Source organism: Lygodium microphyllum, chromosome 8 (assembly GCF_053477565.2).
Source record: "Lygodium microphyllum isolate KBCC chromosome 8, Lygodium_microphyllum_v1.1.10, whole genome shotgun sequence".
NCBI classification, from domain to species: domain Eukaryota; kingdom Viridiplantae; phylum Streptophyta; class Polypodiopsida; order Schizaeales; family Lygodiaceae; genus Lygodium; species Lygodium microphyllum.
In genome coordinates this window covers 6,371,808-6,443,896 of record NC_141142.1, presented here as the reverse complement: position 1 = coordinate 6,443,896, position 72,089 = coordinate 6,371,808, and the positions used below count along the sequence as shown (strand labels likewise).

Below are 72,089 nucleotides of genomic sequence, written 5' to 3'. Positions count from 1 at the left end.
GATTTAGGAGCTCGTTTCAGGCGCTTTTGTTGAATGACTAGAGGTGGGGGAGAATCATCATCCTCATGATCACATCATCATCTTCATGAGGAGGAGGAGGAACCTCTGGAGGATCAACTAGAGGTAAAGGTACTTCCTTTGTAGGGGCAGCATGCATTAGGAATACATAAAGGTACGATCCAAAGGTGGCATTAGTCACATTTCCTCTAGTAGCTCTAATGAAATGTTGATCCATCTTTGCCAGGAGATAGGTGCTCCAATCAATGGTAATACCTTTCAGGACCATACAAGAAGCTGTGAACAGCTCCTTGGAGAGGTAATGAGACAGGGTTTTGGCAGGCTGTACTGAAGAAATTGGCACAACTGCTTCCATAGGGAGCCTACTTTTGTAATAGCTTCAAAATATCCTCGTTGGAGAACAACTAACGGGCAATATGAAAGGACTCCCCATGATATGGCAAAAAAAGAGCCTTGCCCAGACTCTTAGGTGTCATAAGAATAGTGGTACCATGAATATGACCAGACCTCTTACTATAAGAGGTTAAAAATTGATCACAAATGTCAAGATCATCTGGAACTAGCGGTAAGGAACGGCCCACAAACTTGGATAATCCTCCTTTAGCAACGAGGTCTGAATCTAGCAACAAGGAATAATCATGCGATACCAAAGGCACATGCTAGATGGGGGAGGGGTTTGAGGCTCCATTTAGATGGTTTACACACACACACACACACACACACACACCACACACACAGACAATCACAATGAATGCTTGGGAGGGGTGTGTATGCAAGCACAATCTAAATGCGCTATTAGTAATGTATCCAATGAGCCGGGTTGCGTGTCAGCTACATGTGAATATCAGCTAGTATATCACCCCATGGAAAGACAACACTCACATCCTCACATGTGAACAACCACAATCATGAACACACGTCCTGAGATGGACAATCCTGCATGCGAACAAGACCTAAGAAGGCACACACACGCACAACACGAAGGAAAAGAGGGATCACGCGTGAAAGATGAAAAGAAACACGAGGCCAACAAGTGCGAGAGTAAGGGGAGGGAAAAGTGGGGTTTGTTTTTGTTTGTGTTTTTCTTTTAATGTTTTGTTTTTGAAAAAAAGGGGTAAAAAGGTGTATATATATATATTGTGTGTGTGTGTGTGTGTGTGTTTTTCGTTTTTGTAAAATGAAATGGAAATTAATGTGAATGGTGTTTGATGTATTTGTTATTTTTTTAAATTATTATTATGAGGTTTTTTTAAATGTAAAAAGGAAGAGGGGGTGGACGGATAGGGGGCTAGGAGGGTTAGGGGTAATGGACGAGCGGGTAGGAGGGTTGTGGGCGGGCGGGCAGGGGGGATAGGAGGGTTGTGGGTAGGCAGGGAGGGAGGAGTAGGAGGGTTGTAGGCGAGTGGGGAGGGGGAGGTGGCGAGTTGTGGGTGGGCGGGGAGGGTGGAGGGAAAGGGGACAAGGGGAGGCGGCGAGAGAGGGAGGCGCAAGGGAGGAGACGAAGGTGCAAGGGAGAGTGGCGGTGCAATTGACGGTGCGATCGGTGGCAGATAGGCAACAGGCTAGGCAGCAAGGCGATGGGCCTGCAAGGATTAGGGCAGCATCGGCATGGCTCGTCGTGGCAGGCGACATTGACATGGCCAATGGCCAAGCATTGGGACGATGGGCCAATGGCCAGGCGAAGGACGAACATGCTAGTGGCAGTGATGGGAACCTATGGCGGTGTTGGGGCGATTGGCCATGTGGCAAACGAAACGTGCTAGTGGCGGCGATGGAAACCTATGGCGGCATTGGGGCAATGGATCAGGACTGCAGGCGGTGCCAGCACTGCTGTGGGCGACCGGGGTGGCATCTGGTGGAGGGAGCCAAGGAGGAGGAGGAGGAGGAGGAGGGGGAAAGAGGAGGGGAGGGGGAGAGAGTACACGGGGGGGGAGGGGGGGGAGGTGGAAGGGGCACGGGGGAGGGAGGGGCCCATTAGGGGATGGGGGGGTCACTTGGCGGGGGGGAGTAGGGGGGTCATGGGTAGGGTAGGGGTAGGGTAGGGTCGCTAAGGGGGTGGTAGGGGGTCATGGGTAGGGTAGGTGTATTTGTGTTTTTGTTTTGTTTCTTTTGTGTATTTTGTTTTTCATTCGTCTTGTGTATATTATTATTATTTATTTATTTATTAAGTTATTCGGTGTGTTTGTGTGTTTGTTTGGTTTTTTTTTTAATTTGGAATGAAACGACCGTCGATGCCCTCGTCCTGTGCATGTGCACGGGGCGAGGGTAAAAAAACTTGCAGAGTTGGGATTGAGAGGGCATGCGGGAACATGCGCAAGTGGAGGACAACATGATGGATGCGTCAATGCGCCTTAGAAGTCAAATTTGGAAATGGCTGCACGCAAACACACGTAATATCTGAACATAAATTCATAGAAAATTTAATTCCAAAAAATTCGACCACGAGAATGAAATGCAAAAACAAGGAAAAGTATGCAAAATAATGTGTCAAATAGGTCTTTCTGATGAGAATGCAGTTGTGACAGGAATATTATGCATTCACATGGGAAAAACTGCAAAAATGCACCCAAAACTGGAAATAAAAATTAATACGAAAAGATCTAACGATCGAAACCCAGCGAGGTGAACACAAAAAATTCCCACAGGAAAATATCATACAGGATAGGTAAGATCAAACATGGTTCCATGGATAAAAAATTAATAACGCATGATCGGTGGCTCAGAAAAGCGGGTTGTAAAAATGAAAACTAGCCAGTTTAAAGGAACAAACAGGGCTGTAAGGTCAAATTGTAAGTTTGGTGAACATAGGGTGCGTTCACAGAGAAAAGTGACAAAACCAAGAAGAAAGGCAAATAGGCAAGGAACAACCCCAAGATGGGTTAAAAAGAGGATGGGTGGGTGGGAAAGGGACCCCATTAGGGAACGACCAGTACATAGTAAGCTCAAATCATCCGATAGGGATGTGTCCTTAAGGGATATGCACAATGGATGCATAGGGACGCGTTCCCACACTTAAGACTTTAATAGATCAAATTATCGATGCAATAGGGGCCTAACACGAGATCATAACCGATACACGTACATCCCCGTACTTAAAACATGACTGACTCTTGAAAGCAAAAGAGGTAGGGTTAAAAAAACTTGGCCTAATTTGTAGATGATCGAGGGAAACCGTCACTGTCGCATGAAGGATCGAAGTTGTTAGTAGTAGGCACCACAAATTGCCATGTCACACTCGTCTAGCATGGCAGGAACCACGCAATAGCATCCAAGGAGGTAGCTTTGTTGTTGAAACGTTGGTGAGGTTGTCGATGGTGAGGTATACAGCTCTCAATCTCAACGGTCACTCATGTGGAAATGATAGATCAGTCGCTCACCCCATGGCGCATGTCACTCAAAGAATAATGATTGAAATCTGTAGCTAACATCCAGTTTAGAAATTGACAAAGGGAATGGTTCAAAGGGAGTATGCCAATGTGCATAGTTGATGGTATAGTCGTGCGTCCCAACCCATTTGGCATAGGTGCAAGAAGGAAGGCCAGGGAGTTGTATTGTGCAGTGCACCAAAGAGAATATGGTGTAGAGTGATGGAGGAGGAGAGTTGGCACGTGTGTGCATAGGGAAACGAGAACGTACCTATCTCCAAGTGTCAGAACATCCCTCAATCCTCACCTCTCAGTTGATGAAAGGAAAAGCAATCATGCTCAACCCCCCCGCTGTCTCATGCTCTATTGATGATTACATGAGGGCAACCGAGTTCCTCACATCCCGTTGATTGAATCCGCATGGCCACTTGTGCAAAGGTTGTATGCCTTGTACACGATTGATGGTGCAATCGTGCATCCTGCCATGTGCTAGCATGCTATACGAGAAGGGGAAGTCATGGAGCCTTATAGTGTCGTACATAGGAACAATTTTGTGCTTTGTGCATTGAGAGGCCCATCCCATGCATGCAACTCTCCATTCACACATCTCACCTCTCTGTTAGTATAAAGGGCAAGGACTAGCCACTCACCCACCCTCTGTCTCATGCACTGTTTGATGATTACAAAGGGTAGTCCATACTCACATCCCCATCCAGTTAGGATGAAAGCTCACATCGCTCTAGATTTGTTGATGAAGATCGACTTCAACAAGTTGATGATGTCAATGTGGATTTATTGATAAAGAGGCATACCCAAGAAGGTAGCCAACAAGTCCAATTCTCAGATTGCATATGAGAAATATTGTCCGTTTTGGAGGAGTCAGAAGCACTGATGAGGTTACAGAATTCAGTGCACCAAGAAAGGTGGCTTTGGAACTTCTGCTATTGCAAGTGTTCTGCTAGAGATTCAATTTTCCTGGACTGCAAGGTGTTACCACCTTTTCCATAGCCACCTTCTCATCCAAGGGTATGTGCCACCTTTTCTTGGAACGAGGCATGTTATGACAGGGAATTTCTTCATTTTCTCCCATAAGAGTTTTGTTTTTATTTTTTATTTCTTTTCTTTTCTTTTCATTTCTTTTCTTTTGCCCTACTCTCGAGGGTGTTTCCACCTTTTCTCAAAAAATAGGTCGGCATGACAGGGACCTAAGTCCTTTTCTCCCATGACCAATATATATTTATTTTTTTTCTTTTTCCTTTTGAAAGAGGAGAATGGCAGGAATACCATGTATCAGAACTATCCTCACCACCTCTATTGCATCAAATGAAAGGAAGCCAAGGAGGAGGGGAAGGTGGCTGTAAGGAGCTAATAGAATAAAGCCACATCATCAAGATCAGCAACAAGGCTATTGATAGCATTAGGTGAAACCGTATCAACTGTCATGCAAGGAATGAGGGAGCTATGAGTGGTGATTGTCATGATCCCCAAGGAGGGTAATACATCTTGAGGCGATAGCCATTAATCAAGAAGGGATCATCCAAAGTGTCAATTATTTGGACTAGGACAAAGCCATTAGGGTTAATGGCAAGTACCTTATAAGGGCCTATCCATCGTTGTTGAAGCTTTCCAGGAAACTTGCCAAATCGCAAATCATAAGCAAGGACTAAGTCTCCTTCCTTGAACTCCTTCTGCTTGATGAAGCTATCATGATAAGTCTTTCTACAAGCTTGCGTGGCTTCCGTGCACTGTAAGGCCATCGTGCGAGTCTCATCTATACATTCCAAATGCAAGAGATAGCATTGCAGGGACTCGTCATCTCCCAAGTGTTCTTTGATAGCCACACACAAAGAGGGTAGCTCGAGTTCAACAAGAAAGATGGCTTCTATTCCATACACTAGTTGGAAAGGGGTCTGTCATGTAGCAGCCTTATGGGAGGTTCTAAACACCTAGAGGGCCTCTATAAGTCAATTGTCCCAATTACAATGATGCGCAACAATCGTTCTTATCAAAATTGAACAAAAGATGCGATTGGTAACTTTGACTTAGCCACTGGCTTTTTTAGAAAATAGTCTAGCACATAGAGCCTACATCATGATGGTAATATGTTTCCGCCATTGTAGAATGAACTTCTTGTTAAAAGTGACTTTGGCAATGAGAATCTCCAATTCTTCAATGGTAGAAGGAACTTTACAAGCATCCGTTGAATTCTTCTCCTCTTTGCAATGCCATTTCCTTCATTTTCAGCCTCTTCTGATGCTTGTTGATGGTAGTTTTCCTTGGGTTACACACCAAAAACATGGATCCCCAAGAGGAACACCAAGAAAACGGGGTTTCTACTACAAGAAAGTCTATCTTGTATCATCAACAACCATCTTTTTCATATTTGATACGATCTCAACAAAGAAAAGAACACCATAAACAAGAAATCTTCACGCAGCTTCATAGAAACAATTATCCCGCGGCTTTAACTTTAACAATATCCATCATGCTCTTCATATTCTTCATAGAATTCTTTGGTAGATCACAAAAACACAAGAGAATACTCCACTTTGAATGGAAAGATATCACATATTGTTTATCTTCAAAGATTCCATAGCTTTCTCTCACAATCTCTCATATATAGATATATTATCTTTCATAGAATTGGCTATATCACACACACACACACACACACTCTCTCTCTCTCTCTCTCTCTCTCTCTCTCTCTCTCTCTCTCTCTCTCTCTCTCAATAGTATATCATATCCTCACTACAATACTCAATAATCACTCACAATAACCCTTCTTTGGTCATGAATACCCCTCCTCCCAAGAGGTATGTCTGATATGAAAGGTCACCAAAGCCACTACAGTAACTCTTCATAGTTCATCACTGTCACTTCACTCCAATCTTAAGTCTTCAGCAGCTACTTCTTCCACTTCTTTGAGTTCTTTTGGATATTCTCCCATATGTGAAGATATCCCTTGTAGGAAGAGACTATTGGTTGGCTGACCTATCTTGTGGTGAAACCAAATTCCTATAGGACCTCATATCATCTATTTGCTAGGAAGATCATGGCTTTTTAAAGCAAGAGCATGGAGGATGGATTGATTCAAAGGAACCCTAACCCTAGGCAAAGGACCCAACAAGGTGGCTGTGAAGTTGTATGGATCGCAAAAAGATAATGGATCCACCTTTATCAAAGTCTTAATAGTCTCTCCCAATGAAGCTACATATGGTATATTAGCAAATAAAGAAGCTGTCAAACAGATATTTCCCAAGAAAATAGAGGTATTATCCCTAACAATGGGCACTATAGACCAACTCCCAAAAGAAGTAAAGTCCTTGTTAATGGGTGAATATCTTCTGTCAAAACCAAAAATGACTTTTGAAATTACATTCGATAGTGAGATAAAGGCATGGATATACTTCTCTCCCTATTACATGGTCATAGCAGAGCCAGAGATTGCATTCACCTCTTTCCAAGGCTAGAAAACTTTCCCATACTACACCCTCATCCAATAGAACACTTACAGAGTCATACAAAACTGAACATGAACATGAACATGAACAAAGAATCTATAGAAGCTCAACAGAAGGTTACAAAAGGTCAATAGAAAGCATCTAGCTCAACTAAAACTAATCAAAAACATCAAAAACCATTCAATGAGCTTTCAAACAACCTCAAACTTCATCAATCATTACTCCATCTTTCATACAAAAGAAAAACAGAACAAAATAGAAGCTACCAGAACCAATCAGACACTATCACGACATCAACAAATCATAATAGAACATTATAGAACCTCATATCTCTACTAAAAAACATCATGAGCTTATCAAAACCATTCCACCCTATCCAAAACACTCTCAAACCACTTCCAAATCAATCAATCATCATGTGAAATCAACCATTTAGGCCACAAAAACAACAAAAATCAACCCAAAAAACAAGTCATTTCAACATTCAACACACTTTGCGAAACCTCGCCACCTACTCAGCTCAAACTAAGTGTGAAAGAACTTTGGCAGTTGAGAGGGCTAGAGCAATAGTGGAAGTGATATGGGCTCAATAGCAAAGCTTCACCGAAACACTACCTGAAGTATGGGAGCAATGTGAGTAGGACAAGATGGACAATCATAAGAAAAAGCTGCAAATTACCAAGCAAGCACTTGAGCATAGTCTAAAAATAGGGCTTCCCCAGTTGGAATACATGATGACAAAGAAAGAGCAGCTGCTACAACTCAGGGAATTTGGGCTCTCAATAGAAGATCTAAGGCTTAATGGGTGGTAGCTAGTGAAGAACCCACTCCAACCCTACAAAAGAACCACCACTATCACCCCTTACACTTGAGTTAGACTAGAGGAATACTAAGGAATGACTATCCCCACAAGCAGAAATTGCTACAAAAACTAAAAAGGCACCCGCTCCTTTGAAAAGAATTGGAAAAGTCATGAAAAGAAGAAGGGAAAGGATTGAGACAAGTAAAAGAAGGCTCATTGCCACACCCCACCAAAACATACCCTTTCCATAGAGAGGGGTGTATACCTTAGTTAGTTAGGATAGAGAACTCAACACATGGGAGCATTAGAAGGCTCAAGAATTCCCAATGCAATTCTCCTTCAACTTTTTTCGAAAACATAAAAGGGTGTTGCCACTCACACCATGATGCAAAAGGTAATTCACATATTCTCAATTCTAGGAAAGAAATGAATGGAGCAAAAGACTCAAGATCTAGGAATGTGGGAACGAGGACCCACCGATCATTGGCAGGATAAACTATTCGAGGTACCAAAGACTGTGAAGGACTATGAATCCCAAGCACTATGAAGAAGGAATATCTTGGGTGACAATATGGAAGCATGGGTGGCCTTCTGCAACGTACTACCCTTTGAACAAGGGAATCCCAACTACATTTCTTCTCCTAGGAGGCACAAAGTTGACTATGACTGCGCAAAGCATGGCAAGTACGATTTTCCCCTAGTTTTCAATGTCAATACAAATAAGTCGGAAGACAACCAAAGGTCCCATAAAAAGGACTTGATTCTCTTTTTTAAACAATTATTGGAGGATTTCTTAGCTTGTTGTTTGGACCCTATTGCATCACCATGTGTAACTACTTAAGGTTACTTCCCAACTACTCAATCAAAAGAAGGCAATAGAAGAATGGAATCTACATCCACTCTTATTTTATATAAATGTAGGAATAAATAGATATGCTATAGTAAGATTACTTCTTTGAGGTACACTACTACTCCATGCTACTCTGAATTGCTAGAGAATATGAATGTCAATCGATTCACCACTTGTAGCCACCCATTCCTCCCATTAACACCCCTACCGACAAGGGCAACACTAAAGACCTACATGATGAGCAGAGCATGCTTGGAAAGATCACTACACCAAGAACCAAAGGGAGCCATAGTGAAGCTCTCATAATTCATTTAATTTTTTAAATAAAAAAGAAAGAAAATAAAAAGATAAATGTAAATAAAAGTCCCACTCATATCACAACACCTAGGGGGTTCCAACCCCTAGTCCTTGTCCAACTCACAGACTCAATGCACCTCAATGGCAGGACATCCCGAGAGCATCGATAGACCTATCACCCTGAGCTTTGCACTACACCTCCCCTAGCACCAACTAGGTCCTCAAGTATGAGAAAACATTCTAAGATTTCTTGGTTTGACCCATCTCTCAACTGCACTCACATGTACACAATAGTCACAACACAAACAACGTAGACAAACACCCTTAGAAAGTGCACAAATTTTTCTATAATGAGAACTCAGGGCTTGACTCAACCAACAATATCAATGGTCCATGTCATCCTTCTCTCTCTCTCTTTTACCTCAATAGAAAGCCAACCTCTAAATAACCAAGCAAGAGCCAATCCCATCCACACTAGTAATGGCCTAAAAATTGTAGCAACGATAGTGGTTACCCTCTACCTAACTAGCATCAGCCACACATTGATACCTAATAGACTACAGAATGCCATGGGACTGGCACAAGTCTAGGAGGGGAGTAATATTAGCCCCTTCTAGGAAGGCACCACAAAGGAACCCTAACCTTTGTATCACACCTCCCCTAGCACCAATTGGGTTCTAACTATGGGGCAACACTCTAAGCTTAGACACACCTCCCAGTTGCACTTGCATATGCACAAGAATCAAATCACAAACGAGGTAAACACACACCCTTACAAGAAAGTGCACAAATTCTTATGTAATGAGAACTTGGCTTGAATATCGGCTCGACTAAACCAACAACATTAGTGGCCCACGTCATCCTACTCTCTCCCCTTTACCTTGGTAGCAAAGAACCAAGCAAGCACTAATCCCATCCACACCAACAATGGCATAAAATTGCAGCATTGATAGTGCTTACCCTTTGCACCATGACCTGCACATTTATATCTACCAAACTATAGAGTGTCATGGGACCAGTGCAAGTCTAGGATAGGAGTAATATTACCCCCTTCTAGGAAGGCACCACAAAGGAACCCTAACCTTTGTATCACACCTCCCCTAGCGCCAATTGGGTTCTAACTATGGGGCAACACTCTAAGCTTAGACCCACCTCCCAGTTGCACTTGCATATGCACAAGAATCAAATCACAAATACACCCTTACTAGAAAGTGCACAAATTCTTATGTAATGAGAACTTGGCTTGAATATCGGCTCGACTAAACCAACAACATTGGTGGCCCATGTCATCCTACTCTCTCCCCTTTACCTTGGTAGCAAAGAACCAAGCAAGCACTAATCCCATCCACACCGACAATGGCATAAAATTGTAGCATTGATAGTGCTTACCCTCTGCACCATGACCTACACATTTATACCTACCAAACTATATAGTGTCATGGGACTGGCACAAGTCTAGGAGGGGAGTAATATTAGCCCCTTCTAGGAAGGCACCACAAAGGAACCCTAACCTTTGTGTCACACCTCCCCTAGCACCAATTGGGTTCTAACTATGGGGCAACACTCTAATCTTAGACCCACCTCCCAGTTGCACTTGCATATGCACAAGAATCAAATCACAAACGAGGTAAACACACACCCTTATTAGAAAGTGCACAAATTCTTATGTAATGAGAACTTGGCTTGAATATTGGCTCGACTAAACCAACAACATTGGTGGCCCACGTCATCCTACTCTCTCCCCTTTACCTTGGTAGCAAAGAACCAAGCAAGCACTAATCCCATCCACACCAACAAGGGCATAAAATTGCAGCATTGATAGTGCTTACCCTCTACACCATGACCTACACATTTATACCTACCAAACTATAGAGTGTCATGGGACCAGTGCAAGTCTAGGATAGGAGTAATATTAGCCCCTTCTAGGAAGGCACAACAAAGGAAGGGAAGAAAGGGGGAGAAAGAGGGAGAGTGAGGTAGAGTGAGGGACCGATGCGAGAGAAGTTCTTGGTTCCTCTTCTTCTTCTTCTACATGGAGCTTGCAGAATGATTGAAGCTATGGTGGTAGAGCTTGCTTGAGGTGTGTTGCTCTGATTGTGGAGCCATTGATGAAAATTTTGAGGATAGACTACAACAAGAAGGTAAATTGTGAGCTTGCAACATTTGTTTAAAGAGCTTATAATGGTCATGTGAGAGGTAGCCAGAGCCACATTAGTCAAAACACTTAAAACAATAAGCATTCCATTAAGTTGGGCATGCATAGCTTATGAAAGAAACATCAATTTCTTTTACTTCCATGGAGATGTGTGCTTTAGGATTTGTACTAAGGGTCATGCCTCCTCACGTCAACACATGAACTTTGGTAGCTTCTAAGGGTTATAAATCTCCTCTATTTCTTTTTCCATCTTCATCTAAACCTCACCTAGTATATTCATTATATGTGGAGTTATTGGTAGATCATTTGGTATTGTAAGATGATGGCAAGGTGCAAAATCCTCTTAGATCCATGTCATTTGTTGAGAAATCATGTGTCACACCCCTTTCTCAAGTGATGACAATGTTTACAACCTAGGTAATAGCTCCTGCTTCATGACATTGGTCCAGGTTGCCTTTTTGTGGAGGTTTCAAAGCATTGCCAATCTATCACCCAATTCCCCCAGATGCATTTTGGAGATCCAAACCTGTTGGTGCTTTGTTTACCTTCTTTGGAGCCACTACTCTACACTCCTTGTCGATGACTTTTTAGTGTTGCATTTTCTCATTTTGGGCACTACTGGTGTGTTTATGATTTTGATAGTAGTTATGGACCTGAGGTGGATCTCTTTGCAATCTAGACATCCAACTTGGTCAGGGTGGACATCTAGCATTTCTGTCTACAACTTATCTTTGACATCATCATCCTCTATTCTCTCTATGCTATTTTCTTTTTTGTATGATATCGACATCCTCTATTTTCATGATGGGCTATTTTCTATCTTGTATCATTCATGTCCCTAGATCCGTAGTTATATTATATACACCCTTCATTGCCATAGTCATAAGTGAAGGGGGACACATCAGTGATAGGGCCGAGGACCAAGACCGGGACCAGAACTAGGACCTAACAGGGATGGCCAAAAGTAGGCGACAAGGAAGGGTACCAGGATGGCATTAAAAATTACATTTTACCTTCCACTTTGAAATTCCAAATGTGGATCATCAAAGCACGATAGTAATGAAAAATGGTGCAAAAAACTACTACATCAAATGCCAAGATCCCAAATGATGAGGAGTCACTTGACACTAACACATCCTAATAACATGATACAAATTACAACCCAAGGGTGAGCTAAACAATTAAGAGGAAAGTCATAACAAGTTGGCAAGCTATCGTGTGGACTGAACGGGGGTGTTAAGAAAGTGTCGAGCAAGCAAAGAGATGGAACTAATAGATCTGTTGTGAACTTGATAGGCAAAAAAAAAACAACAAGAATACAAAAGAACTTAAAAAGAATAGACTTGAGAAACAGACACATACCAATGTTTGAGGGTAGTACAATGATATGGGCTAAGGATAGCCAATAGAGTGCATCACTCTCCCTCTCTCCAACAGAAGAAATGCACTCATATCTTATGTGTGATTGAGTGGAGGAGAGAAGCTACCTATAAATAGAAAATGATAATACAACAATTATGATCGGTCGACCATATGTGGCCCAAAATACCAATCGACCACATTTAATGCACCTAACTCGTAAATGAACTACACACTAATATAAGGTCTTGGCACCGTAGATATGCATTTTGGCACCTAGTATATGAGTCTACTTCCTCTCTCAGATAATGGGTGATCAATACTATAAAATACACAATGGTTAAGGACTTACCATAGTACATACAACAATGACAATCACATAGGACCATGGATACCCAAGTAATGGGTGATCAAGCCACCATTAAAGGTGCCTCTAAGAGACATCGATTTCAACATTGATCATACCATGACCACGATAGTAGCTCAATGAGAGCTCAATCTAGATGCTTGTCACTAATGCCCTCTCCTCCTCCTCCTCCTCCTCCTCCTCCTCCTCCTCTATTGCTTCTTGTTCTTCTTGTTCTTGTTCTCATTCTCCTTGTCCTTATCCTCGTCCTCATTGTTCTCCCTCTCCCTCTCCCTCTCCCTCTCCCTCTCCCTCTCCCTCTCCTCCTCCTCCTCCTCCTCCTCCTCTTCTTCTTTGATACCAAGTGTGATGGTACTGCCCTTGGATACCCGCGCAGGACCCTGTCTAGGCCCCAAAGCAGCACTAGACCCCTCCCCCAATTTTTCCATCTTGACCCCTCAACATATCACGGGGCACCCCAAAATGACATGGATCATAACACGCACACTAGTATGCACAAGGTCCCATCTTGAGGGCATCACATCATATTCATAGCTAGAAAGTATATACAAGATCACCGAAGGCACAACAAGGGATTGTGTCATGGGTGGTGGGTGGAGCTATCAGCGTGCTACGACATGACACTAACCACGTGGGTGAGGGAGTGCTCTTCTTCTTCTTCTCTTCTTCTTCTTCTTTTGCTTTTGCTTTTGCTTCTTTTGCTCCTCCTCCTCCTCCAGCTTCTCCTTCTCCTTCTCCTCTTCCTCTTCTCTTCCTCTTCCTCTTCCTCTTCCTCCTCCTCTTCCTCTTCCTCTTCCTCTTCCTCTTCCTCTTCTTCTTCTTCTTCTTCTTCTTCTTCTTCTTCTTCTTCTTCTTCCTCTTCCTCTCTCTCCTCTTATTCTTCTTCTTCTGCTTCTTCTTCTTCTCCTCCTCTTTTTTCCTTTTTCTCTTCTCTCTTTTGAAATTTATCATTCCTCTCTATAATTCTCTCTCTCTCTCTCTCTCTCTCTCTGTCTCTCTCTCTATCTCTCTCTCTCTCTCTCTCTCTCTCTCTCTCCCCCTTTTCTTCTGTTCTCTCTCTCCTCTCTTTTCCTTCTCTCTCCCTTCCACCCTCTCTCTGTGATTATTCTCTTTCCTTTCCCCCTCTCTCTCCCTCTTTTCCTTTCTTCTTCTTCTTATTCTTCTATATATCTCTCTCTCCTTTTCTTTTCTCCCCACTTCTCTCTCTCTCTCTCTCTCTCAAAGTGGGTGAAAAACTGTCAAAAAAACTTTAAATTAATTTTTAAAATATTTAATTAAAGAACAAGTTTAATCTAATTTGTGTGTGTGTGTGTGTGAACTTTTGATTTAAAAAGAAGTTTGATTTAATTAAGAGAGAGAGAGAGAGAGAGAGAAAGCCTAGGCCCTACATGTGAGAGGGGGGGTTTTAATTAAAAAGAGGAGAGGAAAGAGAAAGGGATAAATTACACGTGAGAGGGGGGGTTTAATTAAAAAATGGGAGGTTTGGAAACGGGGATAGATTCAGGAAGCCCTCTGGAGGTTCAAGGCTTCCTGCACGGCAACTTCGCTCAACAATCCATTTCTCTTCTTTCTCCCTCCTTTTTTCGATCTCTGTTTTTAATTTTTTTCTCCTCTCTCCTCTCTCCCTCTCCCTCCCCCAATTTCCTATTCCACATGGCAACTTCACTTAACAATCCATTTCTCCTCTTTTCCCTTTCTATTTCTAATTTTATTCTTATCTCTCTCTTCCCCCAATTCCTTGTCTAATTTTTTCTCTCTCCGCTTTTGTAAAAAAAATAAATTAAAAAATTAAAATGTTTAATAAAAATGAAAAGTTAAATTTAAAAGTTTAATCTAACTATGTGAGAGAGAGAGAGAAAAAAAAATTGATTTAAAAGAAGTTTGATTTAATTAAAAAAGAGTTAGGAGAGAGAGAGAGAGAGAGAGAGAGAGCCTAGGCTCTACACGTGAGAGAGGGGGGTTGGGGGGAGGGGGGCATTTAATTAAAAAGGGGAGGGAAAAGAGGAAGGGAGAGATTACACATGAGAGAGAGGGGGGTTTTAATTAAAAAAGGGAGGTTTGGAAAAAGGAGGTAGGTTTGAAAGCCCTCTAGAGGTTTGGGGCTTCCCAAACAACCTACAACCAAAATAATAGAGTAGTGAGATATCTAAGACGTTCTCTTAACCTGAGAGGAGTCACCCTTAAAGAGGAGGTCGAAGAGGAGGGGATAGAGAATGGCTATGCCCAAGGCCTATGTCATCTCCTACATGAAGGGTTTAGGTATCACCTAGAGGTGCTAGTCTAGGATCCTTAGTTTCAGCTTATAGATGTGCAGCATCAGAGAAGAGGGGGCAAAGAATGGCTACGCCTAGGACCTCCTCATTTGTTTGAATATTTTTAAATCTCTCTTTACTATTTTAATATCACATTGCCACCCGCCCACCCCTGTGTGTGTGTGTGTGTGTGTGTGTGTGTGTGTGTGTGTGTGTGTGTGTGTGTGTGTGTGTGTGTGTGTGTGTGTGTGTGTGTGTGTGTGTGTGTGTGTGTGTGTGTGTGTGTGTGTGTGTGTGTGTGTGTGTGTGTGTGTGTGTGTGTGTGTGTGTGTGTGTGTGTGTGTGTGTGTGTGTGTGTGTGTGTGTGTGTGTGTGTGTGTGTGTGTGTGTGTGTGTGTGTGTGTGTGTGTGTGTGTGTGTGTGTGTGTGTGTGTGTGTGTGTGAGGCATTCTCTTAACTTGAGAGGAGTTTTCCTTAGAGAGGAGATCGAAAGGAAAAGAGGACAAGGTAGAGAAGAGCTATGCCTAGGGCATCCACCATCTTCTGGATGAAGGCTTTGGGCATCCCCCACAAGTGTTGGTCTAGGATCTCCAATTTCAACTTATAGGTGCACTGCATCAAAGAGGAGGTCAGAGAGGAGGGGGCAAAGAATGGCTATGCCTAGGACCTACTCCATCTCTTAGATGAAGGGGTTGGGCATCTCCTACAAGTGCTCATCCAAGATCTCTCGTATCGGCTTGTAGATGCACTACCACAGTTCTAGATTCCAAGATGAAGCTGCGAGTACCATCCAACTAGAGGTCAAAGATAGTATTAGGGATTGGCCAAGTGGATTGTGTCAACACTAATCATGGTCATAAGTTGAGGTAGTGGAATGTGTTGTGTTAGATCCTTCTCATGAATGGGGTCGAGAGGACTGCCCATTTGTAGCACCACCGAGAGAGGCTAAGGAGCAAGTTGTGAAGTGGAGTGCAACCTATCATTTACCATGTTCTATGGGGCATGTAGAGAAGGATGTGAGCCTCCTGGATGATTTGGCAAGAATAAAGTGGAGGGCCTACTTGGTGTAGGGGGGGTGCCATGGTGGAAAGGGAGTTCAAGAGCTACGCATGGGAGAGGAAGGAGCCCTACATGAAGTGAATTTCAACCCAACACCATAGTTGTAAGACCTTAACATGACATCTCTATAGAAGTAGGTCCTAAAGAAGCCTCTCTCTCATATGATAAAGTAACCACCAATTTGTTTGAGATTTTTGATTCTTACCAACAAACCAACAATGGAGGTTTTCTGCAAACCCATTAAAGAATGGACTTGCATGGCCCACAAGGCATCTTGCCTGAATGGGTGTGCCTTCTATGGTGGCAATCCCTATGTTGCAAGAGGAGAAAATGTGTAATGGACTGGTGTCCTAAACATAGATATATTGGTGTAGAATAGCCTATAAGCTAGACAAAGCAAAATATGATCGACAAACCCAAGCTGCTATTGTCTTATTGATAAGCAAGGAGAGGTTTTTTAGGTGGAGCATCATATGTCCATTGAGATATAAGCACCCACTGCACACCTTAGGGGTAGCATCACCAATCTAGAATGGCCGATAAAGATGTTTAATGAATGTGATTTTTCATCTCTCTCTCTCTCTCTCTCTCTCTCTCTCTCTCTCTCTCTCTCTCTCTCTCTCTCTCTCTCTCTCTCTCTCTCTCTCTCTCTCTCTCTGTCTCTCTCCCTCCCTCCCTCCCTCCCTCCCTCCCTCCCTCTCTCTCTCTCTCTCTCCCTCTCTCTCTCTCTCTCTCTCTCTCTCTCTCTCTCTCTCTCTCTCTCTCTCTCTCTCTCTCTCTCTCTCTCTCTCTCTCTCTCTCTCTCTCTCTCTCTCTCTCTCTCTCTCTCTCTCTCTCTCTCTCTCTGCACTATTAAAGTGGTAACGGACTTGCTATAAACATATCATTGTGGACTACAATAAAAAGGACCCATGGTTATTTTACTCAAGATCTATTACATCTTTACCAAAAGAGGGGAACCTACATCTAACATTCTACCTTCGATGGTCTTTGTCCATCTTTATCATTGTAGATATGGCCCACAAGAAAGAAATGGAGCTAATTCCTCCTATTCTAAGACAAGTCTTAGGGAATGCTTTGAAATGAGATGTACGTAGAATGTTTGATGGAACAACCATGTCATTTAACTATGAAGTTACACAATGCACTTCATTTGTATTTGCGTGTTTGAGAGAGAGAGAGAGAGAGAGAGAGAGAGAGAGAGAGAGAGAGAGAGAGAGAGAGAGAGAGAGAGAGAGAGAGAGAGAGAGAGAGAGAGAGAGAGAGAGAGAGAGAGAGACACTTAAAACATGTGTTTTCCATGCAAGTAGACTTCTAGGAGGGTGCAGCATTTGGGGTGCACTAGGAGTTCAACTCCCTTGAGTCTTTTCTTTAGGATGGTTCTAGGTTTTATTTTTAGTCACCTTAGTTAGGGCCTATCATTTTTTGTGACAACTTTTAACTTTGGTGAATTTTCCTTATTCAAGGCACTTGCCATGGCTTAACATCTAACATAGTAACACAATTCATTTAGGGATTCGGCTAAAGATAAAGGAAACAATATTATTTAAAGCATTCATTTTATTATTTTTCTAACATATTGACAGTCAAAAGCTAGGGGAGCAAAAGGGATTATAACACAAATTAATTATGAAAACATGTTGAGTGAGTGAGAAAGTGAGTGAGCGTGTGCTTGTGATATGAAATTAATTACTAAAGATATGGCTTTAGCAAGAGATAAGGATATCAAACTATAAGGGTTAAATCTCAAGGTGTTTACAATGTCTCTTTTGTTTATTGAAATGAGGACGTGAAAGAAAAGAGATGTATACTTCAGAACTTCTCTAAACCTCCTCAAACCCTCCCCCCTAATCCATTTCTCAGTGTTTAAGCATGGTAAGTGAATATGGTTAGGTGAGCACAACACCTTCCCTCACATTGGCAAGTGCCATATGCATAATATCCTATCGCTACCTTGGTACCACTATGTTTGTATATTTGTGTATTTATGTACATTAGAAGGGAACATACTAGAGGAGAGGAGGGGGGAAGAGAGAAGGAGAGAGTGTGGAGAGAGTGTGTGCATGCATGTGCATCCATGGATGTGTGTTTTTGAAGATTCTTTTTTATGACATTATATACACATGCATCTAGGAGCATTACAACTATAGATAGTAATGTATGCTCAATACATAATGATGATCTTAAGTTTAACTAAGACAAACATCTACATATGCATAAGTAAATGGATGCATATAAAATGGTTCTATTCTTCTTAAGGCTTCTAATTCAAGTGGTTATTAAAACCTGGATAGTCATTATAATACTCTTAGTATACACAAGTTTTGGACCACATTACCCCCTCCCACTAAATAGATTTAAAAATAAACCTAACCCCTAGTGGTTATGAACTTAAGATTTCCATACTTTGAAAAATCATTTTTTTGTTTAATACCTATATATATAAATGGATAGCAAGTGTACGTGTGTAAGATCATTTGCAAGTGTATCTACATCTTTGTGCACATATATATCTATCAACGAAGAAACTAAATCATAACTCAACTTGCTAAATCTTATTAAGGCCTTTCCACTCCACATTTAAGTTATTTTCTCATGAGACCTTTCCACTCCAAACACATTGATAAGGCACCAAGCTTTTGGAGGGGTGATAGAAGCATGTCTAGGGGCATAGTAGAGATTGACTTCCATGGATGAGGGTATACACTAAATCAGAACATTATGGGCAAGCAAATTGCAAAAGCATAAGGAAATATACTAGAAGAGGAGGAGAAGAAAGAAGAGAAGAGAGGGTGACGAGAGAGAGAGAGAGAGAGAGAGAGAGAGAGAGAGAGAGAGAGAGAGAGAGAGAGAGAGAGAGAGAGAGAGAGAGAGAGAGAGAGAGAGAGAGAGAGAGAGAGAGAGAGAGAGAGAGAGAGAGAGAGAGAGAGAGAGAGAGGTTTTGCCAACAAATGGAAGAATCATTGCCATTAAAAAATACGAAGCTACTAAGACATAGCCAATTTGCAGTGCCACTTTTTCACACAAACTGCAATTGGCAATGAATGATAATAAAGTGAGAATAATATATATATTGGCAATAAAGGCCACATTGTCCTCGACATGCGTAGTGCTCCCTTAAGTTTGTTTATTTTGTTGAGAAAAAACACGGTTGCTTCCTTTTTCTAAACAAAATAAAGGAGCGAGTGAGGCATAGCCTCACAAGCTTACAACACGTTTGCTTCCTTTTTCTCAACAAAATGCGATGTGAGTGAGGCATAGCCTCACAAGCTTCGCAATGATACTAACCACGATTAACGGGTCTAGCCAACAACATTGGAAAAGCCAACTAGTTATTACTATACTAGTATAAAGTCAATTCAATATACATTTAATAAAGTTTTTTTAATGTATACTTTTTTCAAAAACTAATATCCTTTAATTAATAATTTTTTAAGTTATCTAAAATTTCATTTAGTAATCTTACTACTATAAGCCTTATGCTTGTGGGAATTTGTTTAGCTCAAGGAGTGAGCTACCGGCCTAACAAAAGTAATATAGTTCATTTTTAAAAAATATTGTGATATTTTGATCTAATAATTAAAAACCTTCTAAATACCAATAATTGAATACTAAAAATCTAGCTTTGTACCTTAGAAGTAAAAGTTAGAGTTTTAAATTTACTTTGAAGCACCTTTACTTATTGAGGATGGTCTTGAAGTCTCTATTTGTATTATACAATATCTAATTTTTTCCCAAATTTTGATAAAACATAAATTGAAAAAGAAAGAAATAAAGATAAGAGTGCATAACAAGAGAATGGATACAATGTCTCCCCATATATGGGTGAGCGCCTCCCTCATGTATGTAATTATGAATTTGTATCTTAACTTTTGTGCTAAAATTTTATAAAAGGAATCCTTTTGTGCTTTCTTCTTTTCTTGCATGAAGGACATGATTTTTTCTAATAATTTTCTAACTTCTATCTAATAAATCTAGTGCTTTAATAATACTTTTCTTGCCCTTAGACCTTAAAACAAAGGTTATAATATCATAAAGGTTGCATAATGGGCATGCTTTTACCTAATAATTCTCTAACTTCTTTCTAATAAATCTAGTGCTATAAAAATAATTTTCTTGTCTTTAGGCCTTAATACAAAGGTTACAACAATAATAAATAAAATATGTGCATGCGCACAATAAATTTGCATAATAGAAGTGTCTAATAATAATAACAATTCCCGTGCACAAAAATGTGCTCCAATAATAATACAAGAATAATGCATCAGTGGTCTCAACCTTTTTTTAAAAAATTCATGAAGGAAAGAGAGAAGAGTCTAGAATAGTGGCATTTAGTGGTGGCAATAACCCTCCTATTAGGCCTTTATGGTGGCAACCTGATGTGGCTTCTTAGGCATATTCAAGATATATAAATGTGACATGTGGATTATAGGAGTGTATGCATTCTAGCTAGGCAAAACGTCCAAGGGTTGAGGACATGCACATTAATCAGTAGCAGCAGGAAATGAAGGGTCACAAGCAAGCGCTCCAACAGAATGATGTTGACATGGCTGAAGTAGTACGCACTCTCAAGAAGGGTCAAGATAGCTACAATGCACTGTGCAGAGCCAAGTTACAAGAGGCTCAAAGGTGCATAAGGCATCTATGTCTCTTGAGCTTGATAGAGTCCATCATCGATACACTCATGGAGTTTATTTGTATTTCATGGGGAGGCCCCCAATTAAAGATGATTTTTGCAGGTGGTTCGAATGCACTTATCATGGGAAGGTGACACTTCTGCAATTTAATTTTGTGGGCAAGGGATTTTATCTCACCATCTTGAGCTCCAAAGTAGAACGTGATTGGCTGTTGGAGTCGGCTATGGGATACAAGGGGAATCTTGTGTACACCTTGCCCTGGTCTTCCTTGTTTTCCCCCGATGGTGTCTTGGCTCATGAGTGCCCTACATGGGTGGAGTTCTGTGATCTCCCCCATTGGCTTATTGACAAGGTTCCAACCATTGTGGGCATGCTAGGTAAGGTGCTATATTCCCTGGCTCTTGTCACATCCTGGGGGCTCCTCAAATCCTCTAGCAGAGCTTGTGTCCTATGGGACAAAGGGAATGAAGCATCGGATTTCTTACATCTGAAATTAATGGTGGGATGGAAGTAGTCCTCAACATCAAATTCTCAGCCTTTCCTAATACATGTTACAAGTGCAAAGCAAATGGCCATTTTGCATGTAAGTGCCCTATTAAATCAATATCAGTTGAATTTGTTGCCCCAGGTGATACTAAAGGTATTGATGGGATGCTTGGTGTGGTCTAGGCTAAAGAGGATCAAAAGCAAGAATGCATCTTCCCAACTTCCTCAAGTGGATCCTAAAGCTAAGGGCAAAGATTTTGTGGATAAATCTCTGTCTCCAGGATCAAAGGGGGCCGCTAGCACAAGTAAAGACACTAACTCATCTAAGGGGAAGAATGATAGTCAGCCTAACAAAGAGAATGTGGATCCAACGACTCTTCATGGTAAAGGCAAGAATAAGAGGACAAATAAAAAGCCATCAATCAAACACTTGGCAAGGAATCCTTTGGTTAATCTGAAATTTTTTGCACCTATTCAGAATCATGAAATGCTAGTTGAACCTGCTATGTAATGATGAGAGGGCTAATCTTTCGTCTTAAGCTCAAAGATTGCTCTTGGAATGTGAGGGGGTTTGGATCTGATCTCCACAAATAGATTCTCGTTGGCTTGCTTAGGAGATATAAATCTCACTATTTAGCACTTCAAGAGGTGAAGTTGGATGCTCAAGTGGTTGTTGCTCTCAACCTTTCTAGCTACATTATATATTTTGATTTAATTGATAGAGCTAAAGGGGAAACCATACTCCTGGTAAAGGAGAACCTTGTCTCTTCTATGTCCTTTGTTGCTAGTGATGGTAGCACAGTTGGTGTATTGATCAAGCAATGGCAAGAGGAGTTTCTTGTCTACCCTATTTATGCTTTAAATTCCTCAGCAAACTAGGGCTAGGTAGTGGAAGTTTTTGAAACAATGACTCAAAGGAAGGAATGCCATAGTTGTAGGGGACTGGAACATGACCACATGACTTGGAGATAGGTCTCATGGAAATGGAACAATGTTGCTATAGGAAAGGGATTCTCGGCATCAACTTGAACTAGCCTCTAAGTTGGAAGACATGGCCCTATTATCTCCATGCAAGGACAATTTGTGCTTCACATGGCACAACTGGCATATAGGTCCAATGTGGAGAGTTGGAAGGTTGGATAGAATCTATGAAACAAATGAAATTTGGTGGATAAATGGAGGCATCAAATACCATGTGTTCAATGGAATGGCTACCTCAGATCATGTGCATGTCTTGGTTGCCTTCAAAATCATCCTACCCTCCAAGTCCTTGAATGGCCCCCCACCATTCAGGTTTAATGTGTCCTTCTTGGAGGACAAAGCCTTTCTCGCAAGATTGGCAGGTAAGTGGGAAGCTGCAAGGGATCCATTTATGTTCCCTAAATTCAGGTGGTTGAAATGTCATGAGGCTATTATTGACTATGCTAAGGAGTTTGGGAGGAGGAGGGCCTCTAGTAGGAGAGTCTCCCATATTTTGGCTCTCAAGGCCAAAATTAGGTATTTTGGCGGCCCTTGCCTTATCTCCTAATGATGTTATTATGCAAAATTGCCTCAGAAATGTGGAAGATTTGTTTTTACACTAGGAAGAGGAAGTTGTTAAGGCTGCCAAGGCTCAATTGTGTGGCAAATGGGAGCTATATGGTGATGGCCCAAATGACTTCTATTTTTCCAAATTGAAGGAGAAACGAAAAAAAGAAGCCATTGTCTAAGTGGGGGGTAAGGACAACAGGATGGTGTATGATCAATCCTCTATTTTCAAAGGCATTTAAGGATCATCTTGCCTCAAGTGTTGGCTCTGAACTATGGTGGGTACCCAACTATGAAGTCAGGCTGCAGGATTTTCTAACTGACACAGTCTCCACCATCCCTACTGATAAAGCCTTGGCCTTAGACATGCCCTTCTCTTTAGAAGAGGTTAAAGAAGTGGTGTTTAGTTTCAAACATGGGAAGCTCCCTAGACTTGATGGGCTTTCGACATAAGTGTTCTAGAAGTTGTGGCCTTGCTATGGACAAGATTAAGTAACCCTTTAAGAAGGACAAGGATGATGCTCCCTGATATGAACTATGGAATTATTAAATTTATTCCTAAGGGGTAGGACAGGACCAAGGTTTCTAACTAGCACCCTTGACCAGGCTAATCTTTGCCTACAAAGCTTTTGTGAAGGCCTTGGCCTTTAGAGTTAAGAATTTGTTCTCTCAGGTCATTCACCCAAAACAATTTGGTTTTTTTTGTGGCAGACACATTCATAATGCTGTGTTAAATCTAATTTTTTCAATGGAATTGGCCATGAGTGAGCAGAGATAGATTTCATCCTAGTCAATATGGACTGGGATAAGACGTACAACAGAATTAGTTAGTCTTTTGTCTTGGCATTAATGTTAGCCATGAAGTTTGGACTTACCTTTATCAGTATGGTTTCCACTCTATTTAAAGATGCCGCACTAGCCATCAACACAAATGGTCACTTCTTTGCTCCTTTTGAGCTAAGGAGATCCATTAGGTAGGGTTGTCCCCTTGCACCACTACTCTTCGCCCTCATTACTGATCCCTTGTTGAGAAAGTTGGATAGATGCATTCAAAATGGTTCTATTAGAGGTTTGCCCTTGCCAAATGGCTCCTAGGCATCTGTGCAATTCTTTGCAAATGACAATGCTTCAATTGTGGAAGCTCATAAACAGCCAACACCAAACTTTTGGAAGTATATTCTGAGTTTTCAGAGCTGTTTACCTCTAAAATCAACTATGCAAAGTCTGAGATCTTTTTCCTTTCCTGGAAAGACCCTAATTGTTGGATTATTAACCTTGATTTTAAGATCATGAAGTCGAGGGAAATGGTGAGGTACTTGGAAGTTCCAATAGGTGTGGGAATCTCCCTTATACAAAGATTTGACTGGTTTTATCAAAAGTTTCAGGGCAAGATGTATAGGTGGCTCCATGTGCCCTTGTCCTTTGCGGGTAAGTTAACTGTCATTAAAACCATGCTGACTTTTGCTACTATATATATGACCTCCTTAATGCCTTTTAGTCAATCTACATGGGAAAAGTTGAGAAAATGCTCAATGATTTTTCATGGAGGCATCAAGACAAGAAATCTTAGTCACTCGTGGCTTGGAATGTCTTAACTGAGGATAGAGCATCAAGAGGAGCTAGTCTTGAAGCTCTGATTGACAAATCACAAGTCTTTATGATGAGTCAGCTTAAGAGGCTAGGTGGACAGCAAGCTTGGATGATTATCTTGCGATTTTGGTCGACTGCCAAGCTACATGGTTTGACCTAGGATAACCTAGATTGGCAAGATGTTGTGTCGTGCCCATGTATCAAGATAAAAAATTTGGATTCTGACTTAGCTCAAGCGATGGTGAGCTCTTGGTAGAAAGTAGTTACTGAATTTGAATGGCAACCTAGGAAGTCTAGAAGTGGTGATTCTTCTCTAGCTCCTAGCATTTGGCTATCTCCCTATTCTTTCAACCCTGAAATCGCTCCTGTTCACAAATGCTTGAGGCTCTCAAGAATGATTCACAACAAAGGTATGGATACTTGGAGCAACATTTGGGACCTTGTCACTTCTCAATGGATACAATCTAGTTAGGTCGTGGAGAAATTTGATTAATTCCCAAGGAGTCTGAATGGTGTGCTGAAGTTTTGGGATAGTTGAAAGAGAAATGGACAACCTCTGTGGCCATGAGCCTTAGTATTCTGAAAGATTTGAGGAGCCCACGTGGCAAATCACTCTGGTTTTGTAGGTCATCTAGGAATTTTAAGGTCTAATCCCCTACTATCATCATGAATGTCAAGGAGAAGTGGAGAAGAGAATTTCCCATGACTAGTACTGAGACTTGGAGGAAGCATTTCAGGCTTATTTGGAGGGCTACCCCTTCCTTCAGAATCAATGTGCTCAAATGGAGGATCCTCTTGAAAAAGTTACCTCTTCACGGGCACATAGCTAGAAGAATGGATATGCCCCCACTTTGCCCATTCTGTGGGAGGGCCTGTGAAGTTGAGAAATACCTTTTGTGGGTCTGTATTCACATTGTCCCACTTTGGAAGTGTATAAGAAGATGGTTAAAGGTGGCTAATTTGCAGGATAACTTTAGCTTAACCACTACTCTCTTTGCTGATAAAGTGAAACTAGATGACTCTACTTGGCAGTTGATCTATGGTGTCATCCTAAAGTTTATTTGGCTCAAGAGGAACTCTAATATCCTTAGAGCTAGTAATAAAGATAGGCCTAACTACTGTATTAGACGACTAAAGTTGGAGATCACTTCCATGCTTAAGTCTTTGATTGTGAAGAATTGGATCTTTATGCTTTTTTGTAGAAAGTTGGAGGCCATGGCATGAGCCACACTACATATGCAGAATGATGTAACTATTTACTTCTTAATACAAATTTTGCGCATTACAAAATAATACATGAATAATTACATGTGCAAAACTCTATCTAATAATCTACTCACAAAAAACACAAAACACATTAATTCCTAGCTATCTATCTGCCATGCATAATGCGACTAATGTCACACACAACACTATGCATAGCAAATCAGTATTATGCAGTAAATAAACAAATGAAAATTTACAAATAAATAAATAACAAATTATTTTCATACTGATAAATATATTATAGCAATAGTGAAAAGGGATTTTATGAATACGTGCACATGGTAATTATGGATTTTATTATGTAGCTTCATAATTTATATATTATTAGATGAGAAAGTAAGACTGATTAAAAGAGGAAGGTTAAAATAATAACAAGAGACACGTATACGACAATGTGAAAATGGGTGATAGATGGACATAAGGTGTGTGCATGTAGAACATGTTTGTGATGTTTGTGCTTTGATTGATTATTATAGTATGTTTTATTAGTGTTAAGTTTGCTTTTAAGTCAAAAATCACACACACACACACACACACACACACACACACACACACACACACACACACACACACACACACACACACACACACACACACACACACACACACACACACACACACACACACACACACACACACACACACACACACACACACACACACACACACACACACACACACATGCACGCACGCACGCACGCACGCACACACACACATACATACACACACACAAATGTACATATGTATGTGTGTACACACATAAGCATGTATAGAGATATCCTCCTTACTTATTGCGTGTATCCATGGGTGTCTAAGCCGTATTATCTTGCATATGTGCTCATGAAGTTTATCAAATCTCTCTACATGTATTTAATGTGCATTCATGCAAACCTAACCAAAGAGAGCCCAACTTTGGATATGCTTGCATAAATTTTGCTTGAAGAAAAATATATTTCCAATTATTCACTTAATGAGAATGAATTTCCATTGCATTAGGCAAAAATGGTAATAACAATAAAGAAAAGCTACACACACATGTCGACACATGACACACATGTGTAGTAAAGGTGAGGTTGAGGCTCTAGGTGAATGGGCATGCATGTATTTTACACATGACACACATAAAGTTGAGAAAGAGGGGGGTGGCTTGAGCCTACAAGAGACATGGCTCACAAAGTGTTGTGATACTTGTGCTTTATCAACATTGGTACAAAATTGTTTGTATCGCTGACAACTACAAAGATAAAAGAGAAGAAGAAGAAGAGAGCTTTAACATATTAGGAAACAATCCCAAGTTGCCTTTAACACATCCCCCAATTTTCCAAGACTTGAACCCTTGTGGATTCAAACATGAAGTCTAAAAACCCTTGCACTAACCATTATGCGTCATAAAGATAAGCAAAATAATAATAGAAGGTTTTATTTTTATTTAGATCACCTCCTATCTTCTCTTTATTTGGTTTATGGAGGTGTTGGCTATACATAGACACACCCATTGTAGAATAGAGCCTAAGGCTAGGCACACACAAGCATGTATGGATAGTTCAATGTGCAAATGAAGGGGCATTGCACTGACGTGTAGATTGATGACTTGGTCCCAAAATTTGCATGATGGATATAATTGGGTGGGGGAGATTTGTCATCCAAGGCACGAACTCACATCTACGTAGGAAGAAGACAATCATGTCCAAAGGGCAAACAGAGTAGGAAGAAGACAATCACTCGTTACTAAAAAAAGTATATAGTGATCGACAAGTCTTCAACCCATGAAGCTTCAAGTTCTAACCATTAGGCCAACCATGTTATTTTGATAACCTTCACTATGCCCAGTGTGTAAACAAAATAACATAGATAATGTGTCCACCTTTTCATATCTTGACCATTTTGTGGCCATTTCCCCGTCCGGGCTCCGATTTGAGTGCTGTAAATTTCTGCGCGTCTGACTTGACATCCCGCATTGGCTGGCAACTCCTGACAACCCGCACGGCAGTCTGAAAAATGATCAAAAATCAACAAGTGTTGCTTGGACGCCTTTTAAGAGTCGTATTTCACTTGGTGCTTAAAATCGTCCTAGCTAGAGCCGCCGCCTTCGATGTTACATATTTTTCCCCCAAATTCTGGATTTTTTGGCAAATTTTAGGCACATCCCGGGTTCAAAACTCCACTCTCATTGGCGACCATGGGATAGGGCGACTCAGTCCGTCGAATCCCATAATAGATCTGCACAATGTCTAATTGTGCATGAGAATTGATAAAAAGTTAAGTGGTTAGATTGCTTGGTTGATAGCGGAAATGGAAATGAAATATAAATCATAACGATTATCATGTAATAACGTTAAGAAACCTTTATCCAAGCACAACCCCAAGTACTGAATCCCAGTTCGCCTCCTACATCAAATACTACTGTAATCCAGGAGAAGAAGTTTCTTCTCAAGCAGATTAAGCCACCCGAATTTGATGGGAGAGGCAGGTCCGTCCAAGCAGATACTGAAATATGGATCGAATCCATGGAGGATTACTTTGAAGCAGTCGGTACTGCACCTGCCAATCAAGCTATGCTCGCCAAGCTAAAGCTCACCGGCGAAGCCAGGCTTTGGTGGAAACAATGGTGCAGAGATCAAGGGATCGCGGAAGGATCCGTTACCTGGGAGAAGCTGAAGAAAGCCGTGCAGTGAAGATACTTACCACCTGCGTATCGCACACAGAAAATGAATGAGTTCTACGAGCTAAAACAGCTGGGACTCACTCTTGATGCATACTACTCCAAATTCATCTCACTTTTAAAGTATGCGCCACAGATGGACATGACACAGCAGGTGTCAAAATTTTGTGTTGGTTTAAATCCACCAGTAAATACCCGTCTCAAATCTATGCGTCCATCAGATCTTTAGGATGCTCTCATTCGAGTTGCGCCTATAATTCAGGAGGTGTAGGCTAGACCAAGGGGTAACAAAACTTGGTCTTATAATGACCCGAACATAGGAGCATTCAGGCCTCAAATGAAGAGAGTTCAAGGTCAGAATCAGGGACAAAGAAAGAAACCAAGGTCTAATAACGTCAACAACTTTGTCCCTACTCAAAGTAATGGCCGAAACCTCCGTTGTTTCCACTGCAACGAGCCCGGTCATTTCAAGAGGCAATGTCCCAAGCTTGGAGGAGGACATCGCCAAGCACCTTTCCAAGGAACGGGGCTGTGGTCAGGGAGCCGCTACCCGAGGCAGAGGAAGAACCGCCTATGTTGCCAATAGACAAATGTGCGAAGAAGAAGAAGATCCGACTATGGAAGCAAAATTTAAAAGGGCGACAGTCCATGCCGCTCTTCACAAGAAAGGGCCGAATCGCCAGTTCTCGGTGATTCAGACACCGTCGGACTATCAAGGTAAAAGTTTCAAGACCTTGATTGATTGTGGTAGTACACATTCCTTTATCTCACTAGCTTGTGCAAAAAGATTAGGAATAGCCACAGTAGAAGCACCTATCTTGCTTGTGGAATTGGCAAATGGTCGTGAGGTTACTTGTACCAGGCAAACTGCTAAGGTGAAATTCTTTCTGGGAGGAAAGATGACTTCGGTCAAATTCAGAGTCATGAGTCTAGGTATCCATGAGTGTCTACTCGGAATGGATTGGCTTAAACCTAATGACGCCCACATTCATTGTGGAAAGGGCCAAGTTTCCTTTCGAAACTCTGAAAGGGAATTGGTTACAACTCAAGGTGAGGCTGGAAATCCAAAAATTCAATTGGCCAAAGCATCTCGGATCATAAAAGGAGTTAGAAAAGGATTACTTGTCTACTTGATTAAGCTCAACAAGTTAGATCTGAAGCAGGAGTCTAGTGAAGGACCTTCATAGCTAAAGGAATACGTGGATGTATTTCCTGAAGAGTTGAAAGAATTCCCGCCTCAAAGAGAAGTGGATCATGAGATTAAGCTAGTACCAGGAGCTGCGCCAATTGCAAAGAGACCTTATAGGATGTCTATACTAGAAGCAATTGAGCTGAAGGAACAACTCAAGCAACTGCTAGATTAGGGCTACATCCATCCTAGCAGTTCACCATGGGGAGCTCCAGTACTATTCCAGAAAAAGAAACATGGAATGCTTTGACTATGTATTGATTACAGAGGGTTGAATCAATCAACTGTCAAGAACAAGTACCCTATTCCTAGAATAGATGAGATTCTTGATCGTCTTCAGGGTGCAAAGATCTTCTCCAAGATTGATCTTAGGTCAGGTTACTATCAGATAAGGATCAAGGAAGAAGATATCCCAAAGACGGCCTTCAATACAAGATATGGGCACTTTGAGTTCCTAGTTATGTCATTCGGGCTTACGAATGCACCTGCAACCTTCAACAGGTTAATGTAGGATATTTTTAGGCCATATCTTGATGACTTCGTGCTCGTCTTCTTCGACAACACTTTAGTCTACTCCAAACAGGAGGAAGATCATGAGACCCAACTTCGGATTGTCCTTGAGACAATGAGGTCACATAAGCTGTATGCTAAGATGAAGAAGTGTGCATTCTTCAAACGTCAGATTGAATATCTGGGATTCATAGTATCAGCGGAAGGAATCTCAGTGGACCCAGCAGAGATGTGCTAGAATGGCTAATACAAACATTTGTCAAAGAAATACGCAGCTTTCTTGGATTGATAGGATGGTATAGGGTCTTCATAAAAAACTATGCTTTGATTGCAGCACCTCTGACGGACTTACTGAAGAAGCAAGCATCCATTGCATGGTCAACTCCCGAACAAATCAGCTTTGATAGACTGAAGCAAAGTTTGGTATCAGCACCTATCCTAAAACTTCCAGACCTCAATAAGGAGTTTGATGTAGTAACTAATGCTAGCGCACTTGCCTTAGGATGTGTGCTCATGCAAGAAGGTCATCCTGTAGCCTACTCTTCAAGGAAACTGAAGAGTCATGAGAAGAATTATGCTACCCATGATCTGGAATTGTAAGCTATCATCCATGCTCTAAAGCTTTGGAGACACTATCTATTGGGTAACAAGTTTACACTAGTAATTGACCATAAGAGTCTCAAGTGGATCTTTTCCTAGAACGAGCTCAACATGAGGCAACGTCGGTGGATTGAAGTGTTGGAGGAATATGACTTTGAAATCAAGTACCGACCACGAAAAGAAAATGTAGTTGCCGATGCACTCAGTCACAAGGCATTCCTTAATTCTCTAATCTTGCAAAATCCATCAACAACTAGATCTCTAGCCACAAAGGTATCCATGCCAAACAACCCAATACTTGAGCTAACTAGAGAGGAAGCATGCCATGATCCAGCCTACCAAACGATGCTAAGGGAGATCTCTATCAAGGATCAGAACCAAAAGCTACAGGCTAAGTATCATGAATTCTCTATCAATAGTGGACTTGTCTACTATAGAACGAGAGTATGTATACCGGCGAGCCAGTCACTTAAGCAAAAGATATTGCGGGAAGCTCATGATTCCCCTTTCTCAGGACATCCTGGCTATGCCAAGACTCTCAATGCAATTAGGAAGAGCTGCCATTGGAAGAGGCTTAAAGGTGACATTCTCAAATATGTCACCGAGTGTTTATCTTGTCAACGTATCAAAGCCGAACATGTCATGATGCCAGGGAAGCTTCAACCTCTTGACATTCCCCAAATGAAATGGGAATTCATCAGTATGGACTTTGTTATTGGCCTACCCCAAGTTCAGGGAGGATACAACTCCATCATGGTCGTGGTTGACATGCTTACTAAGGTTGCACACCTTATTCCAATAAAGACAAACTATAAAGCCTCAGACATTGCAAGGTTGTTTATCAAGGAGATATTCAAGCTACATGGCTACCCAGAAGAATCATTAGTAATCGTGATTCTCTCTTCACATCACACTTCTGGAGAGCTATCTTTGAAGCCATTGGGACTCAACTCTATTTTAGCACAGCTTACCATCCCCAAACGGATGGCCAAACAAAGCGAGTCAATCAAGTCATCGAGAATATGCTTAGGGCATAATGCTGTCGTGAATCAAAAAGTGGATTCAATACTTACCTTTGGTTGAATTTGCCCACAATGCTTCTTACCAACAAAGCATTCAGATGACCCCTTTCCAAGCATTGTAAGGTCATGACTGTTGAAGTTCCCTAAACTTCTCAGATTCAACCTTAAGGATTGAAGCTTCAAGGCAGATGTTGGAAGAGATGGATGACCAAATAAAGTCAATAAAATAGAACATCCAAGCCGCCAAGGATAGACAAAAGGCATACGCGGATTTGAAGTGTCAAGATAGAATTTTCGAGGAAGGAGATATGGTCTTCATTCGTGTACATCCAAAGAAGAGTTCTCTATCCTTAGGAAATTGCAAAAAGCTAAGTCCAAGGTATTGTGGACCGTACAAAATCCTCAAGTGCCTAGGACCTAATGCTTATAGACTACAACTCCCTGAGAACCTAAAGGTTCATAATGTATTCCATATCAGCCTATTGAAGAAATACATACCTAATCCTAACCATGTACTTGATGACCAACAAGTTGTAATGCCTAGTCAAGGAGTCCTTGAACTAAGGCATGATAGGATCTTAGATGTTAGGGAGAGACAACTGAGATCCAGAACCTTGAGAGAATGCCTCATCTAGTGGAAAGATTATCCCGAAGAGGATGCCACTTGGATAGATGAAAGCACTCTCAACCATCAATATCCCCAAATTATCTCGAGATGAGGACATCTCGAATCCTCCAAGGGGGAGAGAATGCAATATTTCTACCAAAAATATTTATTGAGGCCATGTGAATTCTCGGCATTGTATCCCGGATGGTAGGAACTTAGATGCGATGTGGCATTATCTCCTTTCGCAAAAACCGGGACTTCGAAACTGCAAATGTCGCATAAATCCCCTCTTGGGAAGAGGTCATGGGGATAAGAATATTTGATTTGGATAAATAATAGAATAATGACATTTTTTTTAAAAATTCCCCTTATCCCCCCAGCCGATTGTCGTGCTGGAGGGGGAGGGGAATAGAAGGTATGATCGAGCTCCTCCATGGAGCTTGCAGGGGAGAAGAGGGCATGTGAGATGACACACAGGGGAGGGAGGATCCCCCTCCCCTCATCTATTTAAATCGAGGGTTGTGAGAGCAGGGAGGGGCATCGCCAGACTGCTGAGAGGGAGAAGATTGCTACACTAGGCCTGAGGGACAGCAGCTGTGAGGGAGAGAACGCTGTCCTACTGGCCGTCGGGAGGGAGGTGACAAGGCGCTAGGCTGCCGTGCAGCCAGAGGAGCATCGCCAGACTGCTCAGAGGGAGAAGATTGCTATACTAGGCCTGAGGGACAACAGCTGTGAGGGAGAGAACGCCGTCCTACTGGCCGTTGGGAGGGAGGTGACAAGGCACTGGGCTGCCGTGCAGCCAGAGGAGAGTCGTTAGACTACTGAGAGGGAGAGGAGGAGATTTCTGCGCACCGCCATCTTCGCCGCCATAGGAAACACGCCGTCGAATGGCCATCTGTCGCGACTGCCTCCACCCCCATGTGCCTCTTTCTAAAAGCTTCTAAAGCTTCTAAGGGGGGGCCTCTATAAGCCCCCTTTCCCCCCTGATTTGCCATTGAAGGGCCTTCAAGTGGTCCTTAAACCCTTTTCCACCCCCATGCAAAAAAATTTCCTCCTAAGGTCTCCATAAGCCCCCTTTCCCCCCTCGACATTTGACTTGAAGGGCCTTCATGTGGCCTATTTAAACCTTTATGTTACACCTTTCCCCCTCCATAAATGGCCCTTGTAGGCTCTTGTTCATGTGGGCGCGGTAAATACCTTTTCTCCCCAAATTTGACTTGAAGGGTCTTCATGTGCCTCTTTTAAGCCTTTTTTTTCCTCCCACACGCGAGATCCCCTCCTAAGGGCTCTTTTAGCCCCTTTTCCCCCACACACAATCCCCTATATCCAAAGCCCTTAAATCCTTTCTTGTGGTTCTTTCCCAAAGCCCTATCATCGTTCTTATATCCCCTGCCCTCCGAGATTTTTCCACCCAATTCCGTGTGAATTCCACCTAATACCCTTACTGAGACAGACAAGATCGTAACTCTGCGCCCAAGGCGAAAAAGCTGAATTCAAAATGGCTCCTAAGAAAGCCCAAGGCGCTACCGCAGGAGGATCCTCTCCTAGCATCCACGTGGACATCTCACCACAAGTCTAGGTTTTTCCTTCCTAATTTTTATTTTACGTTGTTATAATTCAATCGTGCGTGGATGTTTTTTTTTTGGAGATAGGATGCATCTTTCGTCTTAAATACTTTGGTTAATTTTGAAAGATTTAGCTCACGACGGAAGAGTTCGGCCATTAGTATTTTTAATAAAATGAACAAAATAAAGTGAGCAAAAGATTGATATGTGTTTCCAGCAAGTAGCTTTTGTGCATTTCAATGAATTGAACTTAGATTAATGTCCATATTTACAAAACGGAATTATGATAGTGCACTTCGATTAGGCATGGGAGTATAAATTGCTTGTCACATTATTAAGACATATCTTCTTCGCAATAAGTCATTATGGAAAGTGCTAATAATCCATAGGAAATTGCAAGGCATGAAATGATTCTTAAGTTGCATAACTCTAGTCAATTGGTATAAATAGCATTTTTCAACTGCATAATTATTAGAAAAGGGTGCATGTTTTAGCATGAATCTTGTTCGCAAGTTATAGGATGATTAATTGGAATTAGGCTATAACCTAACCTATGCTTGATCTTAAACAGAAAAGTTAGGATTTCAAAATCAACTTACGCGTAGACAATAAGTCATGTGGTTATGGAAATGACAGCATAATTAACTTCAAGAATAGACAGGTTAAATTGGCATAAACTTAAACTCCTAAAACCACGGAGTACTCGTTTAGAAAAGGGTTAATTCAATGTGACGTATCCCAAGGAACTGACTAGGGTTAGTCGCTGAAGATATTTACCTAGTCACACGTATTGCTAAAACTAAAACTCCTATACCCTAAATACTTGTCCACATTCACGGAATGTAGAGACAGTAGGACATACTTGCGAGAAGTGATCTAGGGTTTTCCTAAGAATCTCTCGCTAAAATGATGAAACTCGAAACCCTAGGACTGACAAGTCGGCCTAATGCCATCAGGAACATACTATTTCGTGACTCCATTCGATGGGTAAATAGTCCCATAGTTGATGCGACACTTGTGCAACAAGTGGTAGAGTCGCACGATCTTGTGTTTTGATCACAAGGGAATGGCCAATTTCTCAGAATGAGATTGACATATTCTTACGCAAGTTATCTTGCAAGAGGATGAATAATCGTCTTAATATAGTATCTTTCTGGGGTAAAGATAATTGCTTGGAAGCAAAGGACAAGCCAATAAATTGGAATAACATATGAACTTAAGGTATTGATCAAGTCGGGTTAATAGGGTACGCCCTAACCCAGGATATAGGGAATCTTGCCAAGTCGCAAGTAATCCCGGATCGAGTGCTGGATGCATTCGGAAAGAAGGATTCACTCCTTAGCAGCTAGCCAACAATAACAACCAATGGAAATGATTGTGCTTGTTACATATTTAAGAGCATTGTTTTGCTTTGTTTGATCAATGAATTAAAGGATAAATGGATATCTAATGCTTCAGGTTGAAGGCCTGAAGGGAGAGGCAGCTTCAGTTACTCCCGACTGCCTGCCTGACCCTAACCAAGGGGGTTGTTAACCGCGCTGGAAAGGTGGACCGAACCCGCCGCGAGAGGTCTCTCCGTTGAGTACTACTTGGAGCAGGAGGACGCTTGGGTGCCAAGGGGGGCTCTGGCCGTAAATCCCTCGCCTTCCGAGCCTTGCACAAGGGGCTAACGTGACTCGGGATTGGATCTCGAGGCCCACATACTAGTTTGCGGGCGGAATCTTGGATTAGTGATCCCTGTGGATTGTAGGATAGCCTTCGGGCGGATTGTGGATAAGCCTACGGGCTGGACTTTATGTATTTCAAAGATAAATATGATAACCTGTTAAAAAGAAACTTGTTTGACATTGCTTTTCTATGTCAAGTGCTATAATTACGTGAAGGAACGAGTGCCTAACGGGCTAATTAAGGAAGCTGATTAATACATGCCCAATTAAATGTGTTAGGTAATTAAATAATTAAAACAACCTGAGGAAAGTGCGGTAGATGTGGCCATAGGTCCGTCCTACGGATGGGTGGTCCCGGTTGGCCGGGAACTTTTCTCAATCAAGATGGACAATAGGAAGATCTTTCAAAGAACACGAACAACAAGAGTGTTGACCTAGAGTTATAACTGATCTCGATTTACGCTGTTTTAGGGGAACGGAATGGGACTATGCTTTATGGCAGAGAGGTTGAGCTTCGCATTCCTCTCATTTCCCATTCTCCTTGAACCAAGTGCAGTGTGAATCCACTTCTGACTTGGCGTTTTTGCGTAAAGTAGTTCGCTCGGGTTCGACGCTAGTTGCCATTAGGAAATGACCAATAAGAAAACCCTAATTTAGGTCGGTCCTAAGTGGGAACGGCCGAAATACTTCCACTATGTGGCAGCCACGGAAAGTCCTAGATTGCAAACCCCATGACATTCCATGGGAGTGCCGGGCTGAGCTTTCTAGACATCCTTTTCGATGGACTGCTAAGACGTGTCCTGAAGATAACAGGTGGACACGTTACACCAGCAACACACATAGATTTGTGCCAATTGACATAGTAAATATTTGCATGCATGTGGCCTTTGGTTAAAATATTTCAATTAACTTGCATTTCCTTTCAGGCCCACTATTAGTACCTTTCTTGGGACTCTCATAAATCAACTTAGCTCCTCCACTTTTAGAGATACTCTAGCAACTTCAACAAGTTAACGTGATGAGGCTTTTTTTCATTGTTACCAACATGTGAGTACATTTTCTCTCTCCTTTGTACACCAATACATTTGTTTTCTCTCTCTTTCTCAAGGTATTTGATGTGGGCTCCATTGAGGTTTCATTGTGTATGTGACCGTGATTTTTTTTGCTGCCATGAACCTTGATACAAAGGTCCGTAGAGTTGTGTGTGGCATGGCTCTTAGAGCCCAGACATGTGCATGTCAATCGACCTCCACAAGTCAACTTGGTTAACGAAATGTCTTTGAAACCAAGGCACTTTTGATTAAACATGGGTGCCACAAAAAATGGGACTTAGTGTAGTGAATGGAGTACCCTAAACAATGGTGAGCGCTCTGTTGATTTGCGGAAGCAAAAATGACATGGTGTGTTTTCATCGGTTGATATCCATATTCTCTCTCCTTTACTCAACTTTATCTCTCTTCAGAGTTAGTATTTCTTCCTCTTTCACATGCCTCATTCAAGGGGGATGATTGTGTGCAGTCTTTTGCTTCTCCTGCGCGGCTACGGTTTGTGCCATGACCTGATAAGTTCATCACACAAGTCCACAAACTTATGCGTGTCATCAGACCTTTGGTTTCGTCTTGACTCAAGACGCCCAAAGCCTGCCAAGCCTGCCTAGGCGGGCGACGACAGCGCAAGTAAAAACGAAACTCCGGCCCGCCCCCGATCATATTTGGTGCGCTCATCAGGTTAAACCCTAAACCCCTGTTTCGAATTGCTGCTATTTCCTGTTGAGGAAATGGTGCTCCATCAGGGCATCAGCTCCCTCCTCATGAGGGGGCTGTCGCGTCCAGGCAGGCAGCAGCAGTCGTTCCAGCGGGGTCCCGTGCCATGGATGCTCGCCGCGTGCTATCGAAGGTTCAGCACCAAGCTCTTCGTGGGAGGATTGTCATTCCGGACAGCGGAAGAAGGGCTGAGGGATGCATTCGCGGCGCACGGCCAGGTGGTGGATGTGAGGATCATCACCGATCGCGAGACGGGCAAGTCTCGCGGTTTCGGCTTCGTGACCTTCGAATCAGAGTCGGAGGCCGACACCGCCCTGTCGAAGCTCAACGGATTCTGCCTGGATGGACGTGTGATTAGGGTTGACAAGGCCGCTGCTCGGCCTCCGCTCTCATCTCGCCCTAGCTTCGACGGGCCTTCCTCCTCCGGTTCGTCCTTTACCCCCTCGGGTTCTCCGTTTGATCCTGCCCCCACCTCTACCCCTGACGATTGGGGTACCATACCTTCCAATGCTGCTATCATTCCACCCCCAAGCAGTGCTCCTGGAAGCACACCTGCCGGTTCTCCTTTTGGCTCATCCGCCTCATTTGATGCAAAACCTTTTGATAATAGTACATTTGGTGCTGGGGCAGCATCGACAGGAACTTCAAACGTATTTGAGAGCAGTTCATTTGGCAGTAGTACTTTTAGCAGCAGTACCTTTTATGCTGCAGCAGCAACACCAGTTGGTGCCGGGGCAGCATTTGGCAGCAGTACATTTGGTGCCGCAGCAGCAACACCAGTTGGTGCTGGTGCAGCATCAACAGCTACTGCAAACACCTTTGGGAGCAGTTCGTTCGGCAGCAGCACGTTTAGCAGTGGTACTTTTGGTGCTGCTGCAGCAACACCAGTTGGTGCTGGGGTTGCATCAACAGCAACTGCAAACACTTTTGAGAGCAGCCCATTTGGCAACAGCACATTTAGCAGCAGTATGGTTGGTGCTGCTGCAGCAACATCAGTTGGTGCTGGGGCAGCATTGACCGCAACTTCAAATAGTTTTGAGAGCAGCTCATTTGGTAGCAGTACATTTAGCAGCAGTACATTTGGTGCTGCTGCAGCAACACCAGTTGGTGCAGGGACAGCGTCGACCACAACTGCAAATACTTTTGAAAGCAATTCATTTGGCAGCAGTACATTTGGTGCTGCTGCAGTTGATTCAAGACTGTACTTAGGATCAAATCAGGCTGCTATGGCTGGCATGAGTGTTACTACTTCAGATGGTGGGAGCATGAAGGGTGCAGAAACAACAGCTCCACTATCTCCAGCCACAAACAGCAGTACTTTTGGTAGTACATTCAGCAGCAGTACTTTTGGTGCAGCTGCAACAGCACCAGTTCAGCCAAGGCCCACTTTTTCCTCCAATCATAACATTAGCGGGAATTTTGGTGCAGCCACATCTTGCATCCAGAGTGGCAGCATTACAACTCCAGATGTTGGGAATAACAAGACCGTGGAAATCACAGGCTCTGCTGCATCAACTGGTACCTCAACCACTTCACCACCTCCCATTTCACCGGTCATAAACAGTTCTGGGGGTTTTGATTTTAAAAACTTTCCGGCTTTTGAAAGCAGTTCATATCAAGATGTTGAGCCTCCTTTACCAAGGCGACGCCCTCGACCTAGGCCTAGACCACTTGCCAATACTTCATCAAATTTTAACTTCAGTTTCCCTTCATCAGATACGAAGTCTCCATTTGGAAACAATTTAGCTGAGACAGCCATTCCTAAGCCCAAGGGTGCGGAATTTGATTTTGGCTTGTCAGACATAGCAAGTGTTCCACCACCACTTGAGGCTGGAGCTAGGCCGCAAGGAGGGTTTGACATACATATACCTGAAGGCAGTCTGCAGGAACCCCCTCCCCAGCCTGCATCCAAACCAAAACCAATGGGCCTTGCGATGTTTCCGCAGAGGACTCTTCCACCTCTGGATCTTCCATGGGACACTCCTGAGGCAGATAACTGGGCAGACATTGGTGAAGATCCCCCCAAGTGGGATCTTTCAAGCATTTACTCTCCACTTCGAACTTTTGTTAAAAAGGACAAAGAGCTATTCTGGGACCCTTATGACTATGATGAGGAATCGAAATTGCCACCAGAGACAGAAAGTGAGGATGATGAGGATGAGGATTTTCTTTTGTAGTGCGTCAGGTTCTGTGATGTCTTAGTGTTGTCAAGAGTATGCTCCACGAGATTTCCTGGCATGGTCTTACCACAAGCTTATGCATACTGTACTTCATGTATATGTGCAGGTGTAGGCAATCTGAATAGTATGAGCATTACATAGGCATTTCACAATTTTGACAATTTTCTTGGTAAGATATGCGGCAGAGACTATTTCAAGATTGTGGGATGAAGTAAATGTTTGTAGAGAATCTGCAGGCTATTCTTATCATTACATTCTGAACTTCTGATGGAAGTGCATACTGGAAGAGCTTCAGAAAACTTTGTCCTAATGATGTAGACACAAAATGGTCATTTTGTTCAGCCTGTGGTTTCAAATTAAGCCTATAAACTTTGCAGATGATTCAGCCTTGAGGCTGCTCTCTGAAGTTTGTACTTGTGGGTTGTGCGTCGAAATTTTGCCTATTTTGTAAATCAGTCTGTGAAGCGTCCTTGAGATCAGAGGTAATTAGTCTTATTCATTAGTGTGTAATGGTCATTAATTATGGCAGTAGAAACAACCATAAGGAGCTCAGTACATATTCTGATGAATACGATGCTTCTGTAATGGTTTATGCACCGATAAATTTTCCTGTGGTTTACGCACTGATGAATTTTCCGTCATCATATTTAAGCATGCACTTCTCTTGACTTGATGTCTCGCGAGCTTATCCTTTTTATGATTCGTTCTCAAGTTGGCTCTTTGATGGCACAGCTGGTGCCTGTGTAGTTCCCGTTGGCAGCATCTATATTGGGCAGTAATCCACATTTGCCAAGCAAGGTCTTCCTGTTGGTTTCCCAATATGGCTGTTCTTTTAGTAGTAATGCTACAAGCCTGAGTGAGACGGGTCACTAGTGCATGGAGTATGCTCATTTATTATTTTTGCTTTTGCTTGTTTGTTTAACTGCCCTATGGCAAACAATTAGAAACATATTTCTGAAGTGATCACTGTAAAGAAGTCAAGATGAGAAACAGGTCTTGGGGTTGCCATTTAGAGGATGCTTTACTTCTTTGAGCTACTATAAGACGTTTTTATCTCAATAGAAAGAAGATGCACTTTGCTGCATAATAAGATATTCCCACAGGGGTGATACATGTAAGACTGACATCATAATTCAGGTTCTAGGGATGTGGTGAAGACCTAACTTGCCTGGAATGCTGGATCAGCTTACTGCCTTTTGCATGCTTCATGCAATGACAGGGTTTCTCCTTTACTGCTGTGGAAGGACTGGTTGCGGATGCCACAGACCATTTCTGAAGGGTCAAGCTCAAGCACTAGTTACTGGATGTTCTTGCCTATAGCAAAGCATTCAAACCAGAACTGCTATTGGTGCAGATAAAATTTCAAAAGCGATGAATATTACTTAAAAGCTAGAAGCCTGGCCATCATGTTATGCCATGTGGCTCTCTTGGGATATTAGATAGCTTTCAGGTCTAATACTTGGTTAATGCCCCAACAAATCTAGGATTTGGTAGAAAAGCAGGTTGCTATTTCAGAAATCATTCATGCCTACCAATATGAAAATGGTTCCCTTGAGATGTTCCTGGGTTCTGAAGGGCTTGGACACATTTGAGGTAGAGTTGCTTCTTCACAGGCCTTTGGGATTGCAATTGGGGCATCTACATGTGGGTAAGTGTGCCGGACTGATCTAATTGTTGAAAGGAAGCTGACAACTGAATCACTGCTTTCATGCTCAATTCCACTCATTGCACTTTTTAGATCTCCAATATGAACTCTTGTAGACACATCTTGGTCAAACTATTAGTGGTATTAATTCATAATTCTATATCCTAGTTTGTCTACAACTATTGAAGTTTATTCTCTACAACCCACACATTATTTGCATAAGCTGTTGAATTCTTATCTGCATCCTTAGTTGCATACATATTAGATTACACAAAGCACAAAATTTGCCATGATGTAGTTTGAGAATGGTATGAGTTAAATGCTTAAACTCAAACTCATGACTAAAGGTATGATGGATTGCTCATCGTCTAGTATTGGATCTTGGACCTATCTTAGTGTAAACACATTGTACCAGATGCATTGGCAAAAGTTGTGTTTCACATTCCATTTTCAATTTTTTCACATTCATTTTTTTTTTTGAGGCAATAGAAAAGGTATGAAAATCTTTCCAATGCCTAGTTTGAATATGGAGTTGGTTGAACTTTTGACTAATAGTATGATGTGTTGTTATTGGTTTGATAGTCAATGTTGGACCTATCCTAGGATAAATGCATTGTGCTAGATGAAAATAGAAATGGAACCTTGGAGATAATTGTTTTTTCTAAATGGAACCTTGGAGATTATTGTTTTTCCTTTTTCGATCACACCCAAAGTCTTTCCAAGGCAATAAGGAAGGTTTGTTACAACCAAACATTGAAAGTCGTTATATAGGGTTTTTAAGGAGATTATGACAATTTCACAAGTTTGATTTTGAGCCACCTAATCCAAGGGTGATCTCTCTCTTTATAGCATTTCTTTTTCAAGGCTTGAAATATTGGGAACCTCAAAGACTTAGACTAAATAACTAATGTATGTGTATGCAAATGTACATCATCTAATGCACGTCCAAATTTAACAATCTATTTATTTTTATAGGCGAAGTCCCCCTTTCCATTAATATAGTGGATTACAACAAAGATGACGCATACTTCTACCTCTATGTCTACTTGGATGTATATGATTGAAACACAAGCATAAGGTCAAAGTTGCATATAGAAATGATTGATGCCTTGAGTATGTGGGCTAGATCCATTAAAACATGTAGTTAGAATCAAGATGATATAATCATGAAAAGTTTGTGCAATGTGCATGTGTAGGATGAAAGTTTAGAATGCACATATCTATGCAAAGAGATCTCAAGTTTGTAAACCATTTGTATGTCGCCTTCCAAGCACCCCTCAACTTTTTCCACTTCATAACATGTGGTTGAAGATGTATCTTCTGCTACTTCACTTTCCCTCTTTGCACTTGAGCCTTCAAAAAAAGGTAAGTTTCTCACATTTTTCATCACTACTCGCTTACTATTTTTTTCAAGAGAGCAGAATGCTAAACTCACTACAATACCTCTTTTCGAAGGTCTTCTTTCACTTTCAGATTATGAAGGAAATCATGCCAACATGTTGCTATAAAACCATGTAATTTCTCATTTTCTACTCCTAATTTATAAAGAAATCATCTATTTTCTCACATATATGTTTATGTATGTGTATTTTGTATGATCTTATGAGATTGCGATACTTCTTCTCACTCTTAGGTTGATTGTGATTGAGTTTAGCTCTAGGATACTTGGATTCACCAAATATACATTTCTTCATAGCGAGCAGTTTGGCCCATCTTCAACCTTCAACTTGTCTCCATCTCTCTTTTGTATCTACATCTGTAATCCAATTTTAAATGATTGTTATATTCAACCTACGTGTTTGTTATTCATGTTCTTGGCATGTTAACTCACCAAAATAAGGGTATATCTTTATTGTTAGGCATACTATGTAACATGAGTCACTTATAGAGTATCATAGCTTTGGCTTGATCCTCTATCCCTACATTACTAATGCTTACCCTTATAAAGTTTGTTTGTTTTGAACTTGTATTATTGCTTAAGCATGCTTATTCTTGGGGTGTTCAATTGAAGAAGAGAGTCCTATCCTTCAAGCCATATAAAGCTGTGGAGAGGAGAATAAACATACTTGTGAGTAACTTTTCAAACTAGAAAAAGAATGTAAGGGGAGAACAACCAAAGGGTCAATGGAAGAAAGGATTCCTAACCTTCAAACCATTCAAAGCCTTAGAGAGGATAATTACACACTTGTGACTAACATTTCAAACTAGAAAGAGTTAAGAATCTTAAAGAATCTAAGGGATGAAGGACAAAGTTGCAGCAATGAAAGGAGCCAATCAACAAGCCCATTTATTTCCAAAAGGTAAAGTGGATCAAATTAAATGATACATTCTACTTCAAGACAAAGAAAGAGATTGCATCAAAGTACATCCTCCTCTTCAAAGTCATCCAATGCCTTCTTTGATCAATCCTCATTAAATGATGCAAAATCACACCCTTTCTATGGAAGATCTCACTATCCACAAAGGTGTGGATGTTCTCCATCTTTGCTTCCATCTTCATCCCTATCAACCATTTTATTCTCTTCAACCTTGAGGTCTAGCCATGGATGGAGGCATAAGAAGAAAAAGACCAAGTCACCATTTCAGCTTGAAAAGAGTATCAAGTCAATACGCATAACACTTTGTGCAATCCAGAGCTTTTTTAGTTCATTCATTAGTTTCCAATATTATATGGTCATAGTAAGGATAAAGAAAAAGAAAAGCTCAAGTTTCTAGCTCTACATTTGATAGATCTCAAATTTGTAGAGGTCATTTTTTTGCATAACACGATCCAATTTCTTCTTATCTGTTTCAAAAGCAATGGAAAGATGGGGTGGGATTATCTTTGGCGTTGAAAGGAGTCATTTGATGACTACAAACATGGATTTTGGAAACTTCTTTTGAAGGTCCAACACTTTAAAAAAAAAAAAAACAGTAACTTCTAGAAGCCAAGGAAGTTTCAAGGACATTTGCATTTCAAAGTTTGGGATGCTCTTAATCATTATCATTGCTCTAGTCTCAAGGAACTTATTGACCAAGCTAAGACATGGGAAATGGAGCACGATGGCAATAAATCATTTGAAAAGAATGATAAGAAAAGACTATTTGATCAAGAGGAGCATTCAACCCGTGTAAAAGCATTGCAATGGTTGCAAAAGTATCCATAAAATCAATAGCCATGCGTGCCTCATAATGCACCTCAAATCCACTTTGATATATGTCCATAAGCCAATCCATTTATTGAAGAGCAAAAACAATGCTTCATGAAGGAAGAAAAGTGTTTCAAATGTGGACAAACATGCAATATAGCAAAATAATGTTAAAAAAAAAGGGCAAAACAAGGACTTTGACAACAATTCCAATCAATGCCAACGAAAATGTGGTGGCAAACACACATCACACTCAAGAGATGCACATGATATCAAAAGGCTTAGGTATTGTTGTAAGATAAGCAAGCAATATTCCTATGGGACCATTGCAAGTGATTAAAGAGCTTGGTTTTCAATGTTGTAAAAAATGTGGTGGCAAGCACATATCACACTCTATAGATGCACATGGTATTGGAGTCCCCAAACATATCAAGAAAATAATTTTGCCTTGCCATTCCTTGCAACAAATTGTTGGTATTTGTGATTGTTGTCAAAAGTACAAATGCAGGGGCAACACAAAAATAAAGCAAAGAAAAGGCCAAAAAACTTACAATCTTTTGCAAAATTGATGGCAAGGAAGAAGTTGTAGTTGAAAGGGCTCTAATGTTCATGAATGTTAGTTGAGAGGATGTAATTAGCTTCAATGTCAATGAATTTGAACAAATTTCACAAAAGCCCCAAATTTATTCACTGAAATTTGGGCTCGTAGGTGAAAAACCCTAAATTTTTGGCATGAACACCAAATCCCCAAAATTTTGGTGAAGTTGTGGATTTTTAGGCAAAAGCCCCAATTTGATTGAAAAAATTGGGCCTAAATTGATATCTGCTACAAAAATCCCCAAAGTTATGCTTGGATGGGTATTGTGTGTGAATAAGAGTTAGTGGAGATTGAAATAATTGATGATTCATGTTTGTAATTAATATTTTTAATAAGTTGATGTAACCAAAAGGGCCTTCCAAAAGTAAGAGTGGGTATTAGGTTAGGAAGCTTAATTTTTAGGTATGTTTACCATAAATATTGATAAAGTACTTTGAATATGGTTGTACATATATCCAAACATCTCTATATTAGTTAGTTGCTATAGGCCCATCCCATCCTAGCCTTGAGTGTGATGTAGCATAGGCTAAAATAGCATAGTAAATACTATAAATCATCTCAACATTGATTGCACAACTTATACATTTAAGACTTTCTAGAATGTTTCAAATCTCAAGACTTTTAACTAACATTTCAACTACATTTTGTAAATAGAATCTTTACAAAGCCTATTTATATGTGATTATTTTATTATCGAGTGGTTTGCAAACAAATCTCATCTAGATTTGAACCTCAAGTATAAAGAGAGCACTACCATTCATATATATAATAGTATCAATTTTCAAACTACTAACACTAAACACTCATGCCTATCAAGGTTTGCATTAATATATGATATTCTTTATAGAAAAATACAATTTTTACATCATGCATGTGCTCGCACATGCACACATGCATGCACGCATGCGTGCACACACACACACACACACACACACACACACACACACACACACACACACACACACACACACACACACACACACACACACACACACACACACACACACACACACACACACACACACACACACACACACACACACACACACACACACACACACACACACACACACACACGAGAGAGAGAGAGAGAGAGAGAGAGAGAGAGAGAGAGAGAGAGAGAGAGAGAGAGAGAGAGAGAGAGAGAGAGAGAGAGAGAGAGATGGAAATTAATTGTTTTTTAATAAAAATCTTAACAAGTGAATCAAAGTAAAACATTGGCTTCCATTTTAAAGCCACTTTCTCTTCGAAAAATAGGAAGGTGAAATTCATATAAGTAAATAACAAACTAAGAAAAAATGCATGAGCTAAAAATGTGACATTTCAAATTCAAACCTTAGCATCTCCCTAGTCTTTTGAAGCATATGCTTATGGGTTCTTGTGATGATAAAGTCAACCACACATGAAACACTGATTATATAATTTCTATCCTATGTAAATACATACAAGTTAGCATCAAAAGCACTTCTCATAAACTCACTGCTTTTGAAAAATCCATCTATCATTTAATACCATGCCCTTCAGGCCAGTTTCAACCCATACAATGCCCTTCTAAGTCTATAAACCTTATTTTCTTGGCCACGCACCTCAAATCTTGGTGGTTGGAATGCACGTACCTCCTCCTTGAGGTGTCCATTTAAGAATGTAGATTTCACTTCCATTTGAATGACTAGGCACTTCTTATGAGCAATCAAGGCTAGTACCACATGAATAGTGGTCACTGTAGCTATAGGTGTAAATGTTTCTTAAAACGAAAGCCTTCTATTTGTGAGCAGCCTTAAGCTAAAAGCCAGGTTTTATACTTTTCCAAAGACCCATTAGATTTGTAATTGGTATACCAAACCCATTTTATACCAATTACTTTTCTATGTTCTAGCCAATCACCCAAGTCCCAAGTTTGATATTTGATGACGTTGTCATATTTTGATTGCATTGGTAGCTTTCCACTTTGGACTATCCATAGCCTCATCTAAACTTGTAGGCTCCTTTACTTGCATTATCTCAACCAACAAGGCCAAGTTGATAATGTGTTCATAAACCTTTCTTTTCTCCTCTATCCTCTTTAACCTTTAAAGTCTATTAGCAAGTGGCTCCTCCTCAACAATAAGAGTTGGATTCTTGTCATCAAAGAGTTGCTTTGCACACTTGGGGGCCTCCCCTATAGTGCTAAAGTAGGCTATTGAGGTTGAGGAACTTCATGAATTGGGAGATCCTCCTCCTCCTTTATAGAAATGTTAACCAGTAAGCTTTAGATTCCTAGATATACCCAAGAAAGATACATTTTCTTGCTCTTGACTTCTAGCTTGGTCCATTTTTAATTTGGAATATGAGCATAATAATCACATCAAAATGTTCTAAAGATGCTATTTTTCTTTTAGAGCCTTAGTGTAGCTCAAGTTGAGGATGTATATTGTTGTATTGACTACTTCATTCCAAAAAGAGCTTGGTAATCCTTTCTCCTTAGCATATACTATGCCATCTCCATGGATAGTACGGTTGTATCACTCCAATATACCATTTTGATGAGTTATGTAGGGTATTGTGAGTTAGCACTTGATGCCATTCTCCTTCGAGTAACCATCAAATTCATTGGAAGTGGACTCTCCTCCTCTATCACTATGAAAGTCCATCTTCTTGCCACATTCATTCTCTATGAGCTTATGCTGCTGTTTAAACTTGCAAATCGCTTTAGTCTAATCTTGAAGAAAATACACCCACATCTTTCTACTATAGTCACCGACAAGTAGCATAAAATAGAAAGATCCTCTCAAATCTTGAGTTCACTTAGCACATAGATCAACGTGCACTAGCTGAAGAGGAGTCTTTGCCCATGCTCTATTTTGGAAATGACTTCCTTTTATTGCTTACCCATCAAACAAGATCTGCATGTTTGCTACATTTCACAAAAGTAGGTAAGTGCCCAACCATCCTACTCTTTAGCAAAGCCAATGTGGCCAAATTGCTCATACCAAAGCTTACCAGTATCTTCCCCAATGGTGGCTATAAGATTTGTGAGCTTATATAAGTTGTCTCATCTCACTCCTTTGCCTACAGCATTACTAACACATCAAGAATCCTATATTATTAAGGACAATTTTGGAACTAGGATCTATAAGGGAGGCTATAGGTTTACAATGGTACAACCACATTGTTGCTCCCTTTGCTATTGCTACCGTTTGCCACTAGTTGACATCACTTCTAGCCATTTCAACAACAAAAGTTGAATTTTCTTGTACTAAGTTGTTAGTTAGAGAAGTTGATGCTCTAGTACCATGTAAGAAAATGGACTACATAGAAAGATAACAAAAACAAAAGTATAAGAGAGAATAGGTAAGATTGTTTTCATTTTTTACCAAATTGATACAATCGATGAATGAAGGCTCTATCCACCCATGCACTCCTATAAGCTTCAATGGTGGTTTAGATAGATGTTGGATGGAGAACAACGAGTGTAGAAGGTATGTGACAACTCTCTCAATATGCTAAGTAGCTATGTTGTATTTATATATACAAAAACCTCATAAACAAGTCAACATGGTAGGTGAGAGAAAGGTGGATCCATAAAGTGGATGATAGATGCATCCATAAAGTGGATGGTGTGTTTAACAATAAAGTGGTTGGTAGGTGGATCCATAAAGTGGGTGGTAGGTTTAACAATAAAGTGGTTGGTAGGTGGATCCATAAAGTGGATGGTAGGTGATAAAAAGGTGGATTCATAAAGTAGGATCCATTAAAGTGAGACAAATAGATGGATAAGGCTATTAGGGAGTAGGATATTAAATGTCCTCCACCGATATATAAGATATAACACTCTAACAAGGTGCCCTTTAACTCACCACTCACATGTTTCACATTAACTCTCCAACCACATGGTCCATCTGACTCACCACTCACATGTTTTACCTTAACTCTCTAGCCACATGGTCTATTCGATCCACAAACCAACCATGCAAGAATATTCCTAAGAATATTCTCCATAGCCCATCACTTAGTGTATACCATTAACTCTTTTCCACCCAATAGTCAAGTCCACATAGGCTATCTCATAACCATGTGGTCTTCAAGGTTAGTGTCAAGAATTGCATGGTAGGGGGACTTGCTTGAGTTGCTCCACCAAACACACACCATACACACAAAAGGAAGCTTACTTAAGAACACGAGAAGAGAGATGGAGGCCAAAACATTTTCTTGCTAGTTTTTTTCTTCTTCTTTCTCACACAATACAATGTATATAAAGTATAGATAAGATATAACATAAAGGAAAGTGGCCTAGTAAGTCAAACAATGTACAACTAACTATACTAATTGACTAACACTATAACTATGCTAGCTGTAGGTAGGTGCAATAAACTAAATATAATAAGTGATAAGTCCCATCTAGCTAGGCGGTCCATCATCAATGTCTGCGTGTGTTGAGCTTGCAATCTCAACACTCCCCCTCAAGCTCAATTGTATCTCTACGACTCCAAGTAAGCTTAAAAAATTGCGAAGCTTCTCTACACCCAATGCCTTTGTAAAAATGTCAATGATTTGATCCTGTGTGTTGATATATACCAAGTCAATCTCTCTTGCAAGTATCTTCTCTCTCACAAAGTGATAATGCACCTCAATGTGTTTTGTTCTAGCATGGAACATTGGGTTCCTAGCTAATTGTATGGTACTCGTGTTGTCACAGTGAATGATAGTTGCTAGACCATCTCTCTGCACATCCAAATCACCCAATAACTTTTGTAGACATATCATCTCACATGCTACCATGGCAGCACCTCTATACTTAGCTTTGTACTCGATAAAGCAAATGTAGGTTACTTTTTGTTGCTCCACGTAATTGCTACACTACCAAGGAAAACATGAATCCACTAGTAGATCTTTTGTCAGACATGCTACCAGCCCAATCTGCATATAGCCTTACCTACCTCATAAGAAAGTCCATAATGCAAAGTGGACTTCATATACCTCAATATGCGTCTAATTGCATCCAAGTGAGGCTTTCTAGGCATATGCATAAACAGACTGACAAGGCAAACAACATAGCTCAAGTTGGCCTTGTGATAGTCATGTAAATCAAACTTTCTATTATCCTCTTGAACATAGTAGGGTCTTCTATCTCATCTTCAATATCAGTACTCAACTTCACATTTTGCTCCAATAGCATTGAAAGAGGCTTATATGCTATCATGCCATACTTGGATAACATATCTCCAAGCCATACTACCTTTGGGACAACCATATATCATCATCACATCTGATCACCTCAATACCAAGAAAGTACCTTAACTCACTCAACTTCTTCATCTCAAACTTCTTCTTCAAAAATTCCTTAACTTCAACAATCCCACTATCACTGTCACATGTAATAATCAAGTCATCCACATAGATGACTATGATGACCAAGTCTACATCTCCCTTTCTCACATAAAGTGAGTAGTCAACATTATAAACATAAAAGCCAATGTTAACCATATACTCTTTAATCTTGTTTGATCATGCTCTAGGTGCTTGCTTCTTCCCATAGAGTGCTTTCTTTAACCTGCACACATATGTGGGATGCTCTAAATCCTCATAACATGTTGGCTTCTCCATATACACCTCTTCTTGCAATTCACCATGCAAGAAGACATTCTTGACATCTATTTGTTGTAAGTTCCAACCTTTTGCTGTTGCCAAAGCAATCACATATTTAATAGTTACCATCCTAGTGACTAGGGACTAAATGTCTCTTCATAATCTATACTATATGTTTGAGCATAGCCTTTTGCAACTAGCCTAGTCTTATACCTACTAATAGAACCATCAGTATTATGCTTGATTTTGTAAACCCACTTATAGCCCCCAATAACTTTCTTGCCCTTAGACAATGGTACCAGATCCCAAGTCTTATTGGCTTCTAATGTAGCCATCTCCTCATCCATTTTGCTGCATCCCAATGAGTATGACCAACAACATCCTCAAAGCAAGTGGACTTAACATCCTCAGCCACCTTTACCATATAAGCATAATGGTGAGTTGCATAACCTTCAACCTTTTACTAGGTATCTGGCCCTACTAGACTTGTATACCATTGGACCATTTAGTGGAGCCTTTACATTACCATGTGCTCTCTGTACACCTGGTGTCTTGATTGAAGGAATACCAAGCTCATAATCTAAACTCTTTGAACCATGGGAATCTCCATCAAATCCAAATGACTAGTAGACGCATCATTACCATTTGACACTTTCTTCTTCTCTTTATCTTTACCTGCAATACTTGTAGATGCACTTGAAGATGTTGAACTACTTCTTAGTCTCCCAAACCAAGGGCTAACTGTAGATGTAGTATCAAATGATGTTTCTAGTCCACTAAGGCTCTATGATTTTTACTTTTCTTTCTACACATAACTATCATGATTATCATCATCATCCAATGCATCACTACTAGATGCATACCAACTGCTCATCTCTTAAAAAACAATATCCCTGCTCACTCTGAACTCACTTGTGATAGGGTTATAACAACGATAAGAGTATCCGATAAAAATACATTTTTCAACCTTTGGACCAAGCTTCTTTTACAACTCATCTGACACATGAACATATATAATACAACCAAACACATTCAAGTGTGACACATTGGGCTTCTTGCCTGTAAAGTATTCTTCGGGGATCATCCCATGAATTGCAGTTGTGGGAGTTCTGTTCATAATATAGATAGTAGTATGAACAACTTCAGACCAAAAGTATTTCGGCATACTCTTTTCAGCCACCATCAATATCCATGCAACTTCTGCAATATGTCTATTTTTCCTTTTTGCAACCCCATTTTGTTGTGGGATATACTTGCAGTAAACTATCTCTTTATCCCATGAGATCTCAAAAAGTCACTAAACTCATTAGAGAGGTACTCTCCCCTTCCATTTGACCTTAAACACTTAACTTTCAAACTTATTCCTCTTTCAACAGTAGCCTTGAAAGTTTTGAAGTGCTCACACATCACTCTTTTCCTTCATGAAATATACCCATAGCTTTTCCTGAATAATTATCAATAAACATGATAAAGTATTTGCTACCACCAAGAGATATGTTCTATGTAGGCCCCCAAATATGTGTATGCATAATATGAAGTATGTTTCTGCTCACATCTCCATTAGGTGAAAAATGTTATCTTTCCTACTTACCAAATTGACATGCTTCACATACTTTATGAAAATTTTCGATTCTAAAAACAAGCAACCCTATAACCAATCCTTTGGGATGCATTAATGTCAACCTTTGCACATTTGTACAACAAATACGTTTATGCTATATTTCAATGTCTGCAATCGCTCCTTTTCCTTTAGCATACATAGCACTATTCATTGCAAGAATTCGAGTATCTAAAGTGAACATGCGGGCAACTCTACTTTCTTTTGCAACCAACTTGCACTTATCGTTAAAGTCTTCTGCAAAACAACCTTTTGCATTAAATCGAACTTGCAATCCTTGCTCTACTAATTGGCCAGCAAACACTAAATTCTTTGTGATTGATGGCACATGTAATACATCTGACAGACTCTTTATCTGGCCATCATGTAAGGATAAGGAATCCTTTCCAATGTGTGAAATTGGGTGGCATGAATCATCACCTGTCTACACATAACCTAGAATTTGTAAATCCTATATCTCTTCAAATCATTTAGTATGACTGGTCATATGGTTAGGTGCACTTGAATCGACGTACCATACATCATCATGTGTCTCGTTTCCTGTAACAACATTAATCATATGTTGCATAATAAGCACACATATTTTTGTCTTCATTTTATCATGAAGTTGATACATAGTTTCCTTGTTGCAAATTACCACTACGGATATTATGCTTCTTAGTATAACAATGGACTCCAATATGACATGTTTGGCCACAATAATGAGAAATAATATCATAATTTCCAAAACCTCTGTTTTGCCATTCACCTCTTCCTCTAGAGCTACCCTTGCCTCTAAAGTTTACACGACCTCTTGAAACCTATATTTCACCGAATTGCTGATTTAACCTATTTTGTTGGTTATCACCAGCATGTCCCATACCATGGTCTCTCGAGGAGGATCTGCTACATCTTCTTCTTGAACTTGAGTAAAATGCTTGGACTTGTTTACCACTTCTTTTAGATAATTCATCTTGCATATTGATTTCTTTAGTGATCAGGAGAGAGACCAACTCATCAAAATTTGAAAATGGCTTTTGTACATATACTGAAGTGACAAATGATTTCTAAACCTTCTCACTATAAAGGGCATCCAACGTAGATGAAGCCAAATCATCATCATTAGACATTGCATCAACCCCTACCAATACATCTACAATGCTCATCACTTTCAAAACATACTCATTGACATACATTTTCTCTTTCTTCAAAGTATTCAACTCTTGCTTGAGTTAAATCTTTCATGCCTTTGTATTTACTAAAAACATATTCTCAAAAATTGTCCAAGATGCATGTGAAGTTTTTGCATTTTTGGTATGCCCTAGCATAGTATTATCAATGACTATAGATAGTCAACATGACTGCTATATGTGCAACCTTGTGTGTGTCTAAAATAGGGCATAAAATAGCTTTAAATGGCCAAAGAAGCCTTATTTTAGACATGCAAATCAAATCTCATAGTAATATGAGTTTTTTACTTTGCTATGCTTTTGGTGCCTCCATATGCACTATCCAAGAGAAAGAGTGGAAGAATGGGAGAGCTTCTTACCTATTGCTTACTTGCTCGAATCCTTGCTTATTTTCCTTCACTTCGGCCTTCAAAACTATCATTTCTTAGTAGCGTCGCTTTGATACCTTATCAATAATTGCATGGTAGAGGGACTTACTTGAGTAACTCTGCCAAACATACACCATAGACACAAGAGGGAGCTCCCTCAAGAACATAAAAAGAGAGATAGAGGTCAAAACGTTTTCTTGCTAGTCTTTTTCTTCTTTTTTCTCATACAATACAATGTACACAAAGCATAGATAATAGACAACATAAAATAAAGTGGCTTACTAAGTCAAACAATGCATAATTGACTATGCTAATCAACGACTGGCGCTATAACTTTGCCAACTGTAGGTAGGTGCAACAAACTAAATATAATGAGTGACAAGTCAATGGCCATGTGAGGATCATAATGACCACCGACGTACTAAGTGTAACTATGTGGACCCATCTAACTAGGTGGCCCATCATCAATGTTTGCATGTGTTGAGCTTGCTATCTAAATAGTTAGACCCTTGTAGTGTCTATAGTGGGAATCCTATCCAATGCCCATCATGGCTTCTCCTCATTTGGGAGCCTTACAATGTTTGGCACTTGGATCATAGGTAGGTGACTTGAGAGGTGGGCATTTGACTGGACTTTCAACATTCTACAATTCTCATTTACCTAGAAGTGCCCCATTTATTACTCTAATCCTTTTTCTCTTCATCATTATATATTTATCAACATATTACTTCTAAATACTTTCAAGTTAGTTCCAGTTCCACAATTTCTCATCTTTAGACTCCATTTTTTAACATTTTTTATTCTTTCATAAACTCACAATAGTTCTAGACAAATCTACAATAACTTTACAAACTTTGGCAAAAGTAAGAACAAATTGGGAAACATGAGCAATAAAAATAGATGTCATGTAAAGTAAACATAATTTCTTTTATATACACAACTCTTCAACAATATCAAGAATTTGGAGATGATGCTTGGGATAAGGGTTGAAAAGCATAACATTGAAGTGCTCCAAATATTGTTTTAGAAAAATAAAAAAACTTGAAAATTATGGGTTCTGAAACAAGTTTTCTCTAGTACACTAGAAAATGTTTGCAACTTTTGAGTGCAATATTTTAGAATATCTTTATCAAACCTATATATTAAAGCAAGGATATTTGAATATACATTCATCATGCATGAATTGTAGGCACCTAGTCCACGTATATCTAACTTGAGGATGAATCCAATTGGTCATTTGGGATGAGTAGAGGTATGTGGTAGATTAGAGAGATTTGGCTAATTCTAGAGTTAGAGAGATAGGTTGTTAGTTGATGAATCACCCAATTCCATGCACGCACAACTTCCATGCACCTTTCAAGTTGTAGTCTAGGCTACTCTCCCCATGCATCTTTTGACGGTATGGGAGGATTTGCTAGCATCTTCTCCAAAGGCAAAGGTGATAAACTCTAAATAAACATTCTACTATTGCATTTCCTCAAAACAAGTAAGTGCTTCATGACCAAGTCCATGGGATACCCTACAATAAGGGCATTCCAAGATCCCATGTGCTAAATTGAAAGCTCATGAGACATCTCTTATGATTTTGCAAGTATACTAAATCTCATATACGTAGCCATAGAGTGTAGTACCAAGAATAGTGCGTTTCTCCCAAAAAGAGTTTAGAAAAATGCTTTAACTTTCATTTCTCAATTTTTTGTTTTGTTATGAGCTTAGCTTGACATAGAAAAAGATTTGTTGTTGCATAAGCTACAATTGCATATGGTGCTTTCTTTTGCAATTTGCACTTGGTCCCATCTATAACCTGAGTACTTTTTATTGTACTTTAATAACTCTATGACATCATATTGTATTCTAATAACCCTATGTCATATGCACATGCAATTGATGCTACAAATAGTCATTTTTTATTTTCAAAAAATGGCCAGTTTAGTAATGGCACATCATCCACTTATATGGAATATTATAAACAAAGTTGTAACATAGCATGATTAGATTGGATATTCTCTAGCAATCCATATCTTGCATGTGTATGAACCATTATATCGAGAATTCGAAAAATTCCAATTATCCTATATATCCCATTATTGGATTGTGATTGAAAGCAAGCCAACCATATTGTTGGACCAACTATTGCATGATGGAGAGTTCAATTTGCATCCACTTTTCTTTTCCTACATTGAACATGAGAATTGTGGGTTGCATTATAATGTGCCTTTTAGATGAAGATAATTGTTGAAATCCCCTTAAATAAAGCATTATGAACAGGATGATAGCAATAGGTTCTTTCAAATATACCATAAATACTTTGCACTTGAGCATATGTACATATACATCCAAATGATAGCAATAGGTTCTTTCCAATAAACCATAAAGAATCCACACTTGAGCATAGGTACATATACATGCTAATCTTGGTATGCTTGTACAAGACTTTAACATCTAAACCAAGAAAATCACATCTTAAAATAAAAGCATGGCGCAAATATGTCCCATGAGTGTTATAAAGTAGAAATTTTATTTAAGTTATTATGTATGGGTACTGATAGCTAGTACTGTAAAAGATCCTTTTAAAACATTAGGTAATAGGTGTATAATGGTTGCATCTACATCATATGTAATGTTTATTACAAAGACCTAAGAGAAAAGAGGGGTTGACACGTTGATCATTAACACGTGATATAATGTGCCTACCTAGATCATCTCCAATCCTTAATATCAAGTCTGAGAAAGCATAAGCATGATCCAAATAGCATAGAAATGCCATCAAATATACAAAACTATTTCCCATATACTGTTTGGAGGTCAAGCATAAAGTGATGAAAGCATAAATGTGTGCAAAGCATATGGAAACGGGCTTCCATTGATCTAGAAGAAATTGTGAATGTAAAATCTAAAGGGCATGTATAATGTCTTCAATGACAACTTGATATGTTTTACATATGGGCAATTTGAATTTTATAGCTTACCACAATGAGCAATGTTTCCACTAAAAATTGTTGGGGGTAAAGGTGACTATGCCTAGCCGCCTGTGTATTACTACATTGACAGTGCCCATATACCTGTATACTACAAGTGATGGGTGCCCATCACTGTCACTTCATTCTTTATTCTTTCAATGACATTTGAATAAAGGAAAGGTTGGTCATACATTGTGATTGTCAGAGTTCCCACATCTTGTGTCCCTCTCTCTCTTGCTCTTGCTCCTTCCACCATAGCTCTTGATTTTGCTCGCGTGCTTCTACTCTGGCTCACTCCCTTCAACTAATATTAGAGACAACCATTCAAGGAGCCAACTCAAGGATTCATAGTAGCCATTGTTTCTTTCTCTTGAGGTATGCATTATTGAGTATTTTCTTCTTTTGGCTTGTTCCAACTTGCTCTGTCCTTGTTGAGGAGATTTCCTTAGTTGAGAGCCTTGTTGAGTACTTATTGAGTTGAGGTGTGTAGTCATTTTGCCCATTTTAAATGGATACATAGCATGATGTAGAAGTTGTGGATAGCTATGGTAGCTTGATAGCACTGTCATATTTTGGCCATAACTTAAGCATACGATATCGGATTTAGATGTTCTATGGTTGGAAACAAGAGCACGATCAGAGCTACAAATTTGGCCTCATAGGTTGATTCAATGCAAATTTCTATTCTCTATTTCACATGGAATAGAAATATTATGGTTTGGACAGCAAATAGTAAATTCCTAATGCATGTTTGATGCTTCGAGGATGGTGTTTTGGTGCTCGGATGGTATGATTATGCTTTTGGGCTAATTTGACCACACATTTAGCTCAGTTTTCTTAGAGATTTCATTGCTATAATAATAGCGCTAAATGTCATTTATATGAAGAAGCATATATCTCTTGTCACTTGATGCTTTCGGGGCTTAGTATTGATGCTTGAATGTTAGCTTGACACTTGGGGATGCTTGACACATGTCTTAGAATACTTTTGGGCTTTGATTGAGCTTGCATTCACTCAATATTGACTATCATATCCTTGCTGTTCATAGTGGACAACAAGCAATTATATGATAAAGATTATGCTCATCATGATTTGAAGCTACTCAGGTACCACATATTGTATGTACTGACACTTTGGTTGTCATCTTTGCCTATGGATATTTTTATGACATGCTCCTAAGATTAGATTGGAGCTTGGATGCTTTGCCATTGGCTATCATTCTTTTCCTTGGATGCTACTTGGATACCATAGTTAAAATCTTGCAAACTACTTGGGTTTAATGCTTCTAGATATATGCTCTATGGATCTTGGATACTCAAATGTCTATCATATGATGTTTTGAGCTTTGTTTGCTTATTTGACATTCGATTTTTGCTTTAGTGGGAGCTACTTAGCTTTATGTACTAAGCCACATTGGCACTTGGATATACTACAACACATTTGGTTTATGAAGTTGAGCTTGAGCCTATTACAGTGAGATAGTGGGACTCATTGTGACATGTACATGCTCTCTTGATATTTATTGGACATAGTTACCCTATCATGGGTTGATTTGATCTCTTAGCTTAGACTTGGTACTTATATGTGTTAGGGTGTTATCAGTGGTATTTATGTGCTTTTGGGTTATGTATTGAGCTTTTCTTAGTGGGTTATGCATATGGCATTTCTCTTTATTTACCTTTGAGACCTATCCTATGTATGATGCCTATGCCTATTGCATGTATGATTTTTGACATACTGCAATTGTTAAAAATCTTTGATGCCGGTTGTTTCTGGATTCTTCCCTCTTGGTTGCTCATAATTAATTGTTGGTATATTGATGGAATTTACTACAACAACATGTCATCTCAGTTTTATGCATTCTATTTGAGGGTAATCACTTGGGCTTGACAGTTTTTTGCTTAAGGTTGCATATAGCTCATTGCTTGGTATTATCTCCTATCTTTTGCTTGATTTAGTAGTGGTTTTGGGGCTAATTTGTAGGGTGTTATAGTAGCCAGTCTTGCCCTTCTGTGTACTATCTTGGTTTTATTATGGCTAGTGGTTCTTGCTTGTGACATGGCTATCTTCAATATTGAGAATTAGATGGGACCAATTACAACTATTGGAAGATCCGTATATAACAAGTTCTAGGGAAAAAATTGTAGGTTAGACCACTCAAAAATGGAGGTGCCAAACCCAAAAACATTGTGGCAGAGGATTGGGATGAACTGGATGAGCTATGCAAGGCCACTCACAAATATATTGGTTGAAACAATTAATGGACCTTTGCATGAAGGAAGGGACTTCTACACCTGCACATTGAATGAGCTCCACTCCACCATTAGCTTTTTAGCTTTGTAAGAGATTGAATTCAAGGATACTTTGCATCCTTTATTTTTTATTGGTACTCTACTTGAGTTGTGGGACACATTTCATATGGCTCTCAATGTTAAGGATGGACTGAAATCAGGATGTTGAGAGTGTCCTCTTGACAAAAGACGTGAACATAAAGAATGTGGATGCTTCCCAACATCAGATACATTGATTGTGAGAGGTTGAAAAGATGGAAATGGCCGTGGTAGAGACTTTAATAGGTCCTAGTCTTGGACATGTGGACTATCTTGTAGTAAGTCCTGTGGCCATAAGTCTAGTCTTACTTCTCATTATTGTGGGAAAGTAGGTCATATTTGGCCACAATACCATAAGATGCGCGAAGGAAGAGCAAGAAAAGGGAAAGGGTAAAGTGTAGGATAATAATGATGATTGTTGCAACATTGTGGGAAAGCAAGTCATATTTGGAAACAATACCATAACATGCTTGAAGGAAAGTGCAAGGAAAAGGGAAAGGGTAAAGTGTAGGACAAGAATGATAATAGCAATAGGAAGTCTAGTGTCAAGATTAGGAGATTCATGTGGTGTAGCTTCCAAACATAGGGTGAACGCAGCGGAAGGAGGAAACACATGAGCGGAAGGAGGAGACTCAAGACAAACTCACGAAACACAGGGTAGAGACACAAAGTGGAACCACGAGAATGCAGAGTGCTGAGTATAAGCTAGGTGAGAAAAACTGAAAGAAAGCTTTAAAGGCGACAAGAACTTGGAGATGAATGCTCTTTGAATATGTTTGCTATAACTTGCACTTGTATTCGTTGTATTCATTCTTGAAGAATGATACAATGGGGAGTATTTATAGGCTTGGAGTTACAATGCTTTCCGCGTAAAGAGGTAAGAAGGTATCTCAGTAGTGCAGGATGATGTGAGCAATTTGATGCCTTTTGGTGGGAAAAATCAAAAGGTAGTATACAATAAAAAAGGCATATTGTACAATGCTTTATCTTTTGAGGTGTCAAGGTGGCTTTCAGGATAAGAGGTCTGCAATAGTATTCTGGATGCCGGGCACATGTTCAAAAGTGACATCTAAAGTATCAAAGAAAAGTGACCATATTAAAATTCTTTTATTCCCAATTTCATTGGGAGATTTCTTAGTCAAGTATCCCAGAAAATGCTTTCAATCAGTATGAATTGTAAAAGGAACAAATTCGATGAAGAATCTAAAGGCTTTTGATTGCTTTGATCATAGCCAAGATCTCTCGCTGGTAGGAGGGATAGTTCTGCTGTGTGCTGGAGAATATGCCTGAAGCATATTTGCAAGGATGTAATATTGAAGATTCTTCTTCACATAAGCATGCTCTCCACCCTAAGTCGGAGGCATTTGTATACAAGATGAGTGGAAGGCCAATTGGCAATCCTAAAGGAGGAAGATGCTTAATGATATTTTTAATATTTTGTATTGCCAGTGTATGGATGGATTGCCAATGAAAATTATATTTGTGGAGGAGAGGATATAAATCCTTGGAGTAATTGGCAATATTAGGGTTTGAAGAATTAATCCAATTTAAGCAACCTCGAAATTGTTGAAGTTGCTTTACACTGGTCAAACTGTTTGGCATATCAATGATTTTTGTGAGCACATTCTCTTGCAATTTAATTTGTCCTTGATTAATTTCTATACCCAAAAAATCCTCAGTAGTTTGGAACATTATAGATTTTTTTAGAGACAAAACCATTCGTGCATCTTCAATGGCCTTCACAAACTGGGAGATATGTTCCAAATGATCTTGAATTGTGATTGAAAACACAAGTATATCATCTATGTATGTCAAGCAGAAAGGAAACAAATATGGAATCTGTCCATTCTTGAAACTTAGCGGAAGCTATTTTGATCCAAAAAGATAAGACAGTCCATTGGTAGTGACCTTGTGGCACATAGAAGGTTGTTTTGTATCAGTCTTCGGCTTCAATGGGCAGTTGCTAAAAACCATATTTCAAATCAAACTTACTAAAAACATTTTCCTTCTTCAATATTTTCAACAGCAAGTCCTTGAGAGGGATTGGATGACCATGTCCAATCAGAAACTTGTTTAATGGTTTATAATCAATAACCATTCTCTTTTTACCTTTCTTCTGCTTTGAGTGCTTGTTGATGTAAAATGCCTGACAAACCCATGGAGACTTTGTTGGCTCAATCAAACCTTTCTCTAGAAGAGTCTTTATCTCTTCTTTACACAATTCCAAGTCTTCATCTTTCATTCCTGAGTGTATTGCTTTGGTCGGGATAACATTATCCTTAACTGCAAGAGAAATAACATATTTGTCCCGCTTTTCTTTCTAGAATAAAAGATCATCATGCATGAATGTTTTGAGGTGTTCCTGTATCTTCTGAATTTGCTCTTCATATTTTTGCATTTCTTTTTTGATCCATTCAGTTTTAGCAGCTTCTTTTGATGGAGTGGTAGATTCTGAGATAGAGTAGTTAATTCTACCTATCTTTAGCAAAAGGGGCATGTCCGCCTTCTTTTCTTTGTAGGAAATATTGAAGTGATCAGACCAAAATGTATATGGTATTAAGTGTTCTAGGATATTTGTACCGATGAGAAGATCATATCTCATATGTCATATTAGTTGTATTTCTATAGGAACTTTTACTACACCAAGCTGAAGGTGAGCTTGCATGGCATGGATAAGTGTAATCTTCTTATTGTTGGATAACTCCACTATAATTGGAGTAGTAGCCTTTATACAACTCTTTGGAAAGAGTTCAAACGTAGCTATTGTCAAACTGGAACTTGTATCCAGTAAAGCATCAACAAAAAGTGAAAATTGAGGCATATTTTTTAATTGTATACAAACCATTGGTATAGGACCTCCGGTGTCGAGAGCATTGACTTTGTGAACTCTAGGTTGAACTAGTCTCACTTGATTTACAGGGGTTGCTGGGATATTTGTAGGAGAAGAATTGAGCTCTTGAAGAATAGATGTAGTGCCTTGAGCTATCTCCTTTTGACTTGTTAATATCCTTCTATACACTTTGCATAATGAATGTAACTCTTGCTACATTAGAAGAAAGGCATTTGTCATGTCATTACCTGCTTGTTGAGTCCCTGAAGTCGCAGAAGAGAATGACTGTAATAGTTGTGATGCAGTCGTTGGCTGATGAAGGTTTTCTAGCTTGTGGGGCACAAGCATATTTGCTTGACCCTTCATCTTTGGTCCAAGGGTACAAAGTTTTGGCAAATCATAGGGGTTGGAAAAGAATTCTTGCCTAATTTTGTTTTTATGCTTTTTTGTCTTTGAAGAGGTTGATGAAGAATCAGAATTAGAGCAACTCTCCTTTACATGTTTCCCTTTTGCTTTTCTTGCAAAATCATTTTTGGAGTTGAATTTAAAAGTAGAAGCAGATCCCATAAATTTATCTCTTTTTCATGAGAAGTGTATTTCATGAGCATTGACAGGTTGGAAATTGGAGGGATGAATAGTATCATCATCTGAATCTTCAGTAACATTTGATGTTGTATCATCATTTGAAGATTCACTGGAAGTTGTCTCTACAGTATACTGCGAAGTATTGCTGGTGGTAGATGTACTAGATCCTTCTTCATTATTAGAAGCATTTTCACTATCATAACTATCTTATGAGTAACAACTCTCAGTCTCAGAGGAATAATTTTCAGAAGAATCAGAACCATAGTGATGCATCAAATATTTCTTTTTTGAATTTTTCTCATATTCTTTATTCTTGTCAAATTTGTGATAAGACTTTCCTTTTTTGTATTTGTGTGAACTTCTTGAGTGCCAGAAAGACCTGTCTCCATATTCTTGCCTGTTAAAGTAAGACCTAGAGTTGGAATAGTTTCTATGATGTCGTGAAGAGTGTCGATGCCGATGGCTATTATGACCACCTCTATAGGTAGTGTCACAACTACATTTCTCATAGCCAAAATCTGCATCAAACTTAGAATCAGTCTTGCATATAGATTGGGGGAACTTTTGATTTAGTTGTGTCATCTTCTGATGGTGAAACACTTCCTTGATAGTTTGTTCGATGGTTTGTATGATTTGACCAATGTTATCTGTGAAGTTCCTATTTTCACTCTTCATTTTTTTTTTGTAGTAGAATGGAATTGGCTTGGGAAAAGAACATACCAAGTGTTCTTTCAAAGAGTTGTCGTGCGTGCCAAGTCCTTCATATAGCAGGTCTCTCATGTAGATCAAGTACTCTTTGTACATCCTTGGATCACACAACTTTGACTTAAAAAAGGCTTCTCTAGCTTCTAATACATCATCACATTTGTTTCCTACTAATTCTCCTAGTAGTAACTCAAAGAATATTTGTTAAGTGTCTGCATGGAGAACTATAGCCATTTTTACTTGTGGGTGTATTGAAACCCACCATTGCTTCAAACCACCTACAAAGCCATGAGTCAGAGCATTGAGAATGTCAATTCTTCTAGTTTGTGGCTTTCTACCATCTTCTAACTGATGTAGGCATACATCATGTAAATCAAGAGCTTAATCTCCTTGGGTGACTTTCCATCAATTGACCATAATGGAAAGGAGCCTACTTTTTCTGGAACTCCTATCTTCTTATAGAAACTGTTATAGGAGGGCTTGGAGGTAGAAGCAATTGATGTAGCATTTACCGAAACAAACATATTAACAAGAGCTATTTTAGAAGACTTTTTACTAACAGAATGTGAGTGTGCATTCATCTAAGCACGAAGCAGTGATGTAGGGGAAGTCTGCATTCTATGTGGATTGATATGGACAAAAGCTTCTTTCATCACACTGTCTCCATCCTCATCTGATGAAGAGAGGGTATATGCTGCATTCCTTTGGAAGAAGTCTTGGTCATGGTGGTACCATGCCGGGATTTTGTTGATGGAGCATGTGGTGGATTTTGCTATATGCTTTCTCCCATAAACCTTGAATCTAATCTTCCTTCTACATCCCTAGTGAACTCATCCTTGTTCTTGTTTTCTAGATCCACACAAAGGGGCATTTGATCTAGTACCTTGTTGGATTTTATTTGGCATTGGATACAACCAAGATCATGATCATCTATTTCATCAAAGGCAATTTGATAGTTTTTGTCTGACCAGTCCAAGAACATGAATTCTAGGTATTCAGCTAATTCCGTGGCGGTGGAGGGGCTTTTGATATAGCCAAGAGCCTGTAGGTTGATTTTTTTTATTTGCAAGTAGGGGATAGTATATGTGCTACATCTCTTGAAGTAGATTATCTAAATACTCTTCTTCAGTCAAGTCGAGATCTTCATAACAATAAAGATCTTTGTTTGGTAGTGGAGGAGTATTGATAGATCTAGAGGTTCCTTCTCCTGTGGGTATTATCATATTTTCTTTACCTTTAGATGAGGAAGAAATCTGATACACATTTAATGTACCAAAAGAATGGGAAGTAAAATGGGAAGTCCATCCCTTCTGTAATCTCTTGCTTGAAAAACTTGACCAATCTGTTACACTATTGGTCGTAGGAACATGTGAAGAAGTGGCATTAACAAACAATATTGGAGCTGACCTTGTTGTTGTAGATTTTTGCATTTGTTTGCATAGCACAAGGAGTTGATCTGATATTTGGTGGAGTGATTCCATATTTTCTATTAGTCTTGTTAAGGCAAGATGTGTCCAATTCATTACTTGAATTTCTGTGGTCCATGAAGAGTTATATTGTGGGTGCAGATATGGAGCAGCCTTGTATTGGTTACTTTCATACTTAAACTCTTGAATTACATTAAGCACAGAAGATGAAGAAGAAGATGCTTTTTCGTGTTGATAGACACCATGAACAATTTGGTCATGTGAGCACGGTTGAATATGGAACTTTAGAGTGTTGGCCTTTTGTGAAGGAGAAATCCTTAGTTGTGGTTGCGTTGAAGGTCTTTGAAGTGGCTATTCTGGAGGAATAGGGGTGTCAAATATCTATTTTTGGGGAAGTAATAATGTCTTTCCCTTGATGTTCTACACCTTGATTACTTTGGGAGGTAACAATTCTTTTTTCTTTATAGAAGAAATATCTAACTACCATTCATGGGCTATTCCATCTTACATAGTTAGGTAAAAACCTCAGTGTAATTTCATCATACTTCATGATGATAGTCTGACCGTTGTCTTGAGAGGCGTTTACACCTTCTACTACTCTAGGTATGGCTAAAGACATACACCTAAACACCATTCTATATTGTACGGCAAGATGGGCTGAGGACACCTTCATCTGTAAATCCACACTTCTGATGTGAAGCATCAACATTTCAGGTAGGTATCAATGACATAATTGGGGCACCGTTTGAAGAAAATTGGGCCATTGGATAAGGGTGAAATTGCTGCACCTACTATCATATCATGTAGATTAAGATGACAAACAAAAAATGAAGAGTGAAAATAGGAACTTCACAGATAACATTGTTCCAACTCCAAGTCTTACTTTAATTGGCAAGACTATGGACACAGGTCTTCCCGACACTCAAGAAGTTCACACAAATATAGAAAAGGAAAGTCTTATCACAAATTTGCCTCACACTTGGCTAACAAATGTCCTAAAAAGGGCAAAGATCAAGCCAATTCCGCCGAAGTGAATCTGCATCACTATGGTTTTGATTCTTCTGAAGATTATTCCTTTGAGACTGATAGTTGTTACTCATATGATAGTTATGACAATGAAAATGCTTCTGATAATGAAGAAGGATCTACTACATCTACCACCAGCAATACTTCGCAGTATACTGTAGAGACAACCTCTAGTGAATCTTCGAATGATGATACAACGTCAAATGTTACTGAAGATTCAGATGATGATACTATTCATCCCTCCAATTTCCAACCTGTCAATGCTCATGAAATACACTTCTAAGGAAAAAGAGATAAATTTATGGGATCTGCTTCTACTTTTAACTTCAACTCCAAAAATGATTTTGGAAGAAAAGCAAAAGGGAAACATGTAAAGGAGAGTTCATCAGAATGCTCTAATTCTGATTCTTCATCAACCTCTTCAAAGACAAAAAAGCATAAAAACAAAATTAGGCAAGAATTCTTTTCCAACCCCTATGATTTGCCAAAACTTGGTACCCTTGGACCAGAGAGGAAGGGTCAAGGAAATATGCTTGTGCCCCTCACAAGCTAGAAAACTTTCATCAGCCAAGGATTGCATCCTAGCTGTTACAGTCACTCTCTTTTATGACTTCAAGGGCTCATCAACAAGCATGTAATGACATGACAAATGCCTTTCTTCTAATGTAGTAAGAGTTACATTCATTATGCAAAGTGTATAGAAGGATATTAACAAGTCAAAAGGAGATAGCTATTCTTCAAGAGCTCAATTCTTCTTCTACAAATATCCCAACAACCCCTGTAAATCAAGTGAGACTAGTTCAACCTAGAGTTCACGAAGTCAATGCTCTCGACACCGGAGGTCCTATACCAATGGTTTGTGTACGATTAAAAAATATGCCTCAATTTTCACTTTTTGTTGATGCTCTATTGGATACAAGTTCCAGTTTGACAATAGTTGTGTTTGAACTCGTTCCAAAGAGTTGTATAAAGGCTACTACTCCAATTATAGTGGAGTTATCCAACAATAAGAAGATTACACTTATCCATGCCATGCAAGCTCACCTTTAGCTTGGTGTAGTAAAAGATCCTATAGAAATACAACTAATACGACATATGAGATATGATCTTCTCATTGGTACAGATATCCTACAACACTTGGTACCATATACATTTTGGTCTGATCACTTCAATATTTCCTACAAAGGAAAGAAGGCGGACATGCCCCTTTTGCCAAAGATAGGTAGAACTATCTACTCTATCTCAAAATCAACCACTACGTCAAAAGAAGCTACTAGAACTCAATGGATGAAAGAAAAAATGCAAAAATATGAAGATAAAATTTAGAAGATACAGGAACGTCTCAAAACATTCATGCATGGTGATCCTTTAGTCTATAAAGAAAAGTGGGACAGATATGCTATTTCTCTTCCGATTAAGGATAATGCTATCCTGACCAAAGCAATACACTTGGGAATGAAAGGTGAAGACTTGGAATTGTGTAAACAAGAGATAAAGACTCTTTTGGAGAAAGGTTTGATTGAGCCGACAAACTCTCCATGGGCTTGTCAGGCATTTTACATCAACAGGCACTCAGAGCAGAAGAGAGGTAAAAAGAGAATGGTTATTAATTATAAACAATTAAACAAGTTTTTGATTGGACATGGTCATCCAATCCCTCTCAAAGACTTGCTGTTGAAAAGATTGAAGAAGGAAAATGTTTTTATTAAGTTTGATTTGAAGTTTGGTTTTTGGCGACTGCCCATTAAAGCCGAAAACCGATACAAAACAGACTTCTGTGTGCCACAAGGAAATTCTTCTAAAATAGCTCATGTTAATATGTCTATTCCAGTAAATGCTACATCAACTGCTTCTACCTCCAAGCCCTCCTATAACATCTTCTACAAGAAGATAGGAGTTCCAAAAAAAGTAGGGTCCTTTCCAATATGGTCAATTGATGGAAAGTCACCTGAGGAGATTAAGCTCCCGATTTACATGATGTATGCCTATGTCGGTCAAAAGATGGTAGAAAAGCCACAAACTAATAGAATTGAATTCTCAATGCCATTACTCATGGCTTTGTAGGTGGTTTGAAGCAATGGTGGGTTTCAATACACCCACAAGTGAAAATGGCTATAGTTCAACATACCGACCCTATAAAAATATTATTTGAGTTACTACTAGGAGAATTAGTAAGAAACAAACTTGATGATGTATTAGAAACTAGAGAAGCCTTTTTAAACTCAAAGTTGTGTGATCCAAGGATGTACAAAGAGTACTTGATCTACATGAGAGACCTGCTATATGAAGGACTTGGTGCACACGACAACTTTATGAAAGAACACATGGTATGTTCTTTTCCCGAGTCAATTCCATTCTACTGCAAACAGAAAATAAAGAGTGAAAATAGGGACTTCACAGATAGGGTTGGCCAAATCATAGAGACTATCAAACAAACTATCAAGGAAGTGTGTCACCATCAGAAGATGACACAACTAAATCAAAAGTTCCCCCAATCTATATGCAAGACTGCTTCTAAGTTTCATATAGATTTTGGATGTCAGAAATGTAGTTGTGACACTACTTATAGATGTGGTCATAATAGCCATCAGCATCGACACTCTTCATGACATCACAAAAACTATTCCAACTCTAAGTCTTACTTTAATATGCAAGACCATGGACACAAGTCTTCCCGCACTCAAGAAGTTCACACAAATACGGAAAAGGAAAGTCTTATCACAAATTTGACAAGAACAAAGAATATGAGAAAAATTCAAAAAAGAAATATTTGAAATGTTTGATCTGTGGCAGCTCCTCACACTTGGCTAACAAATGTCCTAAAAAGGGCAAAGATCAAGCCAATTCCACCAAAGTGAATCTACATCACTATGGTTTTGATTCTTTTGAAAATTATTCCTTTGAGATTGATAGCTGTTACTCATATGATAGTTATGACAGTGAAAATGCTTCTGATAATGAAGAAGGATCTACTACATCTACCACCAGTAATACTTCGTGGTATACTGCAGAGACAACTTCCAGTGAATCTTCAAATGATGATACAACATCACATGTTATTGAAGATTCAGATGATGATACTATTCATCCCTCCAATTTCCAACCTGTTAATGCTCATGAAATACACTTCCCAGGAAAAAGAGATACATTTATGGGATCTGCTTCTACTTCTTACATCAACTCCAAAAATGATTTTGCAAGAAAAGCAAAAGGGAAACATGTAAAGGAGAGTTCATCAGAATGCTCTAATTCTGATTCTTCATCAATCTCTTCAAAGACAAAAAAGCATAAAAACAAAATTAGGCAAGAATTATTTTCCAACCCCTTATGATTTTCTAAAACCTGGTACCCTTGGACCAAAGGTGAAGGGTTAAGCAAATATGTTTGTGCCCCACAAGCTAGAAAACCTTCATCAACCAAGGACTGCATCCCAACTGTTATAGTCACTCTCTTCTGTGACTTCACGAACTCATCAAGTAAGTAATGACATGACAAATGCCTTTCTTCTAATGCAGCAAGAGTTACATTCATTATGAAAAGTGTATAGAAGGATATTAACAAGTCTAAAGGAGATAACTCAAGGCACTACAGTTATTCTTCAAGAGATCAATTCTTCTTCTACAAATATCCTAGCAACCCCTATAAATCAAGTGAGACTGGCTCAACCTAGAGTTCACAAAGTCAATGCTCTCGACACCGGAGGTCCTATACCAATGGTTTGTGTACAATTAAAAAATATGCCTCAATTTTCACTTTTTGTTGATGCTCTTCTGGATATAGGTTCCAGTTTGACAATAGCTCCATTTGACCTCTTTCCAAAGAGTTGTATAAAGGCTACTACTCCAATTAAAGTGGAGTTATCCAACAATAAGAAAATTACACTTATCCATGTGACGCAAGCTTACTTTCAGCTGGGTGTAGTAAAAGTTCCTATAGAAATACTGCTAATGCAATGGATGAGATATGATCTTCTCATCGGTATAGATATCCTACAACACTTGGTACCATATAGATTTTGGTTAGATCACTTCAGTATTTCCTACAAAGGAAAGAAGGTGGACATTTGCCTTTTGCCAAAGATAGGTAGAACTATCTACTCTATCTCAAAATCTACCACTCCATCAAAAGAAGTTGCTTGAACTCAATGGATCAAAAAAGAAATGCAAAAATATGAAGAGAAAATTTAGAAGATATAGGAACGCCTCAAAACATTCATGCATGATGATGATTCTTTAGTCTACAGAGAAAAGCAGGACAAATATGCTATTTCTCTTCCAATTAAGGATAATGCTATCCCGACCAAAGCAATACACTCGGTAATGAAAGATCAAGACTTGGAATTGTGTAAAGAAGAGATAAAGACTCTTTTGGAGAAAGGTTTGATTGAGCCGAAATACTCTCCATGGGCTTGTCAAGCATTTTACGTCAACAAGCACTCAGAGTGAAAGAGAGGTAAAAAGAGATTGGTTATTAATTATAAACCATTAAACAAGTTTCTGATTGTACATGGTCATCCAATCCCTCTTAAGGACTTGCTATTGAAAAGATTGAAGAAGGAAAATGTTTTTAGTAAGTCTGATTTGAAGTCTGGTTTTTGGCGACTGCCCATTAAAGCCGAAGATCGATACAAAACAGTCTTCTATGTGCCACAAGGTCACTACCAATGGATTGTCTTATCTTTTGGGATCAAAATAGCTCTCGCTAAGTTTCAAGAATGGACATATTCTATATTTGGCAAGTTTCCTTTCTACTCGACATACATAGATGATATAATTGTGTTTTCAAACGCAATTCAAGATAATTTGGAACATCTCTCCCAGTTTGTGAAGGCCATTGAAGATCCAGGAATGGTTTTGTTTTCGACAAAATCTATAATGTTCCAAACTACTCTGGAGTTTTTGGGTATAGAAATTAATTAAGGACAAAGTGAATTGCAAGAGCATGTGCTCACAAAAATCCTTGATATGTTAGACAGTTTGACCAGTGTAAAGCAACTTCAACAGTTTTTAAGTTGCTTAAATTGGATTAATTCTTCAATCCCTAATATTGCCAATTACTCCAAGGATTTATATCCTCTCCTCCACAAATATAATTTCCATTGGCAATCCATCCATACACTGGCAATACAAAATATTAAAAATATCATTAAGCATCTTCCTCATTTAGGATTGCCAACTGGCCTTCCACTCATCTTGTATACAGATGCTTCCGACTTAGGGTTGGGAGCATACTTATGTGAAGAAGAATCTTCAATATTACATCCTTGCAGATATGCTTCAGGCATATTCTCCAGCACACAGTAGAACTATCCCTCCTACCAGCAGGAGATCTTGGCTATGATCAAAGCAATCAAAGCCTTTAGATTCTTCATCGAATTTGTTCCTTTTACAATCCATACTGATTTAAAGCATGTTCTGGGATACTAGACTAAGAAAGCTCCCAATGAAATTGGGAATAAAAGACTTTTAAGATGGTCACTTTTCTTTGATGATTTGGATGTCGCTTTCGAACATGTGCCTGGCATCCGAAATACTGTTGCAGACCTTTTATCCCGAAAGCCACCTTGACACCTCAAAAGATAAAGCACTGTACAATATTCCTTTTTGATTGTATACTATCTTTTGATTGTTCCTACCAAAAGGCATCAAATTTCTCACATCAACTTGCACTACTAAGATACCTTCTTATCTCTTTACGTGGAAATCATTGTAACTCCAACCCAAGCCTATAAATACTCCCCATTTTATCATTCTTCAACAATGGATACAAGGAATACTAGTGCAAGTTATAGCAAACATATTCGAAGAGCATTCATCTCCAAGTTCTTGTCTACTTTGAATATTTCTTTCAATTTTTCTCACCTGGCTTATACTCAGCACTCAACACTCTCTTGGTTCCACTCCGTTTCTCTACCTTGTGTTTCGTGAGTTCATCTTGAGTCTTCTCCTTCCACTCCTGTGTTTGCTCTTTCCACTGTGTTCACTCTTTGTTTTGATGTATCCAATAATCTTATCTTGGTAGCTTCTTCTTTGGATGCTTCATAATTGATTGATGCTTTGTTAGGATATACTTAGTATTGATTGAAGATTCAGGGGCTTCCTTTGATGTGACCACTCATAGAGAGTGGTTTCATTCTTATTGCAATATGATGGGATCTATTAGTTTGGGCAATGACCTGGCATTAGAGAACATTGGTATTGATGATATCTAGCTGCGTTTTGCTTTGGACAATATGTTTACTCTTCATAACATACATCATGTACTGGCTCTCATAAAGAGCCTTATCTCTACTAGCACCTTGGATGATGCAGGTTATGTTATCTCTTTTGGTGCTTCCTCATGGAATATTATCCATGGGAATCTTGTTATTGCACGTGGTGCTAAGTCTAGAACCCTCTATCCTTTGCTTGTATTTGGGTTAGTTGACTATATTTTGGCTCTGAGAGCTGAAGTTCCACATGTATCTTTGGCATCGTCGCCTTGGGCATATAACTTTGAAAGGAATGAAAATGCCTACTAGTTTATAGTATCTTTCACCCTTAGACTATAAGTGATTTGAGTCTTATGATCATTGTTTATATGGCAGATCGACACATAGTATGCATAAGAAGTTTGGCATGAAGCACATGGGTGAGCCTTTGGCTCTTATTTACTCAGATATTTATAGTCCCATGCCCTATTACTCGTGCTAGGTGGTGCAAAGTACTTTGTCACATTCATTGATGATTACTCACATAAGGTCTGTGCTTACCCTATTAGGCAAAAACTAGATGTCTTGTCTACCTTTCAACGTTGGCTTGCTCTTGTTGAGAACTGGTCTAGATATAGGTTGAAATGCTTAAGGTCAGATAATAGGGGTGAGTATGCCTCAAAATATT

At 39.7% G+C, this 72,089-nt stretch overlaps 1 protein-coding gene across 1 annotated transcript; it reads left to right on the top strand.

The window, feature by feature from the left end:
- Positions 1-36,939: 36,939 nt before the first annotated feature.
- On the top strand, positions 36,940-39,429 carry LOC148031938 (uncharacterized). Its single transcript, XM_087682528.1, has one exon. The coding sequence runs from the start codon at positions 37,091-37,093 to the stop codon at positions 39,251-39,253; it is 2,163 nt and encodes a 720-aa protein (XP_087538654.1). The 5' UTR covers positions 36,940-37,090; the 3' UTR covers positions 39,254-39,429.
- Positions 39,430-72,089: the final 32,660 nt, after the last annotated feature.

Excerpts from the sequence above, each read along its gene's own strand:
- LOC148031938 (XM_087682528.1), top strand. The coding sequence starts at position 37,091 with ATGGTGCTCCATCAGGGCATCAGCTCCCTCCTCATGAGGGGGCTGTCG.